Raw genomic sequence first — 72,089 nt, forward strand, 5'->3', positions numbered from 1 at the left:
TGAAAAACCAGCTGATCATCTTACATATTTTTCCCTTATAGATAACTTTTTGTTTCTTGCTGCTTTTAGGAGTCTCTCTTTATCTTTAATCTTTGACATTTTAATTATTACATGTTGTGGTATGGAGCTCCTTGGTTTCATTTTGTTTGGAACTTTGTGCTTCTTGGACATGGCTGTCTATTTCCTTAGGTTAGGGAAGTTTTCAGTTATTATTTTTTCAAATTAGTTTTCTACAGTTTTTTCTTTCTCTTCTTTTGGGATCCCCTTTAATGTGTCTTTGTTTGTTTGATGTTGTCCAAGAGATCTTTTAATTTGCCCTAATTTTTAAAAATTCTTTCTCTTTTTGGTGTTCAGCTGTTTCCTTTCCATTACCCTGTCTTCCAGATCACTGATATGTTCTTCTGCATCCTCTAACCTACTGTTGATTTCCTCTAGTGGGTTTTTTATTTCAGTTGTTGTAGTCTTCAGCTCTGATTGGTTCTTTTTAATATTTTCTATCTTGTTATTGAGGGTATCACTGAGTTCTTCCATTCTTTTCTCCAGCCCAGATTATCTTTACGATCATTACTTTAAATTCTTTGTCAGGCACATTGCTTATCTCTGTTTCATTTACTTCTTTTATTGAGGTCTTGTCTTGTTCTCCTTTTGGAACATATTCCTCTATCTTCATATTTTGCTTGACTTTCTGTGTTTGTTTCTATGGATCAGGAGAAACTAGTACTTCTAAAGTTGAAGGAGTGGACTTGCATATAGTGGCCTCTATGTAGACTGTATGGTTGGTGACTTTTGCTGTTGGCTGGCTGGAAAGTGACAGTGTATGCTAGTTACTCTTTTGAACTGTGGCTTTTTACAGAGAGAATAAAGAAAAAATGATAGTAAAATAAAAAAGAAAAACAATATAAAAGAAGAAAAGAGGGAAGAGAAAAAATAATTTAAAAAAAGAAGGAAAGAACAGAACAAAAAATTTAAAAAAAACGAGGCAAATTCTAAAAAGTTTTTTAAAAAGTAAAATAGAACAGTACCAATTAAAGAATATAAAAGGGGAAAAAAAACCTCACAGTTGTTTTCTGTTCCTCAGCACCACGGGGTGGCTGGTGTGGGCTTGTGGACTTTGCACTTGCTGAGGTCCCAAGGCTCACCATGAACCCTGTCCTGCTCTGCACCCTTGAAGTGGAGGGAGAGAGAGCATTCCCACAGTTTCTCAGCCCCTCTAAACCACAGCTTTTCTCTGTGTCCCACTGTATCTAGGGCTGGTGTGGACCTGTGGACCCTGGGCTTGCTAAAGTCACAAGCCCACCCAGAAAACGGGACTGGCCTGCACTCTTGTCCAGGCTTCCAAGGGTGGGTGGGAATATTAACCTTGTTGTTCTCCAGTCCCTCTGACCTGGAGAACTTTCCCACAGCTCCTCTGCTACTTAGCAGTGTTTTAGTGTTGTCTCTTTTATATGCTAGTTGCTCTTTTAAATTATAAGGTTTTTTGTTTGTTTGTTTTTGTTTTTCTGTGCCGAAGGACAGAGGGATCTGTTCCTGGCCCCTCAGTACTATCCCTCCTTACTTCTCTTTCCAGTGTGTGTGTGTGTGGGGGGGGGGGGCTTTCTTTGTTACTATGTCTCCATCTCTCTTACTGTTCTCTTGCCATTCTCTCTGTCTTTGGTTGTTCAGTAGTTTTTGAATCAGCCCTCAATTATTCTTCAGGAGAAATTATTCTATTAATAGGTATAATTTGGTGTCGTTCATGGAGGTGAGCTGAGAGTCTTTCTACAAAACCATCTTGAACTGGTCTTTATAACTTAACCATAGAAGTGATATCTACTCTTCTTTTATGTTAGGAGGAGAAGATTGGGTTGCATAAGTTTGAAGGAAAAGAACAATAAAATGGATTGTGTTTCAAGTTATTCATTTTCGCTGAAATACCTTTCCTTCTCCTATCCATCCAGCCATGTTATCCTCTCAAATTTGCCCCAAACCTCAAGTTTCCTTGGAAAAGTTATCCCTGACCTACCTTAGTTGTTCTTATTGATTTCCACTTGCCTTCAGGGACTTTGTCTCTCTGTTGTGTGTTTTCATTCGGAATGGTCATCTCTGAGAGCTTGTGTGTTCTTAGATCTGTGTGAGCTATTTCTCTCCACTAGATTATGAGGCCCTGTGACAGAATAAGAAGTCAAGTTTTTTGTTTCTTTGTCTTTAATACCTAGTATTCTAAACACAGGTATCATTTCATCAAACGGTATCTAGTAACTATAAGTTATCTCAAATAAGAGTTAATGATACATGGTGAGATATTAGTTTAACAAGGAGAGAAATTTCCTTATCTGTTAGGTACCAATTATTATGATATGAAGATCCCACTTTTTGTGTAGTTTTGAGTAAGATGTTTTTCCTCTGCAGTCATTAAATCTTAGCTGTTCTCAGACTCTCAAGCTCTCCCATCACCCATTTTATTCCTACTACAAATGAGAGCTGGAGGAGCACATAAATTAATAGATTGGAGATATTCCAACATTATTTCAACCCTTGTTTTTAGAAATAACATAGTTGTCATATTTCATTGAACAAGTGATGGTATTAGAATCCCCAAAGATCTCTTTTATAACTAAGTCTATCTTTGGAATTTGGAGTTTTCTAGCTCCTGCTGAAACTGAATGAATTTGGTGGCATTTCACCACTTTAGGAGTTTTGGGTTCCAGAGTTCATTATTCCTTCTCTGTCACTTGTATGTCCTCAACGTGGGATACAGAGTGTATATATTAGCAGGTGTCAGCAAATCCAACACATGCAGTTTCTTCCCTCTACCCTTAACCCAGACAAAAAGTATTTCCATTCATTTTAATTTAGCCTTAAACTTATTTTAGAAGCAACTGGAAAAAGCCTCATTTATCTTTGTCATTGTGCAACTGGCTAAGAATTAAGGAAATCATGTGGTTAGATAATTGCTGAAAAGACCCAGCTTGTTAAAGATGGGCAAACCTTGGAAGGGTTGTCTAAGTTCTGAGAGGACCCCTGAAGTGTGGCTACTTTTCTAAAAAGCAATCAAATTAATAAGCTGGGCATAGTAATACTAAGGAGTTCTCAGAAAGTTACTGCCTCATGAGGTTATCATCCTTTGGCATGTAATTGTCTTTCCCAGTGAGGGCTCCGTCATGGGAGAACTCAGGCTAATAGCATTATGCTGTGACTTCAGGCGGTCTCCTTCCCCACACCCATCCCACCTTTCCTTTCTCAGAAACGGTGGACCCTTTGTCTGAACGATAGCAGAAAATTCAGAATAAGAAAAATCCCACAGGACCATATTTTTACTGCTATATTATAGGGATGGTCCTATGCTGGGCTGGTATCAATAAAATATGCTGCTGCTCTTGAGAATATCTCTGAAGAAAACCATCCGGGTGCCTTTTAGAACAAAGAATTAGACATGGTCTCCAGTGAGTGGATTTTCTAGGCCTATGGCTATAGTAACTTCAAAGCGAGGTCTGTGCACAGAGGGAGGCACTGAGAATATTGGAGACCAAAGTGTTATATGACCTCAGATGTTTTGCTTGCTTGCTTTCTCTTTTGAGTCTAACGAATAGTCTCTGGAGGGCCAGTTCTGTTAAGGAAGTTCAAGAACCAGTGAGCTTTCCTTTTACTAAAACACTATCTTTCAATGTTATTTACAGCCTTTTGTTTCACTACAGTAAAAGGAGTCCAGGGTGGGAAGAGGACAGAATGGGAGATAGGACACCAAATAAACCTTCTGGGTTTGTCCGTCCTTGTCCAGATCTCACTGTGCTATCATCATGTAGAACTAGAGATATTTCCATACTCTCATAAATGTCAGTGCTAGAAATCAAGGGACTTTCTTTTAGATGTAATTGTCTTCTAGTTTCCTGGTAAGCTTTATTTAAAATTTATTTGTTTGGGTCTTCAAATGTGTCACCATTTGGGGCTATGAAATTTCATATCTAATTATTTTGAAATTTCGTACCCTTTATACAAAAGAAATTAAAACAAAAACAATGAAAACATTGTCCAATTCTATGCACAATAAAAATATCCTTCAGTAATTTGATTTGCAGGAAATGAAAAGTATTATCAACAGAATATGCTTTTCAAAAATTTATAATCCTTTAAACGGGCAAATCCTTTCTCCGGGATTAGTAGCATGGTTTGTGTCCTAGGAGCCAAATCCTATTCTCTGATTCAATCCTCAAATCCTTTCTAACAGTGCCTATATTGATTTCAGACCCAGTTTTGCTTAAGAATCTGAGGACAGAATTTGGTGCTCTGTTTAGAGGTCCTTAAATAAGGATTTTTTTTTATTTTTTTAAAAAAATTTTATTTTATTTTATTTATTTCTTTTCAGTGTTCCAGAATTCATTGTTTATGCACCACACCCAGTGCTCCATGCAATATGTGCCCTCCTTAATACCCACCACCAGGCTCTCCCAACCTCCCACACCCCCTCTAAAATCCTCAGTTTGTTTCTCAGAGTCCACAGTCTCTCATGGTTTGTTTCCCCCTCCAATTTCCCCCAACTCACTTCTCCTCTCCATCTCCCAATGTCCTCCATGTTACTCCTTATGCTCCACAAGTAAGTGAAACCATATGATAATTGACTCTCTCTGCTTGACTTATTTTACTCAGCATAATCTCCTCCAGTACCATCCACGTTGATACAAAAGTTGGGTATTCATTCTTTCTGATGGAGGCATAATACTCCATAGTGTATATGGACCACATCTTTATCCATTTGTCCTTTGAAGGGCATCTCAGCTCTTTCCACAGATTGGCGACTGTGGCCATTGCTGCTATGAACATTGGGGTACAGATGGCCCTTCTTTTCACTACATCTGTATCTTTGGAGTAAATACCCAATAGCGCAATTGCAGGGTCATAGAGAAGCTCTATTTTTAATTTCTTAAGGAATCTCCACACTGTTTTCCAATGGAGTTTATCTAAAACAGCCTCTAGTTCTCAAAGTGAAATTCTGATATATCAATGAGCATAACAGATGTGCTTAATTTTTAGGCTGTCCTTTGTTTTCACCATGCCTAGCTGAATTCATATTTCTCTGATCTGGAGGAACAACCTAGAAGGTTGCTGCTGAACTCCAAAAGTTTTTGGTGACTCTGGGTGTTTCCTTAATCCCAAATATTGATCCTGAATGTGCATTGGTTGATCTCCCTGTCATAATTTTAGTGTTCTTGGAACTTGGTCTTTTTAAATACAATGTACATGTAAGTGTTGATTATACATATTTATATTCACAGAGGTCGGATGCTCTGTTACAAGGAGGGTAACTGGTATTCTGCTTATCTATACGAAGATGAAAATAAATGCTGATAATGATGATGTGTAGATAATGAAGACCATAAAAATCCTAAGTTGACTTTTTAAATCACTAAATAGTGTTTACAATATGAGGAGGGCAGTTTTAGGTAATGTGTTATATTATTTTATATTATTATGTGCTAATTATACAAATGATTATCCACATATGGTACATATAATAGCACACTGTAAAGCCAACTATTTGTCTTATCAGGACACATTATTCCCTACCTAGAGTGGATAACAGATTTTGTTGTACAGTCTCACAAATTCTTGTCTGAGAAAAAGAACTGGAATATACAAATGTGCTCTGAAATAGACGACATTAATTCAAGAAACCAGAGAGCAGAGCGGTAGTAAGAGGATCCCCAAAACACGGCTGCATCATGAATGCCTACGTAGAAGACAAGTTTACAAAGAAACTTGGCAGATTACAGTACAATCAACCATGCAATCTGAGCAATAAAAACATTTTTGAATGAGCACTATGAGCCAGGTCCTGAACAAAACTCTTTATAGGGATTGTGTTTGATTCTCAGAACAACCCTGTAAGATAGGTACTATTATCCTTTTCCATTTAAGGAAAATAAAGCTTAGTTAATATGGAATAACTTGTCCAAGATCACACAATGAAGTGACTCAGCCTGGATTTGAACCAATTTGTGCCAAACTCCAATCCCCAAGACCTGGATCCCACCTTTTGTGTTTCCTTTTTTTCTTCCCAGTCCTTTCTCCCAGCAATGTGCTCTGCACATCGCACCTATCTGTTCTGCCATCTCTTAATGCACAAATCTGATGATAACTTCTTGGTCTCAGTCCTTGAATTCTATGTTAATTGCCCTGAAATGTACTAGAGATCAACCATGTGCATGATAGTATATTTGCAAAGTGATTACAATAATATAGAAACTGCTTCTGACATAATGTTTAGTTATTAAAGTAGAAAGCTGGTCAGAGTCAGGGTTAGGAGCTCATGTAGTATGACCTTGGATAAGTGGTTTTGCACAGCTATGTCTCATTTTCCTCAGCTGTAAAGTGTCCATGATAATAATACTTGCCTCTGTAGGTTGCTGAGAAAATTTAGTAGGACAATGCCTATAAAACTGTTAGCACTGTGCTTATTAGCTGGCATTACATATTCATTAGAGTTATTATGTATAAGTATATGGTATAAATCTTCTTTCTACTTGAAATTTTCTTCCTTTTTGATTTCCATAACATGGTCATGTTCTGTTTTTCTGTCTCTCTCTGGCTATTCTCTCTTCTTTACTAGCTTCCCTTCTTCCTGTCCCTTTGCACATTTTTCAAGGCTTGATTCTTGGCCCTCTTCTCTCTGCCACCTCCAGGATCTTATGTTCCTTGAATGCCTTTCTGATAATCTACCTCTTGCGCATGAAGCCACTCCTTGTCCTCAGTAGACCCTCCAGTTCCAAAACCTGTACTTCTTACCCATTTCTCTCTTCACTTCATTGTTTCTAGCCAGGGGCAACCAGGCAAGATACTTCCATGAGAAAATCTGCCCCCTATGGACTTGGTTCTTCCAAGTCTATGATCTCCACATGCCCTTTCACCATTCTGGAAAATGGGTTATTATTGGAGGGGGTGCTTGGCTTCCCCACAGATCCCTACTATGGCATCTCAGTTGGGTGTTCAGGGTTAACTGGATAACATTGTATTCATGTCCAGTTAATGGCATATTATATTCCTCATAGTAGCTGTTCTAAACTTTTCAATTTTCCTTAAGTCCCCCGAGAGACTGCTATACTCTCACTATTTCTTTACCAGGAAAATCAAGGACATCTGACTTGAGCTTCCTCACATTCACTTTCCACCTAACAATTGTCTGTCAGTGTTCTTAGCCTCATCCCCTTTCAGTGTCCTCTGGAATCTTCTTCATAGGTTATACTTTACTTTCTATACATTTTCAAGACTCCTCTGGTAACTTTTTTCTAATCATGTGGGTTTCCCATATATTAAGGATTTTTTTTTTTAAACCCTGCTAGTATCTCCAGGTGCCATACTCCATATTTTCTTACTTTTGCCTTTAGTGTTCCCCAGAGAACACTCTCCTTAACTTCTGGTAATCTGGATTCCCCAAAACTTCTGCTGAAACTGAAGGACACCTGGGTCTCCCAGTCCATTGAATTATCGTCCGTTTCTTAGCTTGTATCCTTAACTTTGCTGAAATGCATGATATAATCATGTGCTTTTCTTCTAGACTTTTTCTTCCACTAGCCTCCATGGTACCACATGGTTCCATCTTCCACACTGGTTCCTCTTCTGTTCAATCTAATTTAATTCAATCTGCATGTATTCATCTTTCACTTATTTCAGCTGAGGTTGATGAAGAAGCAAGATACTTTTGGATAATCTGGCTCATAGCAGTGTTACTGCCAAATAATTAAGCTTTTCCTTTCTCTAAAACTAATTAACAGGTATAACAAATTATGTCTTCTTCAACTCCTTGACATGAAAGTTTGGTTGATGGTAATCATGTAATTTATTTGAGATAATCTTGAAAAGGGTGTCTTATTTACTAGCCATGGTTATGCCTGGTACATCTCATTTTAACTCAACAAGTACTACATCATGTTTGTTATCTGTCAGGTACTATTCCCAGTGCTTTATAAATATTAACTCACTGAATATTCAAGTCAAGTGGGTTATACTGTCCTACAGACAATGTGTGGAGTGTGCCCTTTGAATTAAATCCCAAATTGTTCATTGATTTCCTGATCGAATCTATTTTTAGTTGGATAGTCTTTACTACATTGTATTTGATTTCTCTTCTACTTAATGGTGGATATTCTTTCTTTCTCTCTGTTTTTTTTTAATGTTCTTTAAATAAAATTCAAAAAGCCAAAAAAAAGAGTGGGTATTATGATTAATCCCATTAGATAGTTGAGGAAACTGAGAGACATTTAAATAACTAACTCAAGGTCATACAGCCAACAAGTGAGCCAGCTGGGATTTGAACCCATGTAGTATGGTTCCAGATTTGGTGCTGTAGAGGTACTCAATAAATAATTATTGAATGAAAAAAAATACTTGAAGAGCTAAATTTCTGACCATTTTGAAAGCGAATTTAAGATTTTTCACTTACATTTAAATAGTTTATTTCTAGAATTTTGCATGTTCTTGCTGCTTTCTCTCATCATTTGAGAAAAAAAAAGTCTTTAAAATTTGGATATAGAAATGTGTCAGTGGGACAAGGTAATTTGATCTCCAGATAACAAGACCTTTTCAGAATCTCCTTCTGGATTTCTGTTCTCACTTTCAGTACACCCTGGTGTGAAATGATGGGGAATTTTTGAAAAATGCACTGAAGAGTTATTGCCTTCTCCAGGTTCCTTCATATCTGCTACCTCTTCAGCAGGCTTCCTCACACAAACTCCTTTCCTGCAGTTGACCCCGGTGGCCGTAAGTCCTGCTGTGTTGGCACTGCTATCTGTAAAGGGTTAAGACTTTTTCAAAAGGTTTTTTAAAAAAAATCCATTAGCTGCTGTTCCATCTTGTTTGTATACCTTGCATAAGTATCATGTTGTTCTCAAATCTCTTTTGAGTCAAAGGGTTTGTCTGTGGCTACAGAGGATTGATCACCGTGGCTCACCATCTTTCTGCTGGTCCCTGGTTATTCTGTTCTATTATTCTGAGCTAGAATTACTTTCTGAGTGTGCATATGAATAGTGTAAATCATCCATGGCCTCTTTCTATATTTTTCCTTGAAAATGATCATTACATGATAACTTTCTGTCCTGATTTTCCCCTTCTATAAATATTTTTTCAGTTAAGTTCATTTGATCACTGTTTAAGATTCAGAGATCCTTCAGGAAACTGGTAAAGCAGAAACCTAGTTGAATTTATCATTCATCCTAAATGCTGTCAAATTAAAAAATAAGATTTCTGTTAGTTTCTGCTCATCTAAATATCTGCTGTATGAGATACAAATTCAGCATATTTAATAGCATTACTAACTTTTTGTGAAGAGAATATAATTTAAGAAAAAAAATTTCAGTAGGACTGTAAACAACTACATAAAGAATAGGATTATAATAAACCTAATCACCATTATTTTGTCTTGTATTATCATTTAAATTTTTATAAATGTGTGCATTTGAAAAAGATAACATTCTTCCTAGTTTATCTAGCAAATGTATTTTCTCTTAACATTTGTGTTAGCTGTGAAACTGTTATTTTATAGGCACCTATTAGAAAGTTATTAATTTTTAAAATAAATTAGTAGCTGTTATAATCATGATTATTCAGTAAAGCATTTTACTTTTACAATAACACATATATTTTTGTATCTCAGCTGACTGGTACTATATTAGCACATAAAACAAATAAGGTAATTTGTTTGTTACTTTAATAATAATTTAGAATATAGACCCATAATTGAAAGTTATTATTGAGATATTAAGATTGTCTGATTGTATCTTATTTACTTTTTTGGTGTTACAATATCCTTTTATGAAATGATAGTGTTGTTCTTCCTAACGTACTTAGCAAAATAAGAAGTTGGCAACTCGATCAAAAAAATTAAACCAAAATGTCATTTTTCAGTTATTCCTAGTGTTGCTATGCTCATGAGATATAATTGTAATCACAGGATCGCTGATCATTTACAAGTTCTGGAATATTAAAAAATGATATTGAAGTAGACATTCAGCTAGTTGGCCTTCTAGAAGTCAAGGCTGAAACTGATGCCAAATATTAATCTGATTCTGAAATTCAGTATATATCTAACATTTCTATTTTTCTTCCCAATCCATTACTTCTGTCTTATTCTAGGCTTAATTCTCTTGGTGTCTTCATTTCTAGATGATCTATGTCTTTTCGGAACTCTTAGATCTTATGAGGTCCTCCTCATTTGACATTTAATCATTATATTTCTTCGTAGCCTGTCTGGGTCCAGGGTTTGCATGGCCATTTAGTTTTTGTGTGCATCCTTCTATTATCCCCAGCTCAATAAAAAACTACTTAAAGTTAGGCATAGACATTATTTTCTTTAGATCCCCTACAGCTCTTAGCTCTGTGTGCCTGAGAGTTCGAACATGAGAACATGAGCTTTGTGAATGAATAAATGACATAATTCAACCTTTATTGGGCATTTAGACAAGAAGGGTTGGTGGGTTTATCTTGTAGAGGGGAAGTTCTAGTGCTAGAGAGATTTGGCCAAGCTTACTGTCCCATGAACTAGAGTCATATGAACAGGCTGGCCTAGAGCTGAGTCACCCGTGACTTATCCATGTTTTTAGATTCTGTGACACAGGAAGTCAACAAACACTGGATCACAAATACAACTTAGTGAGTGCTGGGTCTACGCATGTGTCAATACTCTGTTTCAGAACTCTCTTGATAAAGAAACTCTTTATGGGTTTATATGCCTCAATTAAGTAGAATAAAGAAAAGTGAAGGAGCCAGGACTTGAATTTAAGCAGTTCAGCTCCAAAGCTCCAGTTTTTAATTGCTCCACTACACTGTGGCTTCATGACACAATGCTACATAGAATTAGAGTGATGAACATCTAGCCCTCACGGACCCTCATGGTAGAAAGATCAGCCGAAAGTCCCAGGTAGTGCTACAACCCCCGTGCGAGGAGCCAGATGCTAGACCACGAAAACAGAGGGAGGACAATGTGTAGCAAGTTAAGGTGTCCTCAGGGAGTTCAGAGTCAGTCTGAAAGGATAGTAGGAAGTCAGCCTGCCCTATCAGTAGGGCGATCATATAATTTACTATCCAAACCAAAATACTTTTGAGAGCAAAAGGAAACACTGTAATAATTATGTGGAAACTACAAATGTAAACTGACTATGTCACGCCATCTTCCCTGGCTGAGTCTGTCAAAACTTCCCAGGAAAGGGAGAGAAAAATGTAAGTAAACTTGGTAAATGTGGGAAGCCAATTATCTGAAAGAGGATAAAGTTGGGATGAGGGCCCTAAACCTAGGGACAGAAGTCAGGTGCAGTTAAGGATGTTTAAAAAAGAACTGGGTGGGGTGCCTGGGTGGCTCAGTTGTTTAAGTGTCTGCCTTCAGCTCAGGTCATGATCCCAGGGTCCTGGGATTGAGCTCCATGTTGGGCTCCCTGCTCAGTGGCGAGTCTGCTTCTCCCTCTGCTCCTATCCTCACTTGTGCTTTCTCTCTCACTTGCTCAAACAATTAAATAAATCTTAAAAAAAAAAAATTGGGTACATACTTATAACAAAAAGAGGCAAAAAAATATATCTAGACACGCAGAACAATATGGTGGTTTGTGTATGTGTGAAAATAAGTCAGAGGAATAAGAGAAGCTGAGAATGGATTCCAACAACTTATTGGGAATTGAAGACCAGACTGATACTAATATGGGGTGAGTACATCATGGCAGGGACAGTGAAACAAATCCTGGTCATCAAAGGCTCACTGTGAACTTAAGAGGGAGTCCTTGTCACATCAGTATCTTCTTGGAACCAGGATATTTTTGTCAGGTGTTGTGTAGCCCTCTCTTCTCAGCTAGATGATTTTTCTGAGAATTCCAGTGACAGAATTATAAATGTAAATAAACTTAGGAAATTTGGGAGGCCAACAGAAAGAGGATAATGTTGGGACCTCAGTCATGCACCTGGGAACAACAACAACAAAAAAACACAGGCAATGGTGTTAAGGAAAGGACTGGGTGAGTATAGGTGACAAGAAGAAACCTGAGCTCCAGATGCAAGCTGAATATGATTCAGCAGTATATTTCCAGATCAAAATGACAGAAATTCGACATCACAAGTTGGAAAGAAATCTTTCCTTGCTCCAAGATTTGCCAAGGACCTCATGAGATCAATATGTGCAATTCTGACTTCTGCATTTTCAAAAATGATGCAAAGAATTAAGTCTAGAAAAGAATTACCAGACATATTATTGTGGTAGGAACATGGCCTTTCATGAAATTTAGTAGAAAGAGAGAAAGCTAAGGGTTGATTTCACTGTTTTCAAAAATCATGAGGAATATGGATACTCATTATTTTGTTTCTCCACAGTAGGTTTGAAACAAAGAAATGAGCTGACACTGCAGCAAGAGATATGTTAGTAATTCTAAGGAAGAACTTCTTGACGAAATGCTGGGGCAAGGAAGAGCTGAGATGTCTGACCCTGTAATCTTTTTATGATAGGATAGAAAATCACTAGCCCTGAGTTGTCATTACGCATGGTATTTGAGGTAGGAGGTCCCAAGGAGTGAGTGGAGGAAGCTAAGTGCAAGGCTGTCTCCTGACAGACCCGGAAGTTCTGAATCTTGTCGGTGAGAAGAAGGAGACGTCAAAGGCAATCAACCATAAAAACGATCGTGTGGACTCTATCCCTGGGTCATGGGTGTGTTGAGATGATTCTTCACACACAGGGCCCAGCCCCTACTTCTGAAATCCAGGTAGCGACACTGCCATTGCCCTGTGACTTCACTGGTGTTAGTCCTCTTCATTCTACTTTAGCCCAGGTGATTCACCTGGGTGGGGACCCTGCCTCCAGCTGTGAGTTGAGCATCACTTCTCCCTTTTGAGTGGGAAGGAGCAGCTTCTCCAGCTGTCCCTCCCAGAAACTCCATGGCTTCCTTAAACCTCAGAGGATTTTCTCTGTCTGGTCAGAGATCCAAGATAGATTACTCACTATGTCTGGCTTGGTACCTGGTTCTTCTATTAGGAGAGAAGGCATACCCTTGCATAGGGCAGCAGCTAGCATCGAATTGGCTTCAGTTGAGACCTTTCTTGCCACTGCAGAGTGGCACTTAGGGCTCAGCATCCAGGTTGTCTGAGTCTCACTGGCCACTGGTCTTGGCCTCTCTCCCTCAGATCCCAAAGCCCCCCATCTGCAGAACCAGAGCTGCTCAGATGTCCTCAGGTGGATATGCTATTTACTGCTTGTGAGGCAGGTAATATAACTGCACCGGATGTCCTTGAATCATGCTTGTCTCTGAGAGGTAGAAGGCTGGTAGGAGAAAAAGGATGTGGATCTGTGCATGGTCACCCAGACCTTTGCTCTGAAATCACTGAACTGGGTAAGAAAGGGGAAGTAGTATAGCATTAAAGGATCCATCTGCTCCTGGATGTGAACTCTCAGGAATCCTATGGCTCTAGGTCTTAGGCTCCGTTTTTGCCTCTATTGCAAACCCTAGACTTGCTGGGTATGTGGCTACTGTGCTCTCATGCAGGCAATGGAGATACAATGACAAGTAAGACAGATAATGTCTCACTCTCACCAGGGTTTATTCCTAGTGAGAGGAGAAAGACTATAAACAAAGAAGCAAATAAATAAACAAGAAAATATCAGATGGTGACAGGTGATAGTAAATCAGAGTGATTGATGGGAAGTTAGTGTTGGGTTTGGGAACATTTAGGCTGAAATGTTGGGGACAGGTTCGCTGAAGAGTATAATCAGTAACTTGCATGACAAAAAATAGTCAAACAGACAATGCAGGGAAAGAGCTTCCAGGAACAGGAACTACTCGTGGAAAGGCTCTAAGCTGGGAAGGAGCTCAGTGTTTTGGGAACAAAAAAGGGAGGCCCATGGACCTGAAGCTGAATAAGGCTAGGATATGAGATGGAAAAGTTTGGAAAGTTTGTCAGACATCAGATCATGAGGAGCCATGGAGGTCAGGAGGGGGCCAGGAGGAGAGTGTATTAAAAATGGTCCTAGAATTGTATTAGACACAGGTCATCTCGCTTGCGCTTCTTACTTCAAAACGAGGAAGCAGAGCCTAGGGAGGTGTGATTTTATCACTGCATCTCTTCCAGCCAAACTTGGTCATGCTATGATGTGGAAGCAAGATCTTCTGTCCCACGATCCTTGCCACTTTATACCAATTTCTTCCTGAATTCTCAAGTGGGATTCCTGAATGTCTCCCTTTATTTTTTTAATTTTTATTTATTTATTTATTCATTTGAGAAAGAGAAAGAGGAGGAGGAGAGAGAGAAAGAGCCTGAGCAGAGGGGAAGGTATAGGGAGAGAAAAAAGCAGACTCCCTGCCGAGCAGGCAGACCAACACTGGGCTCTGTCCCAGGACCCCAGGATCATGACCTGAGCCAAAGGCAGACGCTTGAGTCACCCAGGTGCTCTCTGAATGTCCCACTTTAATAGGGAATTAAGTAAACTAGTATCTGTAAAAACATTTAGAGTAATATTCATTACTTTTTGCTTGTTACATAATAAACACTATATAAATGTTTCAAAGATTAAAAAAGTCATAAAAATGTGGAATTATTCTTCATTCACCTTGTAAAAAAAATGGGGCTTATAAACATCTGTGTAACCTAGTTATGCATTTTCTCAATAGCAAGTACTTAGTTTGACTATTTAATGCCATAAACCAAATGCAACCCATTTATTCTAAGATTGGGACACATTCCCACTATAGGGACATATGGTACAGTGTCTATATCCAGGAAGAGTTAGCATTCCACTGTACACACAAACATTCAGAATCAGAAAATTGTACTGTAAGTTATGTGCACACAGGACACATGTGTGTATATACATCTTGGTTTTTCAAATAGCAATGACATTGCCTAAGGGAGCAATAGCTTTCACATCCTCCTCTGTGTTGAAAAGAAGGCTTTACTGAAGAGGACATATGGATGGGAATTCATTTTGGAATAGTCAAGATCTTAAATTCTAAAAGGATTTGAGGCTGGCTTGATTAAGCACAAACCCACAGCGAGAGATGTGGTGGTAGAATAGAAGTTTGTTGTCACTACTCTGGCCCTCATTCAGGATTTATAGCCCAAAGATCCGCCACCAGCTAGCTGTAATGGCAAATTACACTCTCATTCTCTGGCTTGAGTCTCCATCATCCTACTGCCTTCTAGACTTCCTCCTGAATCTCTCCCTCTAACTAACTGGTAGACTCTGACAGACTTCCTATTTTCTCTCTCTTTATTCCTACTTTATCTCTATACTTGATGAAGAATATAACAGAGAGAAGTCTCACTCTTTCCTCCAGATCTTGAAGAGACAGGAATGTTCTCCCTGACTTTGTCTAGGGTAGATGAAAGTATACATGAGATGATGGCTTTGAATCAAAGATGGTAGGGCAGGAAGAAACTTCAGAGTCCATGGGAATCTCTTTACTGTTCAGTTTTATGGCACATGTAGAAGCAGGTAATGTTTGTATTGGGCACTAAGGTAAATGGAGGAGCTTACTTAAGAGCTGAGGTGTCCAGCCTGGACACTCCAGATACTCTAGACTCTCCAGATACCCTGAGGGTGGAAGGGAGTCCAAGCTTGACAGAGGCTCTGTAAACTTCCAGGTCAACCCTAGGTATCAGTATCCAGCTGAAGACAAGGGAAAAGAAAGCATGGAGGATCATCTACAAGGATTATGATCCAGGTCTAATTGCACACCTTGGTGGACATACCATTGGCTGGAGCCTGTCATGGGGGGCACATCTAGCTATGAGGAAGGCTAGAACCTGGGTTTAGCTGTGTGTCCAAAAGGAAAAGGACCAGGTTTGGTGACTAGGTAGTGAGTCTCTGCCATAGGAAGGATATGACCAGTGGTATTCCAGAGACAGTGACAGAGTTGAAACTAAGACACACATTAACTTAACCCATAGCACAGGTCTCTCCTCACCAAACCACACTCTGACATATTTTTCATATATCTCCTATCTTAAAAAAAGAAAAAAAAAAAGCTTCCCATAAAAGGTAGCAAAAGGAAACCAAGAAGAAAGTGGTTGGTCCCTTCCCTGAGGAAGATTGGTAGGATGGAAAAGCACCAGTTGTGTTTGATATAGCAGACTCGGAAAAATGCTAGTCTCAAGGCCTCAAGAAACCAAAATTTCATCTGACTGCCTCAAGGTTCAAAAAGTGAGGCCTGTTGCTCTGCAGAATAATGAAACTGCATTAGAAAATCCAAACTAACCACAGAGGGTATTCAAGTGAAAACTGCCTGCCCAACTTTTATGACGTGGATCTTACCCATGAAAAATGTGCTCCGTGGTAAAAAAAAAAAAAAAAAAAAAAAAAAAAGGCAGATCATGACTGAAGCTCATGTTGATATCAAGACTACTGGAAGTTATATGCTTCGTTCTGTGTTGGTTTTACTGGGAAAAAAAAAAAAAAACAAAAACCGCTCAGATTTGGAAGGCCTCTCACACCTGGTATCTACAGGTCCACCAAATCCAGAAGATGATGGAAATCATTACCCAAGACATACAGACAAATGACTTTAAAGATGTTGTCCATAAACTGATTCCAGTCAGCACTGGGAAAGACATAAAAAAGACTGGGTTCATGATGGGTTCATTAGAAAAGTGAAAAATGCTGAAGAAGCCCAAATTTGAAATGGGAAAACTCATGTTGCTTCATGGTGAAGGCAATAGGTCTGGGAAAACTTCTGGGATGAGACAGGGGTACAGTTAAAAGAGCTGATGGATATGAGCCACTAGTCCAAGAATCCGCTTTTCAGACTTTTAATGGTGACAAATATAAAGTCTTATTTGTGGAGGAAAAAAAAAAAGACACATATAGCCTGGTAAATGCAATTCTGGCATACTTTCAGTCAAAATCTACTCACAGGAAAGGCCGTGGTGAAACCTGTGGGAATCTCACAAAGAAGGGTCACATTTGCCTCCTTAGAAGAGAGAGAATTCCCACCGCTACCATGAACTCTGTAAGGAAACCAGCCTCCGAATCCTAAGCCTTGCTTCTTCTTACTTCTTTCGGTTCTTCCCCACTTGGTTGCTTCCTGAGGACCTGGGGAGGGAGGCAAGATGAGGGTTATTGCGCGGTTCACTGCAAACACCTGTCTCTTGGTTTTTACCTCAACCTTTGATTCAGATGTTTTCACTTCCTCCCCTTTTTACACTTGGCCCTTTGGTCTCTGTCCCCTGAGCTGACTTTCATCATCCAATTAGAAATAACACCCTCTCCTCGCTACCAGCTTTTCTGGGAACCGTAGGGAGTAAACCCCAAGCCTCCCTCACAGCCCGTGGGGCCAGCCGTGCTTCAAAGGAGCGTGGTGGCGACACCAGCTCACGGCTGGGCTTCTTTTCTGTTTGAACAGCTTCTATTGCTCACTGCTGATCAGTAACTCAATGATTCATTAAACACACAAACAATGAGTGAATCTGTTCCATTAGCAAGGCCACCTGTTGATCTCAGACATCCTCAGCTGAACTCTGCAAACGTGAACAACAGAATGCCCGCATCAGTGGAGGGCCCCATCCGCATTTGATGGCATGTTACAGCAGGAAAAGCAGAGTTCCAGCCTTGCTGGTGCTTTTATGCTTTTCCTTTCATCTGGTAGCAGGGCTGCAAGAATATACCAGGGAGTACAATGCCCTTCTCCATAATCAACTGGAAAACTCCAAGAGCTTGGTCATTATTGCTTCCTTAGGCTGATGGAATTAGACAAAAGGGGAGAATGGGAATATCCTGTGCCCTTTTGCCTGCAGGTGCCACGGCAAAAGAATTAGCAGAGTGCTAAATAAAAACAAAGAAGAAAATGAAAAAAAAAAAAAGCAAACGCCATGTAAAAGCCATCTTATTTATCATGAAGATCCCTTCTCTCCACTGGAAATAATATGGTCTCTTTGCTACTTAGCCCCTAATTCCCAGAGCTCCTCCAGGCTTTTGGATACTGGTCTGCTAGTGTTCATCCGTTTATTATAAATCAAGACTACCAAAAATCCTATAAAGCTGACTGTGTGAAGCTTTTGATGCAGGTATCACAGCAAAGTTGATATTTTGTTATTTAAAAAAGTAGTACTCTCTCTTCCCTTCCGTTTAACCCCTCTAAGCGTTGTAATAAAGAGAAGAGCTTTCGTAAGGTCAGCAGTGTTTGTTTACAGCCTGGAAACTGTATCATCTCAAGAATGAATTGCCTCTTGGGGGGAACTGAATATGAAATTTTTCAGGTGGATATGAAATTGCCTCTTTAGGGAGAATTTCACTTTTGAGGGCCACACTCATTAGGATTTGTACTTCACGCTTCCGAATGGTTAGGCTTTAATTTCTTTTTTGTGACATTTTGATTGAAGTCTTTGATTACATAGTCCAGTTTTTATGTTTTTGATTAATGTATTTTAGACTATCATGAAACACTTTGTTGTTTGTTGGTTCTTGTAAGAACACAGACGAAGTAGAGGGAAACAACTCTTCAGCGAAAATTCCAGTTTTTATTAGTTTATCGGGTAAAATTAAGAAAAAAAATAATCCGTTTAAAATCCCATGACAGATTTCAGGGATTACCAGGGCTAGTGGCTGTTTTACTTTCATTTCTGTGGCCCTGGAAATGGTAGAATGCCAGGTGAGGAATTCAGGTTAAACTTCTTTCCTGAATATTGTTTTGCCTTTTAGACGACGGGCTTTTAGCTACGGGCATTCAGAATGAACACGGGGAACAGCTGGAGGCCGGCAGACTCCACGGCTTGGGTTCTTCAGGCAGGTGTGAGCATATCTCCCTCATCCAGCACATAAAAGGACCACGTGCATTTTCAAAGGGATTTCTGCAATTCTGGTCTTTTGACAACCACGACTATGATTTGATTGCCAAATGCAGGTGGTTGTGCAGAGGTCCGGTTGTGCAATCAAAAGAATCCTCAGTGTTCTGTATAAAATGCAAAAGCACAAGGATAGGCTTAAAAAAAAAAAAGACTTAATAGGAGATAGCCACATACGAATTAAAAATTAGGCCGAAGACTCATAGCTATTCTCTCATGTGGTTAGACTAGCACTGTCCAATAGAACTTTCTGCAGTGGTCCAATAGAACCTTCTGCAATGTTCTGCACCTGAGCCATCTAATAGGCTAGCTACATGCGGCTACTGAGCTCTTGAAATGTGGCTAATGTGACTGGGAAGCTAAATTTCAATTCACTGAAATTTAAATAGGCACATGTATTTAGCGGTTGCTGCGTTGGACAGAAAAGGATTATTCTATAACTCCATGAGGACACGGATGTAGTTGGTCTTCATTGGGCTATTCCCAGTAACAAGGTGGGTTTTCTACGTTCATTCTGAGTCCTCAGTAAGTATTCATGGTGTGAAAATATAAATCTGATCACGGTCCATCCTTTCTTAGCAGTCTTAAGTGCTTCTCCTGGTCTGAGAGTTCCAACTCCTGGCAGGCCCACCCTCTGCTTTTGTGTGTGCAGTATTCTCTGCCTGGAATTCTCTTCTTCCCACTTGCCACCTTGGCAGGCCTCTGCTTATCTGTCATAACCGGAAAGTCTTACCAACTGGCCCAAACCGAATTCATCGCCCCCTTCCCTTGGTTCCCATGGTGGTGTGGGGGAAATGTCAGAGCATGGATGTCTCAGGGCAGACTCTCAGATCTGTGTGTCAATGTTTGTAAGGAAATTCCCAAGGGAAACCAGGCAAGGCATGGGTGGGGAGAAGAGGGCAGGGAGCCAGGAAGTGTGCCGTCACGAAGTCCCACCAAGGGTCGAATTTGCTCAGGAACTCTATAAATCAAGCCTCAGAGTTTTCCTGACCAAGGCCAAGGAACTAGTGTTTTCACGCTCTCACTTCCATCCTTTGCTGGTCAAGGACCACCCATGGAATGTGCGATCCCAGGTGCTCCACCCATCTGGGTGGGCACAGGAGACTCCAAAGATAGTTCCCCAAGAAAGAAGGCAGGCTCTGACTGTGGGAAGCAAAGCCCATGAGAGTGACGGGCAATTGGGGCAAGCAGCACAAAAGTGATGGAAAGGGATCCTGAGGGATCTGGGCAGAACACAAACATTAGACCTTCAACATTATCCTCTCAGAGAGGTATTAGAAAAGTGTCCATGTGGGTTGCAAACCCAGATCCATCTTATTCTAGAAAAATAACTTGTTTTTAGTCTCCTCTGTAAAATTCAGGTGCACTTCCCATACTTCCTCCCCTCCCTGCCCTCTGCCTCCCAACCCATACCTTGCCTCGTTTCAGTAGGGGTTAGTGACGACTAAGAATTCAAAAATTGCAGCTATTATTAAAACACAGCAGTTTATTGTGATCTCTGACAATAAATGTGCTGTCTGGCAATAATACTGCATATCCGACTCTTCCACTTTGAGATTGTCTAGGGCAGTAATATGCCTCATTGGCCTTTAAGTCACTGGCACTTAGGCCAATGCCTGACCCCGAGTAGATGTCAGATCAATATTTCTTTAGTAAATGAGTGATACTCAACTTTGAACCTAATCTCTCTTATCATCTCTGATGACATGTTACATTGAAAGTCTCTATTCATGTGTCTATTTTGCCCAATAGACCATAAGGGTAAGGTTTCTTACTCTATTTTTATTCCCTCAAATGTAGCACGCCCCAGAAAATGGAAGATGTTAGATACTTGTTTGTTGAACTGATATTTGTTGGGCAAGAGTCCTGAAGGTTCCATGGGTCAGAGTATTATAATCTGAAGTGTTGTTTTCTTCATTTCTGAATTCGTTTACAGACTGTGATCTCAGATCCCTCACAGTTCAGCACAGTAAAACAAAAACTCCTCTAGGTTTTTCAGGAAGAATGTGATTTAATAGAGGGAATTGGGTGCTAGAGTAGGCAGAATTTCTAAAATGCTCTCCCCAATGATGTTCCACCCTAATCCTGGGAGCTATGAATATGCTGATGATCCCTCCTGTGATTTTGTTATGTTATATGGCAATATTCCCAGTACCAAGGTAGATTTTTCTACCTTGTAGAAAAGTTTTAAGTTCTCAATAAATATTGGTTGTGTGAAATGTAAATCTGACTGTGTTCCATCCTTCCTCAATAAATATTGGTTGTGTGAAAATATAAATCTGACCGTGTTCCATCCTTCCTTAGCACTCTTTGGGTGCTTCTTCTGGCCCACAAAGAGGGATTACTGGGGCTGGCCTGATCTAATCACTCAAGCCCTCAAAATCAGGGAGCTTTCTCTGGCCGGGAAGAGAAAAGAGAGTCAGAGTCCAAGTGTGAGGGGATTGGGTGTGATGGGTCCTGCTCTGGTTGCCATGATGAGAGAAGGACTCACGTCATCATTGCTGGTATGAAGATGGAGGAGGCTACATGCGGAGAGAGGCAGGTGGCTTTAAGCAGCTCAGAGACGCTTCTGACAGCCAAAAAGGAATTGGGGACCTAAGTCCTAAAACTACAAGAAGATGAATTCTGCCACATCTTGAATGAGCCTACAAGTATATTCTTCCCAGAGCTTCCAGATAAGATCCCTGTCAGCAGCTGACACCTTGTTTTTAGACCCAAGGTTTCAAGCATGAGAGCAATGTGGACGTCTCTCCTCTCTTGCTAACAGTTTTAAAACTGTTTTCTTTAAAAACCCAACTCTGGGAAGAAATTTCAGCATCCAAGTTCAAGAGAGGTGGGATGAAATTCTTTGTCCACAAAGTGGTGAGACTCTGACCTAGAACCCTGTTTAGCCCACCTGACCTCTGACCTATGGAGTTGTGAAGTAATAAATAGGTGTTATTTCAAGCTGCTAAGTTTGTAGTAATTTGTCACAAAGCAGTAGAAAACCAATACAAGTTCTTATTAGATTGTGGAAAAGCCTGGAGTCAAGAAAGTAAGGTGATCTACTCCTAAATTTTAGCTTGTGCTACCATAGGCTACCAGGGAGCTGTGGGAAATTACAACTGGCCCATAACCCTGAAACTGGGGCCTAGCAGTGAGAGAGACCAGCCAGCTGCTGCACTGGTCACAACTGCTGAAGCTCACTCTCACCCCACCAGAGCTGAGGCAAGGAGGGGGCCTCTTGCTCTCTTCTGCCTTACAGGTACCCCAAGAATGAATTTTAGTATTAAACATGTCATATCCAGAATACTGGTAGAGAAGAAGTTCTGGGACATGTGGCTCCCAGCATCTAGCACCTGAGAGAAAGGGGAACCTATAAAAGGGGTGAGGAGAATGTCGATCAACAATGAATAGTATCCAATATGGCTCTTCAAATGTTCAAGATCCCTTTTTTAAAGAAGATTTTATTTATTTATTTATTTATAGAAATCACGAGCAGGGGGTAAGGGTAGAGGGAGAAGTAGACTCCGCACTGAGCAGGGAGCCCTGTCCTGGACTCAGTTCCAGGACCCTGGGATCATGACCTGAGCTGAAGGCAGACGCTTAACAGACTGAGCCACCCAGGCGCCCCTGTTTAAGCTCCCTTTAAGTCAGCCTTCTGGTAGGAGTTATTTTCATTTTACAGGTCAGAAAACTGAGGTTCCACTGTGTTAAATATCTTGCCTAAAATCCCATAAATAGGAAGTAGCAAAATCAAGTTTGGAACCCAGATCTATTTCTCCCCAAGTCCACCTTTTTCTGTCTCGGTCATTCATGCGGGGCGTGAGGTAGAACTTCTAGGACTGGCTGACAGTTGGACTGTGGAGGCTCAGCTAAGGAAGCAATGGAAGTGGTAGCAACTTCATTTTATTTAGGGAAAAAAAAAGTTTTCCTTAGGTTTCTGGCAAGGGCTGCTGTTAGTCTCTGGTTGGAGCCCTCTCTAGCTCTGTCTCCTCCTCCCCTTGTCTCATCCAAGCTTCCTCCTTGGCCCACAGTCCCTGACTTTGGACACAGACCCTGCAATGTGTGCTCTACTTTCTGCGTTTATTTTGGTGAAGGGTCCAGCCTCCTTCCATGAGGCAGTCTCCTTTCTGTGGGTGTACACAATCGGCCCTTCTCTTCTGTGGTCAGGGTCTCTCTGCCTCTCCCCAACTGGGGGCTGGCACCGGACTGAGGAGCAGCATCAGGAGAAATATCCCCTCCAAAGGGGAGGAGGTGGTGTGGAGCATTTCCCCCAGACAGCTCTATCTTTGCTACATACCAATCCAATTACAAACAAATTGGCCCAGGGGTTCAAGCATGAGAGCGATTTGGCCTTCTCTCCTCTCTTACTGACAGTTTTAAACCTGTTTTCTTTAAAAACTCAACTCTGGGAAGAATTTAGCACCCAAGCCCGAGAGAGGTGGTATGCAATGATCCCAGATATCAGGGTGTAATGAGGCTCCGAGAAGGAACTCTGAATTCTATTTTTTGGGGAAAAAATGTAAGAAAAAGAGACAGGTTCTCTGGGATTTCCCAGTGACTGTAGGTTGGGGGCTGGGAGGCTGGTCTTTTCTAGGTCTGACTTGACCAGCTCTCTGGTTCCTTTCTCTTCCCTGGGGGGCTCTCTTTTCTGGACTTTTCCTCAATGGTGAGGAATTCATTCCTAGGTTTCTGGAGGGAGGGAATGAATGTTTCAACTGTCTTTACTATGCCTTAAAAGACATGATTTTTTTTTTTTTTGAAACATGCTCATACTTTGATATAGCTGAATGCAAATAAAAGCAGGGCATCTGTGTCAAAGAGAAGTGGACAGTCCACCTATTTAGAAAGTCAGGCTTTTTTTACTCAAGATTCCCATGGGAACACTGTCAGGAGGGAGACATGTGAAAAAATGTTCTCCTTCTGTCTTTTTAAAAGTCTGTTTAAGCACACCTTGCACTGAAAACCTAACTTAACTAGAAAGAAAAGCAGATATAAAGTGAGTTTGTAAATGGTGTTGGGTTTTGTTTTGTTTTGTTTTTTGACCCCAAATTCCTCAGTCCAGGTTTTCCTGAAGTGCAAAATTGTCCCGGGCTGCATATTGACATCAGTCAAATAAAGGATGATCCTTCTTTCTGTTCCCTTGTCTTTTTGAGAAAGATCACCTGTCATTTCCTATCAGCACACCAGGGACACTTCTCCTGTGAGGATCTGTGTGGAGTTTCTGGGGGAAATCGAGTTCACTTGCTCTGACCCTCTCAGCTGGTAGGGAAGCAGATGCCATTAAAAAGCCTCTTCAGCCACCACTCTTCTTTTCAGAAAGATGTCTCAGAGGATTTCCAAGGTGATTCAGAACATCCTACTGAGGTGTTTAGAGACCCGAGTCAGAGGATGTTATTTAGATATGGACATGTACTCCGCCGGGCAGGGGGGCATACACCAGAGACTTGGGTAGCCACATGCTCTGTTCCCATGGTATCTAGAGACCGGTGGGGGGAACCAGCAAGTACAGCATGATTAGAAGTGAGAGAAGTGCTGTGATGGTGAGAAGGAGGTCACAAGGGCACAAAGAAGGGGTATGTAACCTGGACCTGGCAGGAAGAACTTCCAGAAGGAATGGCAATGGTGTGTAAGACTGTTAATGACATTGCCACAGTCTCTGTGATGAGATCTCAGCAACTGACCTGAACAGAGAATGGAGGTGTATGTCCCTGAGGGGAAACATGTTGGGGGAATACTTCCAGTGGATCCACTTGGATGGGCTGTAGCAGGACTGTGGCCATGCCAATAGATTCTGCAGCTGCACTTTGATGGCCTTCGACTTTCCATCCCTAAGTCAGTCGAGGAGCCAGAGCTCCTCCTCCTCCTTTATTTCCTGCCTTTCTTAAACAACAGCTGTGTAGGGGCGCCTGAGTGGCTCAGTGGGTTAAGCCGCTGCCTTCGGCTCAGGTCATGATCCCAGGTCCTGGGTTCGAGCCCCACATCGGGCTTTCTGCTCAGCGGGGAGCCTGCTTCCTCCTCTCTCTCTGCCTGCCTCTCTGCTTACTTGTGATTTCTCTCTGTCAAATAAATAAATAAAATCTTTAAAAAAAACAAAACAAAACAAAAAAAAACAACAGCTGTGTAATTCAGTGCCTCTTAAAGGGGAAATGCTGAAGACTAGATAGGAATTCCAGGAGGGATGTGTGGTGAGGAGATGGGAGGCCGAGTGGACTCTTCCCTCAGCTTCGTTATGGCACCTGCCTCGCTTCATCTGCGCGTCCAGCCCTCGGGTCACAATGAAAAAGAAGATGCAGGGATCATCCTGTCAAACTGTCAAATTTGAGGGTGAATGAAATATCCACAAGGGATCTCCGAGAAGCCAGAAAACTCATACTTTCTTTCTACCAGGGAGAATTTGAACCTATGTCTCCAGATTTAAAAGTCTAGGATATTAATTCATTGTGACATCTGGTCCTTCCCTTTGATATTTTAAAAATAGGCTAGAACCAGAATTGTGAATCCATGCTCCAAAGTGCTACTCTCAGATTCTGGGAAAGAATGCAACTCTGAGTTTATCTTGTTTATTCAACTAGTCTCTGGTCATTTGTGTAACACGATATTTCTTCCATTGGATGCTGTAAGCCAATTTCTAGCACAAGGTTTCCATTTTGTTTTAATTATCCATGAAAGAAAAGAATGTGGGAATGTCTGTTTTCCCATTTTCAAGGACTGTGGTGGCACCAGTAGCTGGCTGCTGACTTCTAGTCTCTGCTGCAGCCACTTGAGGATGTGAGATTCTCTATGAATCCTAGAATTTTGAAACTAGAAAGAAAATTTAGCAATATGTAACAAGAACCATAAAGATGCTCCTACCCTTTCTTCTAGGCAATCCACTCTAATGAATTTCAAGGAAATGTTACTGACCAGACTACCAATATACATTCTCAAATATGTCATTCTATTTTTTTTTTAAGTAAGAAAAAAAAGTGAGATACCACAAAGATATTCAACATTATGGATCTTGCTTTGAAAGTTGGGATACATTAACCTGAAGTAATATTAATGCAGTTCTAAAATAATTATTAAAGCTGCATACATTCAAAAATTTCTAATGAAAGCCTACCATGTACCAGTGCTCTGATATAATAAGGAAATAAGCAGATTTCCAATTTATGTTCCCTAGGACCTTGGCTACTTGAAAGACACATACCTACCATAACTACAGAAGAAAATTTGCAGAAAGGTTATTAGTTGGCAAGGTAATAGATACTTTTTAAGTACTTTTATAGAAAGAAAATTTGTTACATTGGAGAAAAACTTGTTACATTGTCTTATGTCAATTAATATACATAAAATTTTAATAGGAATACATAAGGTGCTGCTAGCTTTGGAGAAAATTTCCGAGAGTGTAAGAGTGAACATTTATTCATTCTTGGTTCATTTATTTATTGAGCAACTAATATATGCTAAAAATACAGCAGTAGTTAAGAAAGAGACATAATCCTCACAATTGGTAACCAGGTCTGTGTTTTACTTTAATATATATTTAATGAATATTTGAATCCAAAAATTATCTTAGAATAACATATGCTAATTTCCATCTTTCCCATCTCCTTTCTCCAAAAACACTTGTTGCAGAGGGAAAATTTAAGTTTCAGAGACAGTCATTTGCCTGAAGTCTCATAGCTTATTTGTAACAGGCCTGATACTAGAATCTGATTCTTGGTTTACCTGCCACCTCATCCCCACATTTCTCTTATAATTCTCACATCTCTCTTAAAAATGAGTTGTTGGAACAACAACGGAAAATCAGCACAAGTCTTTAGAACATGATTAACGATATTGGGCAGAAAGTGAGAATGATCAAGATCTGTGTTTCTCAAGCTTCCATGTATAAAAGAATTATCGAGAGTCTTGTCCAAATGCAGATTTTGATTCTGTAGTCTGGGGTGGGACTTGAGATTCTGCATTTATCATAAGCTTCCTGGTGATGGTAATAGTGCCTGTTCTTGAGTAGCAAGAACCTGAGGGAAGTATGGGAGAAATTCAGGTTTAATCCACTGCCAGTGTTCTTTCTAGTTTCATCACCAGGGAAGTATAGATATCAACTTTTTGCAGTCTAAGTTTTCTGCCACTAACTGCTGACAAGGTTTCCCTTTCCCTCTCAGCACTTGCTCTACATGTCAATCTCTTTCATACAATATGCCTGTGAAAGGCAGGAAGAATATTCTAGAACCACACCACTATGAGATAATGGAATAGAAATTTGCACCTAGGTCATTTGACTCCCAAGCCCTTTCTCTTAACTGCTGTAATGTGTAGCCACTACACTGTGTCCCCCTCACCAAGTGGTCATGGCCCAGGTCTCCAGAGTCAAGAGCAAACCTGGGTCTAAAGCCTAAGTAAGCACTTAGTCCTAAGATCCAGTTATCTTGTGTTGGTGTTTATATTTCTTTGTGTATAAATATAGATAATAATAGCACCAATCTCACTAGATGCTTGGATAGATTAAATGTGATAATGTACACAAATCACTGACCTCAGTGTCTGGCATGGAGTGAGTGCTCTATAAAAGTAGTTGTTATTATGGCTAGCTGAGTCTGAATCTCATTCTGAATTCTTGGAGGAGCTTATGCGAACCTAGTGCTTGAGGCAGACAGGATATCTAAGAATTATATTTATTTAAAGTTTAATATTTTAATTAAGTATACTCTAAATATAAATAATATATGAATAAAATGCTAAGTAAATAGTGAAAAATAGAAGTACAGCATGAATAAATACTTATGCAAATATACAGATACAGTTAAATAACATCTAATGTTTTTAATTATTTACACAAAACAATATAAATATGTGGACAAGATATAAATTACAAAAATAATATATAATTATAAAAAGTTTAAACAAAATGAAGATATAATAAAACCGTAATTTAAATAATTTAAATTTAAGTAATAGAGTAAAATAATTTAAGTATATCATATATTATTTAATATATTCACATATATATGAATGCAACAGCTGCACAAATGCACATGAATACTATGAGAACACGGAAGATGGTCACTAGCTTTCTACGATGAAAAGAGAGATAACTTCTGAGTTCAATTCAGAAGAAATAGTTTGAGGTTGGGAAAAAGCACATTGGGCTGAGGGTTTGGAGTAAAGAGGGCAGTAAGCAATAAGGCTGTAATAAAGATTGGTGATAGTTTGTAAAGAGCCCCTAAATCACAGCCTTTATCTGTGGACTGTGGGGGGCCATGGGAAGGTGGTTTTGAGCAGACCAGGCATGTGATTAGACATGTCTTTAAGTCTGTGGGGTAGACAACTTGGTTAGAAATCCTTTGGCCTGCTCTCTGCTTTCTTCAGGAGTCTAGACTGCTTCCCAAGTTTCATCACATAGTGCAATAGTCTTTTGAAATTGTCCTAGCCATTGAAAAGGTAAGGGGGAAGCAGTCACTGTGCAACAGGGTGTTTCCTCATCCCTGTGCCTGTGGATACTAGAATTTCACATTGAATGGTTAGATTTGAGGCATTTTTTTTTTATGAAGGGAAAGAATTACTGATGCAAAAGATTTTACTAAAGGGAAGGAAATTAGATGAAAAAAAAAAAAAGAAGAAGAGGTGAATACAAACCAATGCCTTAACTCCTGTTCGTATTGTTAACTTCTAATTTCTTATCCTCAGAGATACTTCTCCTTAACTTGGACCTTAAAAAGAATGAACTCTGAATGTCATAGGAGCCCTTGTGATTGAGTGCCCAGTAAAGACCACGTGTAGAATGCTGTGATGGGGGAGGGATATTTTAAGTCTCTTCATTACTAGCTAACTTATGTGGTTGGAGAAGGAAAGGAAACGTTTCCTTAGAAAGGAAACATGCTAAAATTAGAATCTGATCCAACCTTTCATATCATTCCCAAAGAGAATCACCTTCTAGACTATTTGTTGGCAATCAGATGCATAGATCTGCATATCTTTATTGGCCTTTGCCACAGGAATAGCATCTCAAAGTCTTGTCCCATAACACATCATGTGAAAATAAATGATAATTCTATTTGACATTTCCTTTCATCTCAGGATCTTAATCTCCTGAACATTCTTTAATAAAGACCCACAATACCCTGTGAGGTAGGTAAATGTTAGTGTGCTATTTTATGAGTGTGGAAGATGATTGATAAGGAGATTAAGCAATTTGCCTGTAACAAAGTAAGTTTGTAGATATGGGAGTCAAATTTCCACCCTCTGAGAGGAACACAATAATTGCTAAACCAAGATAAAAGCCTTTACTCATCCTTTTTAAATGATTGAACAAAATGGAATCATGGCTTTTTCATTCCCAAGTTATTAGAGGTCATTCAAAATTTAAAAAAAAATACATTTTTCAAAGAGAGGCTCATATTTACATGTACAAATTCATTTCTTCATTGGCTTACAGAACCTCATGACTATAGTGTTCTGTTCCTTAAATAATTGTAACTAAATCCCAGTCTTTTCAAAGAAGGTATGGAGTTTGTTATTATGTAGAATAATCTTCATCTTCCAAATATATCCTGCATTTAGATCTAGGTCTTCTTGTAGGATGTTCCTAATTAGTACTTTGCTGCCTTACATGAGATAATTTCATACCATTTAATTAGGATATAGAGTTGTAGTGTATTTTCTCTACTGATACCAGATGCACTTTATTGAGCACTTATTATGTGACATACTCTTTGCTAAAGCTCAACATACTTCACATTTACTCCTTAAACAATGTGAAGGAGGTACCATCTCATTTGACATATGGGAAATCTCAAGCATCAGGGAAACTTGCTCAGTCAGGATAACACAGCCAGGAAGTGGTAAAGTGTGGAATCTCCCAAGATTGACCCTGGTCCCAACTTTTCTGAATATTGGATCATAAACAATACCACCAGCTCACTAGAATTCTTTTGTAAGGAAAAATAGAAGTTTAAGGTATGTCTTTTTTTATGTATTAGCTTCCACTAAAATGAGTTTAAACACTTGACATACTTTGTACCCACAGTAGAAATTATTAAAATGGTTCTTGCTATAAGCCCAGATACAGAATTTGTAGGAGAGCTGAAAATGAATACAGCAAAACATTAATCTTTAGGTTGTTTCCCTGATCCCCGGAGTTCTTTTTTTTTTTTTTTTTTTTTTCACAGAATGGGTTAAGTATTCTACTGTTTATGAGTACCTTCCGTCTTCTCAACCACACCCAGCATCTCCTCCAGGATGTATACTTGGGGGTGGTTGTCAAAATTCATTTTGTTGTTTCAAAGCTTTTTTCCATCTGATAGTCAATTTTAGTTCCCTTTCCTCTTTTGTCTTCTCTACGAAAAGTTGGTGATATCTGAAGCTCTGTTCTCTCCTGACCATAATGACATCCAAATCTATTACTCTATACCTCTTTGGTTCTGTGAGGGACTTTTCTAAATGTTGTTTGTTTTGCTGAAGGATTGGTAAATAATGTGTTTCAGAAGTGACATTTTGATTTGCAGGGGCCAGACAATCTGAACATGGACAGACTTCCTATAAATCCCACATGTTTTTCTGTATTTCAATGCTGTCTTCTTAAATGCAGCATCTGTAGCATAAAACTGCCAAAGAGGGGGGTCATATTTTTGTTTTTTACCAATAATTCTAGGTGACCTGCTTTTACCCAGATCCAACAACTTGGATTATTTACTCACTCTTCTATTAAATCGAGCCATTTTTTCTAAACACTAAAGATTTGACATAGTATAAAATATCTCTTTGGCACTGCCTCTTAAAAATGTATACACATGTTACTTCCAAAAAATGGTCTTCTTGAAGAACAAGATGAAAATTTAATGGCAGCTTTAATTTTAACTTAAGACACTTAGAATATTACACTAGCAAAGAAGAATTCACCAACAGCTGCATGTCTGAGAGACCAAGGGACTGATTAAATCCGTCACATGGACAACATCTAACTCTGAGTGGTAGGTGTGCTCTACAACTTGCAGTAAGTCTGTTACCAGATGAGCCAACTTCAAAGATAGTGGTGGGCTGTGCAGAGGATAGTAGGAGGTGGGGAAGTGCCAAAGCTTCAAAGAAAGTTGAGGGTGTTTTATGTTTTTTTTTTTTAATCATTTAAATTCATTGACTACAAAAATATTCTGAGGTATGTTGATAATGAGCTAACATTTATTTTCAGTTTGAGGACATTAGTATACAAAGACAGATTAAATAAATAATGCAAATTAATTGCATTTATATTTTAAACAGAAGAGTACTTCAAATGCAAATAGGAGACATCCTGTCTACAAGGATATTTAGCCAATTGCTTGATGCATGTGGTTACAAAGAAGATTGAGTATTGTCCAAGAGGCACAGATGGGATGATTTAGGCACAAACAACTTTTATTTTGTGACTTCTGTGCAAACTCTTGGACATACCTGCCTTTATAAAAATTATATTCTTTGTGTACATATGAAAAGCCTTAAATGTATATCAAGAAATTATATAGCAAGCAGTTTCTTGGCTAATAACTGGGGTTATTAAACTTTAATATATTACAGATCCATATTCTTTATAGATTTGTTATAATTTAGGAGTTAAATGTTGACAGTTCCTAGTTACAGAACTTTTATTTAAGATTTTGATTAGAATAACATTTCCCACCTGATTTGAAGCAGCAATTTCTAGGATTGTTTCTCTTTTTTTATGCATATGTATGGTAAATTCACTAGAGGATATAGTCAGCTAAAAGTATTTTTGATACTAGAAGATCTTACACTTGGGATGTTTTTAAAACGTTTTCCCGAGCTCAACAAGTGCCCTATTGAAGTATTTGTTTCCCTCTTCTGGTTGGATACTAGGAAGACCATAGCCATGTTTGTCCAGTTCTAGTAATGGATACAATTTCAGGACATGTAAATATGTATACTAGTCTCTGGCTGGTTTGAATTTATTTTCCTACTCCTGTTTTCTTTTTAAGTGTTTTTTTTTAATTATTAATATTAAAATTTTAAAATTTTAATCATATTATTTTAAATCTTACATAATCTTATCAAAAATGTAAGCACAATTCTCAAACTGTAACAACAGATGAAACAAAGATACTGATGTTTCAACACCCATAGCTCACTCATGATAAAATGCTGAGGAAACTTCAACTCTGCCTTTTTGCATGGATGACACAGGGCTGCCTAGATTTCCAAGGGTAAAGTGGAATGAGAAATAATATTACTATTAATGATTAACTCATCTAGGTCATAATGAGGATAATTATTTTTGTGTATCTTTATCCCTCTGGGATATGAAATAATTGTTTCAGTGCTCTGCCAAGTACATTTAAATATTGTTATTGGTTGAAACAAAATGCAAATCTTGTGGGCCTCATCCAGTGTGTCCAAATGCAAAGAAAGATACAGAGAAGGTAACACCCAGATTCACATTTACTAAGGGATTCCAAATAATGCCCTAAATGACTATTTTGGAGCTCAGTTACATGCAGGTGCTAGGAGGATTTATGCTGTGAATGCCTGAAATACTTTCTCCACGGAGGGGAGATTATTAAGTACTAGTGAGCCTGAGTGTTTGGTGCCAATACTAACCATTAACTTTTGGCTCTAAGCCATGACTGTCTACTCGGCGGTGGATTCTGCCACCAAGGGGAAGGTCATTAAAGGCTGTTCTTTATTCTCGTTAGTATGTTCCAACATAATTAACAGAAGTTGTTCACCAGATGGTTTCCTTCCTGTCAGCAAGTACCTCCAACTTAATGGGCTATGCAGGATTCTTTACTTTAAGTGGGTGAGGCGGGAAGCAAATTTAAAATATATCATCTTTGATCCTCCCACTTCTAATTAGTTCTAAAGGTTTTAGATAATAATGTAAAGGGGGCAGGGAAATGAAATCATTCTAAAAATCAAAGAATCACAGATGGCCAATGAGAGTTTTAGACATACCATGGGCTGTTTCTTCCTCCACTCCAGGTCTCTGCCCAGCACCAGAAAAAGCACAGAAACTGTTTCAGCCTACCTTTGAAATATGTTCACAGAGCCTTAGAGCTGAAATGGATTGAAAATCTGATAATAAAATTCAATAAATGTTTATTTAGTTCCTATTGGGTCTCAGAAATGGTAAGGGATAGTGGGGATGGACAGCAAGACTTTGCCCCTCTTGACCCAGAGGTTAGAGAGTCATGGGTTCGGACCTGTAAACCAGCGATTTACAATGGAGTTTGGTAAGGACTATAGCAAATGCTGTTGGATTCCAACCTCAGTGCCACAGTCCCCTCTTGTAAAATAAACATCTTGATCTTGTTTATGTATGCCCTCTCTTGCCCAAGGTACTGAATGCAAAGTGGGTCTGCTCTAAACCAATCTTAGTTGTTCTATTCCCCTTGCCAGTGTTTGGTTTATAAATTTGTAGACATATGAGCCACCTCTGGCCAATACATCACAAAGGGAGGCTTGATTGGGAGCTTCTGGGAAAGGCTTTCTTGCTTCTAAGAATGCACTAGAAAATCTGGCCCCCTTCACTTCCATTGTTGATATTGTCATAGGAATCGTCTAGCTACAAGGCATAAGGCATCATGAACTACCTTCCAGTAGCTCAAACTAAGTGGTTTCTCTCTACACTAGTTACATTTAGGAACTGATTTTATTATAAGGAGTATAATAAAAATACACCATTCTTACTCATTATCTCAAATGATTATTATAACAATCTTGTAAATCACATGAGACAGAAACTGTTCCTTTTATAACAGATGGAGAAACTGAATCTCAGAGAGACTGTTGTGATGAGCCTGGACAAAGCTGTTGGCTTCGAAAACTGAGGATCCTTCCTACCACACTATGTTGTTTCTACCTTAAATAGAGTAAAATACTCAGTTGCACTGGCCAGGGATACTATATAATTATAAAACATTTCTCTCTCTTTTTATTTTTTGTCTGAAAAATACTAACTCTGTCTTCTTTTGAGTTTTTATCCTAGCATTTAAAATTCAGTTTAAATCCATATTTTTACATGAAGAATTTTTTTGTTTTTGAGAGAAAGAGAGAGAGAGGTGGGGGGAGGGGCAGAGAGAATCTTTAGCAGGCCCCACACCCCAAAAGGAGCCCAAGTGGGGCTTGATCCCACCACCCTGAGTTCATGACCTGAGCTGAAATCAAGAGTCAGTTGCTTAACTGAGCCACCAAGGTGCCCTCCACGAAGAAATACTTGTTTTTTTATTGTTGGGGGTTTTTTTTTTTAGACTTATTTAATATTTTACAGAGAGAGTGTATGTGTGTGTGTGGAGGAACAGAGGGAAAGAGAGAGAATCCTAAGCAGACTCCCAGCTCAGCACAGAGCCCAACACAGGGCTTGATTCCACAACCCTAAGATCATGACCTGAGCCAAAATCAAGAGTTGAGTGCGCAAACGACTGAGCCACACAGGTGCCCTCACATGATGAACTATTTTAAGTGAAGTGAGGTAAGAAGGGATATCTAATAGGGTAAAATATCATTCTAATAGGGTAAAAAATCAGTTTAATGTACTCAGGACCAGAAAGGTTTCAAAAGACTCTGAAGGGAGCAAGAAGAAATGGCCTCCAGTTTCATGCATCGCATACCATCACTCCACCTAGGCAGTGTTGCAGCAGTGATGAATGCACTGGAAGGCTGAGCCATAAAAATCCGGGCTAGCTTAGTAGTTACAGGCTTAATAATCATGTGCTAGAACACACTTGTGAGGACAATTTTACTCATTCACTTTAGTTGTTAGGCCTCTTTTATTTGTGAGTGACAGAAAGCCCAACTCAACTGGTTGAAACAAAACAAGTAATATATTGGCTCACGTAACTAAAGAATGTTCAACAGGTGTCTCTGACTTCAGGTGCAGCGTGATCGAGGGCTCAACTCCTGTCAAGAGGCTCCACCTATGGGCTCTCCTTTCTCTAGGTGGCTCAATTCTGGCTCTGAGCCGTGGTCCCAGACTTAAGGCTCATTTCATCGTAGCACCCAGTTCATTGGAAATATGGTTTGCCTCTGGAAGCACTCAAATGGAAGTCCAGGAATTGAGGTTCACAGGCCTTGACTGTATTGTTGCAGTCCATTGAGCCATTTCTTGGTCACAAATCTTCACTGTCTCGTTACTATATTATACCTGCACCTTTTTTTTTTTTAAAGATTTTATTTATTTATTTGACAGAGAGAGATCACAAGTAGGCAGAGAGGCAGACAGAGAGAGGGGGAAGCAGGCTCCCTGCTGAGCAGAGAGCCTGATGTGGGGCTCGATCCCAGGTCCCTGGGATCATGACCCTAGTGAAGGCAGAGGCCTTAACCCACTGAGCCACCCAGGTGCCCCATACCTGCACCTTTTTGCCAAGACCTCAAAATAGGCAAAGTATACTCCTCCATTTCCCTTGGCCATGGCCTTGGCATGATTTATTTGGTGAATATGACACTAACAAATAGGTAGAAGAGGCTTGGGTGTCCTCACACAGCTGGGCTTGCCTTCTGGCTGCAGTTCTGTCTTTTGCCATGAGAAGAACATGCCTTTTATGTAAAATTTGTGCAAGGAAGATAAAAAATACATGGAGAAACCTGGACTAGAGGACTATACCTGTTAGCTATTGCTCTAATAAAACCATGTAACAAATTATTCAAAAACTCAGCAGTTTATACATTTGTTTCTTGTTTACATTTCTGCAGGTGGCTGAGATTTGGCTGATAACGACTAGGCTTGGATGATGTTGTCTCCAAGTGAGTGATTCTGTCCAGGGTTTCTCCATATGACTTCTACCTTCTTTGCACGAACAAACCTTACATTCAAGGCATGGCAGAAGGGAGATGTGCAGCAAAGGAGCAAGGCCAACTGTGTAAGTATGCCCAAGCTTCTTTTCGTATCATAGGACCATCCATTTGGAGCCAACACCATCCAAGCCTAGCCTTCATTAGCCAAATCTCAGCCACCTGCAGAAATATGAGCAAGAAACACAAATGCCTGTGTTTATAAGCTATCAAGTCTTGGCATAATTTGTTACATGACATTACCAGAGCAGTAGCTAACTGATAAAGCTTACCATGCCCATCACTATGCCATTCACTAAGGCGGGGGGTTGGAAAGTGATTAGAAAAGTCTAGACTGTGAGTTCACTGCTAAAACCAGTGATAGAGTCTGACTCACCTTTAGCATAAAGGCTGAATGGGCAAAGAAATCTGGACATTGTTAGTAGCAAGAACAAGACTACTGCCCCCACCATCAGCAAAACTGGCATTTAGATTTAGCAATGGGTTATATCAAGCTGCCACATTCTGCGTGCAGAACCATTGTAAATACCTGACAACCTGGGGCGCCTGGGGGGCTCAGTCGGTTGGGTGGCTGATTTCAGCTCAAGTCATAATCCCAGGACTGTGGGATCGAGCTCCACATCATGCTCCCTGCTCAGTGGGGAGCCTACTTTTCCCTCTCACCACCCCCCTCATGCTCTAAGTAAAAAAATAAAATCTTTAAAAAAAATAAACACCTGACAACTTAACAAGCATATGATGCACTACCTGTCACTGAAGGGCAGATGGTGATGGACAGAAAGAATGACCTTCAGAAGCTGCACCTTGTACTGAAGCCTTGTGCCCAGAACAAAACAAGTAAGAGGCTTGGCATTGTCTGTGCTAGTTGGGACACACCTAAAATGTTGGGTTTGATCCTGACCATCACATTTTTAGAGGCACATTACTAAATTGAAACTTGCTGGAAGTGAGGGATCCAGAAATTTTTAAATGAAAAAAACTGGACTCTATTGGCATAGCAGATGGGAGGAGGATGGAATATGAATCAAGGTCACCAGGAGAAGAAACCATTATTTTCAAATATCACAAGAGATGATGTATGGAAGAGAGATAGTACTTAGTCTACAGTGTGCAGATATGTGTAATTGTGGAAAGAATATGGGCTTTGGGGTCAGGGAGATGGAACTCTACCACTTACTAGCCGTGTGTCTTTGACAGGTAACATTCTCAGTGTCTCTTGTCTCATCAGTGAAATGAGGATGTTTCCTTGCACCTAGAAATTTTGGAGAGCTTGGAAAGTAATACATGTGAGGCTGGCCCTTGTAGGTGCTTAGTAAATGCTAACTATTGTAATATTGGTGATGTCATTATTAGAACTGTATTAGAACCAACATACAGAATTTATAGGAAAGCACCTTTCAGCTAAGGATAATAAAGAAGAACACTTAGCACTGTCCAAAACCAGAGTGGGCTTCTGAATGTCATAGTGTATCCTTAGTGTCTGGGAACTGTTTCCACAGAGGCTGGACTTGAGGAATGAAGTGTAGAGGACTTGCTGGGAGTGCTGGCAGGCCACATTATATGGATTTCTAGGTTATCCCCTAATTCCTAGGTCCTAAGTTCAATGAACTGTGAGCCAGCTTCATTAACACTCGTCCCCAACTGGGCGAGCATTGAAAGGTATTATAAATAGGGAGTCCAAACATCTGGATGTACTTGGAACAATCTTGGTTTAGACCTGTTGTCCTGGTGCAATTATGAAAGAATCCCCTTTCTCTCTCAACAGTGTCCCAGTTTAGATGGTAAAATTATATAGTCGCCCTAATTATAACTATTCAGTGAATAGAAGCCAAGCATGTTCTTGTTATTTTCAAAATAAGTTACCCCCCTTAGCGCCTGAATTACCACCCTTCCTGGGTTTCCCTTCCTGGTGTAATGGTATTATCATCCTCCTATTAACTTAGCCTCACACCTTTGGAAGCCGCTTCAGCATTTCTGCCTCCCTCTCCCTGCACCTTCAATCAGTTGCCAAACCCTTTTGATCCTATCTCCAAAACACCACCAGTATCTGCTCCTCCTTTTAAGTCTCAGTGCTTTAATTCAGGTCTTGTTACCTCTTGCCTGGAGCATTGTAAAATCCTCCTAACAGCCCTGACCCATTCTATCATCCATAAACCTCACTGCCACTGGAGTGTGCCTTTTAGAGCATGCCACCAATCTCGCTGGTGCTTCTGATTCCCCTAAATAGATAAAATTAACTTTCTCTTGTATGGGTCTTATTGCATCACGTAAAAACAGAAAGGTTTTCATCAGGTGTGGAAGACACATTGGGGATGGCATGATTTAAGATGTAGAGGTATGTGGCCAGCACAGAATTCCCCTGGAGGCACTCAGGAGGGCATCTCAATGATACAGGTCGTTAACCTTCAGAGCAACTGAAATCTGCTGCTGGAACCAGCCCGAGCAACTCCTGCTTGGAAGAGACAAGGCTAACATAATCAGTCAGGGACAAAGAAAACAAACAAACAAAATGGCTCCCAATCTGAGCCTAAATGGAATGTCTTAAGAGCAGGTTCTCTGAATTGCAGATGCTGGTATGCAGTAGATACTGATTTTCCAGGGAGTTGCTTCTCTCATGGGCAATTTGATAAATAACCTTCTGAGGTTATTTACCCAATGTTGACGAGTGATTCCTTTGAGCAATCCCAGAGCACCCAGCTAAAATGGAAACCATTGCCAGCCTCTCAGATAGGCATTCACATTCAGCGGGCCTGTTTCCACTGAAGCTGTGTCCCATGGAGCCTGTGCAGACCATGTTCTGTCTCTCACCTGTGTCTACTATGTTCCTCTTCTTCCTGAACCAGGGCTCAGGTGTTCTCTTCAGGCAAAACACTCTCCCATCACCTCTAATTGTGGCAATGCTTCCCATCTGTCAGGGTTCAGCTCCAACACCACTTCTTCCATAAGATTTGCTAAGATTCTCCTGGGGTCTTTAATGTCCTCCTTGACTACTTTTCCCTGCACATTATCTATCTATCTATATATCTATATCTTTATCTATCTATATCTTTTTGCCTATAAATGTGTCTTTAAGCTGTAAGCCCCAGAGAAGATACATAATGTCTATTCATCTTAGTGTCATCTTTAGTGCCTTACATATACAGATTTTGAAGAAGTGTTTATTGAACTAAAAGATATTTTAAAAAGAGTATCTAAATTGGATTACACAACCATGTGAAATTGAAGTATCTCCTAGAAAGGGGACCATAAAGGCAACATTACACCTTTATTTGACCAGGACAGGAGAACACCCCTCCTAGTGGAGAAATCTCTTTGCTTTGCAGTTAACAAAATGATAAAAAAGACTACAACCAACTTTTAAAAATGATGATTCAGAAATTTTTGAAAAGCTGTGGAATGCCAGAAAACACTGAGTATAAAACTAATCCAAATACTTTATTCTTGGTTATCCTAATACTTAAATTCCTTAGTTATCTTAATACTTAAATTCTTAAATTTGGCCTATAATGTGTGGAACTGGTGGAGCAACTTGTTAGTCTACTCACCTATTTTGGGCAATAATCCCTAGAGAGTATCAAATCTTCAGCAAATTGTTGGCCTCCATCTAAGCAATTTTGGATTACCTTACAGGTTCCAGTCAGTGGGATATCAGATTGCTTCCTGTGTAGTATGCAGGTTTAAACCAACAACCACAAAGGCCTATCTTTGAAGCATAAAACACTTGGACATTAAAACTTCTTTCAGGCACCGTGCCTGAGGTCAGAAATCTGCATTTTCAGCACACATCACCTGGGATTTCTCAGCACGCATGGCCTGAGTTCCACATTCTCACTCAACTTCCAAGCATGCAGTTCTCTTGGAAAGAGAGAGCCCGGTTTTGGAGTCTGTTACAAAAGCAAAACATGGGACTCAAACAGACAACCAGTGAGAAAGATACCCTCTTGAAAAGAGAGATTATGGAGACCATGACAAGGTTATCAAGAAACCATTTGAACTGCTTAAGGTGAAGCTGAGAAAGACATCTGCATTTGGTGAGCCCAAACAGAAAAGCAGTTTCCATGAAGACAGGGAAGATCAGACTTTGGGAGAATGTCACCAGGAGTGAGTTGAAAGGGCTGTCACTAGAATGTTTGAATTCTGGCATAGAATCCTACAGCAAAAAATCCTAAAGCAATATGTGATTCCTAACTTGGAACCGACAGACTGAAAAAGAAGGTATCATTAAGAAATGCCCCTGAAAGAATTGTATAAACATGTGATCAAACATGATGCTTGGTTAATTTAAAAGGGGTAGTCAAGGCACTACCATTTGTCTCCTGGAAGGAGTGTGGGATAGAAGGGTAGGAGATGGTGCGCAGTACTCTGTGGCTGGAGGCAGAGGGCTGAGAATCTGCAAGGAGTAGGCACAGGGACCAGCAGAGGAACTGTGGGAGGATAGATGCATATCCTCTTACGGGCCTTGCCTGCCATGCCCATAGTGGCCAATTCCTCCTCCCCAAACCCTGAGACCCAGAAGGGACCTCAGAGCTTACTTAGTCCAACACTGTTGTGTAGCAAGAAGGAGGGTAATCATAGAAATGATGAATGGGGTACTCACTCACCCAGTGATAGAGTTGGCTCTTGAACTGAATTGTTAGATTCCTCACCTACGCTTTTTGCCCTGGGGCAAGTGCTTCCAAATCAGATAGCATCCTGGCGCCAAGCCCCAACTTCCTCCCCTGTGCAGAGCACTCTCCTGCTTTCAGATTTCACACAAAGGAAAAAGAGTGTTAACAATCCTGAAAGATGCCATGAAAGAAGGTGTGCACTAGGTACTTTGTCTCTGTTATCTTCAAAACAGCCCCAAGTGGCAGCAATCATTGGCCCCATCCTACAGGAAGCTCAGAGAAGTTAAGGATCTTGTCAAAGGCCACAAAGCTAGTAAAGTTGGGAGACAAGTGAATTCAGTCATTATGACTCCATATCAATGCTCCTCCACCCCCATGGTGAAGCTATCAGGGATTCTACCCCGTAGCTAGTCCCTGAATGGGTTTCTTGAAATTACCAAGAGTCTGCTCTTCCCTGGCCTTCTGCTCTGACGCCCACCTTCCCAGTTCTCAGACCCTGACCTGTGGGGCTCAGTATAGCACAAACAACCCCTGCTCAGCAAGCAGTTTCAGTTACACTGGATCCTTTTTTGTAGGGTAAGAAGTCTTCCTTTAGGAGCTCAGCTCTTTTAGCTTGGCCCTGAAGACCATCAAGTGAGAGACACCTGTACACAGGGGAGCTTAGGGAGTAGTTCTGTGCACACTGAAGACTGGGAAGATCAAGGGGAGTGAGAATCACTATGTGGGGCAGGAAAGTGATGACAGAGAACACAATGCCTTCTTCCTCTTTTCCCTTAAGGACAAAATACCAGGAAGACGTCTGGAAATGCAATAAGAGATATATAGCTGGGGCTAAACCATCCCAACCCATGACCCTGACCCTGGACATGCCCAGGTCAACTTAATAGAGGAGTTTATAAATAAAGATGGAACCCTTCATAAACCTGAATATTTAGTGGCTTACACCACAACTATTGAAATTTGCGAGGAGAAGGTGGCTGAGGAGAATGTGGGCTTAGAAATGAAGTTGTGTCCTGGGTTGTTGGGCCTATGAACACCAGGTTCTGGATGGGTAGAATGAACACTGGAAAGGAGGCTCTGGAACTGAAGAAGGTTCTTTTTGCATGTGAGCATAGGTCTTTCTGAGTCCTTTTGTATTAGAATGCAAAGGCTATAGGCAATAGGCAGTGCAAAGTCTATAGGCAATTAGAAGGCTATAGGCAATAGGAAAGCCAACTCAAACTAGCTTATACAATAAGGGTATTCTTCAGCTTATATATGTGAGGAAAATCAGAAGTAGGGGTGGGCTTCAGCTTTAGTAGATCCAGAAGTTCAATGATATCATCAAGGACTTAGTGTCTTTTCATCTTCCACATTGCTGTCTACAGTGTCAGTTTAATCCTAAAGCAGTTTCTCTTGGGGCTGTGGGATGGCTGCCAGTAGCAATCAGCAGGGGAGTGTCTGCTTTCCTGTTGCTCTTTCTTAAGAGTGAGAAAGCACTTACTCACTCAGAAGCCTCCAGAAAATCTCTCTGGTCACATGTTTACTTCTAAACCAGTCACTGTCATGAGGGATAGGATATCCCTTCAGACCTAGCTGATCTACCCTTTAAGCTAAACTACCAGCAATTCCACAAACTGCTTTGATACCATTCATCAGGGAAGGATGGAATGGATGTTGCCTATCAAGACAACATCTACCATACCCTCCTGACACTTAGATGCATAGCAAATGTCAACAATTTTTGTTGACCGAAGGGAAGTATAGGTTCTAAGGGGAACTTCTTATAGGTAGAACTGGGTACAGAAAGTCACAAAAGAAAGGCTAAGTCTAAGACAAGCCATTGGGTTGAAAGCTAGAGGCACTGCATCCTATTTTTGACCATTTTCGACATTCAATTTTTGTGCAAGTTTTGGGTATTCCATAGGCAAAATATATTTAACCCCCTCCTTCCCATAAATCCAAGGAGCTGTTTAAGATTAAATAAGATATATGTCAAAGTCCTTTAGCTTCTTAGGAAGAAAAAAAATGTGCTATCTATTGTTATTTCATAATGTTTTGTAACAAGATGGGGATCTTCCAAGTACATGAAAATCATCTCGTGTTAAGATAAGAATCTCCTGCTTATGACAGGTGACCAGAAGTATTGTGGTTTGTTTTTTTTTTTTTTTTTTTTTTTTTTGTACTGAGCCAAAAAAATAATGGAACTCTCAGCAGCATGAGGAGAACCGCCCACATCTCTTGAGTCGATAACTGGCCCATCTTTCTTGGGCTTGGACTTCCCTCTTGATTTAGTGAGGGCTCGATTAGAACCTCATTCTTTAGCTCCTCTGTTTGCTCTTGGGGGATTTGAGCTTCTTGGAGCAGCAGTATCAGAAAAGACAACCTTTTATTAAGTTCATCGAATGGCTGACTCTCTGTCCTGGGGGCCAGAATGTGCTGGTCTGTTATCATGACTCTGTTCCAATACTTCTCATAGCAGCTGTTTTCAAACACATTCTTGGGCTCATACTTAATGTATGATGTTTATCCATTTGTTCATTCAACTATCTGTTGATGTGTAATCTTGATCACTATCAAACCCCAACGTATTTAGTAGGCCTAGATCCAGGAATAGCACTGAGCTATGCTTTGTTCAGAAGGAATTACTCAGACGCATTGCCTCTGGGTGTGATCCCCAGTGACCCAAGAGAGCTCACTCTGTGCTTCATCCTTTTGTTACTGCATATACCACCTGCAACTCTTTTTTTTCAAATGTCCTTCATTATACTGATGATAATCATGTTAGCACAAATCATCACACTGGACTTCTTCCATCTCCCAGGGCTTCATGACCTTTGGGAGAGGGCAATTCATAAGCATGGTGGGTATTTCACAGGATTGGGAAACAGTAAGAAAGCCAGTGTTTGGGCCACTGTCTGCTTTCTATCCACCTATCCTTCACCATGGTTCTTTAGCTACTGTGTTCAGCAACCAGTCTAACATTTCTGGACCATGTCCTTGCTCCTGCTTTATTATGATCCTGGATATATATCCCATAACCTATAAATGACCAGGTAAACTACCATCTTATATTCTGTATAAACTAACTGGGGGATAAGAGAAGAGAAAAATTATTTTTAAAAATATGAATATGAATATAAATAGAACAAGGAAAAATATGAGTAGGTGTTAAAATCCACATGTCCGCAGCTGGTTAAAGAGCTACAGATCGTGTTTATAATTTCCTTATTCTATTACTCATTCCGTGTTCTCTTCGCTTTCAGGCACTCTTTTAGGTTAAATTATACCTTCATACCTGAAAGTTCAGAGGCTGGGATGGCTTGCTTATCTTGAATTGTAATTCTCCATTAAGTTTTCTAATCTTTGGGGACTGATGCTATTTCTTCCCTAAATGTTAGAAGAATTCACTAAGGATGACATCTGGACCTGGAGTTTTCCTTCTGAAAAGTTTTAAATTACAGATTCAATTTCTTGGATACATGTGGAACTATTCGGATTTTTTAACTCTTCTTGAGTTTATTTTAGTAACTTTTTCTCCCTAGCAAATTGTGCGTTTATTCAGAATTTTATAATTGACTACCATGCAGTTGTTTATAATAACATCTTTTTAATGTTTATAGGATCTATGAGATGAGCCCATGCAAAGATCACAAGGATCACATTTCGTTGTTCTGATACCACAAGTTTTGGTGTGCAGTACTTCCGTAACCATTTATCTCACAATTATTTTCTAATTTCCACGAAGAATTCTTTCATTCACAGATTATTTGTAAGTGTATTGCTTAATTTCCAAATGTTTGGGTATTTCTAATTCTCCTGTTATTACTGATTTCTAACTTAATTCTAGGATAGAGAATATATTCCATTGATTTCAATTTTAAAATAGGTGAAGACTTGTTTTATGGTCCAGAATGGCCACCATAGGTAAATAGCCCATGTGTGCTTGAAAAGAATGTGTATCCCGCATCTGTTGAGTATAGTGTCCTCTATGTGTCAGGTCAAACTTGTTCAGATTTTCATATCTTCGCTAATTTTGATTCTCAATTCTCTTGGTTACTAGGAGAGATACACTGAAGTAGCCCAATCTGATTGTGGATGTGTCTACTTCTCCATTTAATCTTAGGAAGATTGGCTTTATGTAGTTTGAAGCTATGATTTTAGGTACAAATTTAGAATTGTTATATCTTCCTTGTAGACTGATACTTTTCTCTAAATGAGTCATGCTTCTTGGTCAAGTCGACTTTGTATTGCTATAGCAGCTTTCTTTTGGTTAATATTCATATTGTATCTGTATTTTCCTCATTCCTTTCCTTCCAATTTTTGTCTCTCCTTATACTTAAGGTATGTCTTTAAGTAGCCTGTTCTGGGGTTCTATTTTTTCCTTCAGTCTTAAAATCTTTATGTTTTACTTGGATTATTGAGTTATTTACATTTAATTACTCATATATTTGACTTTAGAGCTACCATATTACTATTTATTTTCTATTTGTCTTATTTAGTCTATAATCTTTTTTCCTTGCAGTTTAGGGTTAAAGAAGCAGTTTTAAGTTATTTTATTTTCTCTCTGGTAGCTGGTCATGGTTTGCAAGAGTAAATATTCAATTAGATCTACCAACATAATTACTCTGTTCCTTGATCTTTATTTTTTCCTACATTCCATGCTTTTTTCCTGATATTAAGTTTTTTTGCTCAAAAAAATCATTTAATTATTTCTTAGAGTTCAAGTTGGCTGGTGATGAATTCTCATAGGTTTTGTTTCTGAAACTACCTTTATTTCACCTTTAATTTTTTAAATTTAAATTTCACTTAATTAATTTTATTTTTTTAGATATTATATTTTTAGGGTAGCTTTAGATGGAAAGGTTCAGAGATTTCCCATATACTCCCTGCCCTTACACATAGATAGTTTCCCTCATTATCAATGGACGACCAGAGCAGTACATTTGTTATAATTGATGAACCTACACTGGTACATTATAATCATCCAAAATCCATAGTTTACAATGTGGTTCCCCCTTGGTATACATTCTATGGGTTTGGACAAATGTATAATGACATGTATCCATCATTATGCTCTCATACAGACTATTTACTACCCTAAAAATATTACATTCTCCATTTATTCATTCCTTCCCCTCCCCCTAATCCCCTAGCAACCACTAGGTCTTTTTAGGGTCTTCATAGTTTTGCTTTTCCCAGAATGTTCTATAGTTGGAAATATAATGTTAATATAGACTTTTCAGATTGGCTTCTTTCCATTAGTAATATGAATTTAAGGTTCTTCCTTACAGCTTCATGACGTGTAGCTCATTTCTTTTTTTGTGTTGTATTATCCATTATCTGGATGTACCACAAATAATCTGTCCATTCACCTACTAAAGGACATCTTGGTTGCTTTCTGTTTTTGGCAATTACAAATGAAGTTTCTATAAACATCAGTGTGCAGGTTTTGTGTGAACATATGTTTTCTGCTTCTTTGGGTAAATATAAGGAGTGTGATTGCTGAATTGTATGCTAAGGGTATGTTTGGTACTGTAAGAAGCAGCCAAATTCTCCTTAAGTGTCTGTACCATTTTACATTCCTACCAGCCATGAACGAGAGTCTCTGTTGTTCCACATCTTCACCAGCATTTGGTGTTGTCAATGTTCTGAATTTGTCAGTCTAATAGGTGTGTGGTAGTATCTCGTTGTTTTAATTTGCCTTTCCCTGATAACATATGATGCAGAGCATATTTTCATATGCTTATTTGCCATATATACATCTGCGTTAGTGAAGTGTCTGTTAAAGTCTTTGCCCATTCACCTTCAATTTTGAAGGAGATTTTCATTATATTTAGAGTTCTAGGATGGCGGCTATTACTTCAACTTTTTAAAAGATGTCATCTCTTTGTCTTCTAGTCTCTAACCTTTCTATTATTTTTGGTCTACAATACCCCCTCCCCCTTTGTCTGCTTTGAAGATTTTCTTGTCTTCAAACAAGACATTCTTTGTTATGGTTTTTAGCAGTTTTACTCTAATTTACCTAGGTGTGATTTCCTTTGTGTTTGTCATACTTGTGTCCTTAAGCATTCTTGAATCTCTGGCTCATGTCCATTTTGGAAAATTCTCTACCCCTGTTTAATTCAATATTTCTTCTGCCATACTTTCTCTTTCTTTTTCCATGACTCCAGTTTCACAAAGTTAGGTCTTTTTGCCATGTCCCATATTTTCCATTCTTTTTTCTACCCTAACTGAATAATTTTTAATAATCTAGTCAAAGATCAGTACTTCTCTTTTTTTCTGTATTTAACATGCTTTTGTACCCATCTATTATATTTTTAATTTCACTTGTATTTTATTTGATTTTTCTTTAGATACAATTCGCTGGCCAGAGTTTGTATTTTGCCTTTTATCTTCTAGTATATATTAATTGCAGTTCCTTTAACATCTATATCTCATCACTTTACTATCTAGATCCCCTATGGATTGATTTCTCATTTTTTCCTGCTTGATTCTGCTTTTTGATAATTTTTTATTGAATGTTGGATATTGTATAGAATATGCTACATAAGATCTATGTGATTTTATTTTTCTCCAAAGGTTTTCTTGAGCTTTCTGCAAGTAGCTACAATAGAAGTAAATCACTTAATCCAATCAAGAATTGATCTGATTTAAGGCTAAATTTCAGTTATTATAAGGTTTGATGTATTCTAGTGTAGCTTTATCATTAAGGTGCAGTTTTTGGGGGACAGCCCAAAGCTTTTGATGTTTATAAGAGAGCTCTACCTCAGTGGGCCCTGACCTCCAATTTCAATCTACTCAGAATTATGAAACTACTGAGAGTTCTGCTTAATGTCTGGGACTCTTAGCTTCTACTTCCTGCTCATAATCCCCACCTCTAGGTGTGTGCAACTTATAATTCAGTAGAAGGCCTGACTCATTTTAATGTGTTTTCCTTCCCTCTAGGATTTCCAGCCTCACAATCTGGTTGCCATAGTAATCTTGATCTCCAATATTTGACTCTCCATCGCTATGAAACAGCTAAAGATATACTCAGCTTCCATGACTCTTGATAGCTACTTTTTACCCAGTTTCTCAACTTTTCTAGTTCATTGCTTAGACTTTAGCAAATGCATTGGAAAAGATGGCACAAAATTTCTTGGCTCACTTCAATGGGTTTTCTTCTTCTCAAATCCTGGATGACTTAGTAGCTCTCTGATACCTTAAAACCACTTTTAAAGTATTTGAGATTTTTTAATTGCCCAACAGTGGGGGAAGGATGATTAATTTTGTACAAGATAGACTTCATAACCAGATATGGAATTCTCCCATTAACTTTCCTGGGCATGGCAATGTTAAAAGATAACCCAGACGATTTTGTTCTACACCCCCTTGCCACTGTTTTATGGCAAAAATCCTCCATGAGCAGGTTCAGTTTGAATCAGATAAGATTCAGAACTCCACCTTTTCAGAATGTTTTCCCCCTTAGCAAAAGAGCATGGTATGATGATCTCAGTTTTCAATCCTTTGAGATGATTATTGTGTATCCTTGTGGAATAATTCCTTTGGTACCAAGTTCTCTAACATAAAAGAGTCACTGTTGTGGGGATGGTAGAGCAAAAAATTTTTAAGTGAATCATCCAATATAATAATGAGAGATGAGAGCCATCTTTCATACTTTGGTTCCCAGACCAATGTATTCTGGCTGTGGGAGAATCACCGTTTTTATAGGGTACTGATTCAGAGAATAAACCACATCTTAAAAAATACCATTCCAGCCTACCAAGGTTGTATTATTGTCTCCAAGATGATGCTGTAACTGACTCTAAAATAGGCCACCGAACTGTTCTATAAAGCCAGCTCTTCTTTGTCTGAGGTTTACAATACACTGCCATAAATCATTGGTTCTCAAGCGGGGGTGGTTTAGCAATGTCTGGAGACATTTTAGATGGTCATGACTTGTGTGGGGGCAGTACTAGTGGTATCTAGTGGGTGAGGGGCAAGGATGATGCTAAACATCTTGCAGTGCCAAGGACAACCTTCTGAAACAAAGAATTATCTTGTCTAAAATGTCAATAATGCTGCTATTAAGATATTCTGCCTTAAAATTTTCACTGTAAAATGAGTTCCTTAGTCAGAAGCAGTGTTATGTAGGTTAAAGTCACTGAGAATAGAGCATTCAGTGAATCTTGGAATAGTGGTCCTTTAAGACAGTGACCAGAGAAAGCAAATAAAAACTCAGTGTATTCAAGTGAGGGCAAATTGTTATCTCTCCCAAAAGGAAAAATCAGATGTAATTAACTTGCCCCAGTGGAACAACCAAATGTAGCTAATGCTACATCTATTGGGTCCTAGATCTAGCAAGTTATCCCTAAATACCTCGGCCTAATTCACTGATCATTTGGCTAAATTGAAACTTGATTGTGTTCACTGGATTGCAGTAGCTATTCCAACTCTGTTCCAACTTTATAGAACTAAAAATAGATGTGGTCACTTTGCTCAATGGGGAAATCTCAAAGGCCATTTTCATAACTATGCCCAATATTCTCTTTGATGAAACTTGTTATATTTTTACTGACTCTTGAATTGCTGCCAGTGACCTAGCTATTTGGTCTGCTGTTTGGAAAACAACATACTGGCATATCAGAGACTCCTTTCTTTGGGATTACAGATGGTGGGGGGGGGATCACAACTGCTCATCAAACCATCTGTGTCACTTATATAGATGCCCATTATTGGGGCCTGTTCTCTGAAGAGATTGCTGATGGAAACGGTACTGTCCATAGTGCGGCCATTGGCAATCCATCATTATACTGATATAACAACTCATCTATCATTCTAGACAGGGAAAAACTAAGGGACTCTAGATTGCTGGAATTATGTCCCTTGCCACAGGTTTATGCATTTGTCCCCTGCCTATTCTTGGGAGACTGACCACACTGGACTTTTGACCAACTCTTGGAACTACTGGTGGTGCCTTATCCCTATTGAAAAGTTTTCAGGGTACAGTATTGCTGTCCAGCTGATTAGCCAATTTCCAGCACACCATTGTGACTCTCAAAACTAATGAGTGTCACATTTTCAGATTTCCAGACTGTTTGCATCCTGACAACAACAGCATACTTTTTATAAAAGAAACCACTCATCAATGGGCTTGTGGTCAAGGTATATGATGGGTCTTCCCATGCTTTCTACTATCTACATGCATCTAGTATTGACAAAGTTAAAACAGCCTCTTTAAAAACTCTACTTAAAAAACATTTCTTTTTCTGTCTTCCTCACTTTTTCCCTGGATACATCCCTTAGTAAGACAATTTCAGCACCGAATGCCACCTTCCCCAGAAAGGGATCATCTTCTCTCAGCCTCTTTCTAGGTAATGACTGGGACAAAGGGAGTGGTAGGTTATATCAACCTCTTAGGAAAATTGGGTATTTTGCACTAACCTTTGCTGGGTCATGATGACTCAGTGATGACTCCAAACCAAGCTAGCTGGTATACCCTGTAGGTGGCAGCCCAGTTAAAAGATGGCCTGGTGGGTTTAAGTTTCAATTTTTCTTTTTTAAATAAAGATTTATCTATTTATTGGGGGCAGGGGGCAGAGGGAGAAGGAGAGAGAGACTTTCAAGCAGACTCCCTGTTGAGAGCAGAGCGTGATGTGGGGCTTGATCGCAGGACCCTGACATCATGATCTGAGCTGAAATCAAGAGTTGGACACTTAACTGAGCCACCCAGATGCCCCAGATTTAAGCTTGTTTCTGAGTCAACCACCTGGGTTCCCTTATTGGACTAACTTGATCCTATTGCATGACACTTGGTTGAGTATTCTGCTTGCTGAATGCCCCTAAGTTTGTCTCTATAAGTTATCCATTTTGAATCTGAGCTTTCTAGTTAGAAAGCCTGGGTACAAGGAGGTGATGACTGGAAAAAACACTGCATTTGTGGCTACTTTTGAAAAGAGAATAACTTTGTGGCAGTAGAGGGAGAGCAATGATCCTGGCACTAGGAAAAGACACACTTTCAACCTGGTTATTTATAGGAGAGGCCTGGACGTTAATGAAGTCTGTCTTTCAGAATCACCCCAAGAGCCTTCCTCATAAAGAAGACAGCTTATATCTAAATTTGATGTAGGTCCCACTTGCAAGGGCCCCCACATCATTCAAAATACTTTCTGAGAGCAGATTATATGTCTTTGGGAATAACTTCTCGTGAAGTTAGGCATTGCTTTGCTTCTTGCTCCAAAACAAAATGACTGGTAACTTTCTTAGGGAAAGAAGATCTTAAAAGATTTTTATCTATTTTATCTATTTTAATCTAAAAAGATTTAAGGAAACACCATTGGTGGATCATATAGTCCTTAGGTAGCCATAAATATCTCCCCCCCCAATGAGGATACCCTTGGTTAATCAAGGGGAGCTTCCCAGAGGATCACCAACCCATTATTTATGTACATGTTGTGGGGGCAGGTATCTATATAACAGGAGTTACCCAATTAGAAAAGGTGATAAAAATTTGTCCTTGACTTTAGCTGAAGTGATTAATGACACTACCTTGGCTGTAGAAAATATTCTGGGAAGTTTCAACATAATGGCCTGGGCTATTGTAGATGATAGACTTGCCCTTGATTCCTATATATGGGCCAAGGCAAAGTGTGTGATTGCTGAAGATCCTGCTGTACCTGGATCAATTCTTCAAGCCTAGTGGGAAGATAAATACAGAAACTTATGGAGAAAACTGCCTGGCTCTCTAAGGCAGACTCTGATGGTTGACGGGATTCATTCAGCTAGTAGATCCAGAATTCTTGATGTCAATATTGTGTGTTGGCCCTTTCCTACTGCTTTGGAGTCCTACTGATAGCATCAATGAAATACTGTATGGGAGAAACTGAACAGATTTGATCCCAGCATCTGTCATTCAGATTAATCAGAGGGGCCAATAGAGTGACATATTAATGGGAAATTTTACCAGAAGCTAAGACATGGTAAAAAATACAGATAGATATTAAGTGATAATTCTCCATGCCTCTCTTGCATTTCTGCATGAACTTAGAAGACGGAAATAGTGTCTCTGTTGGAACAAAGGACATATTTGTTTATATCTTTGGAAGATAGAAGTAGCATCTCCATTCCATCAAAGGGCAGGCAGGTTTACTGCCCATTATTTAATTCAGGTTCCTTCATCCCAGCATTCCTCTCTTGTAATACAAGCCATTTCATGTTCACGTATCCATTTGGGCCCATCTGAAACACCCCTGAGGAACTTGGGGGCAGGGAGAACTGCTGCACATATGCTCATGCTGCCTGTTATGCCATCAATTAAAGTCTTGTCTTTAATTCAGGAGTCTCGTGTCTTCTACCATCATCTATGAAACTAGAAAGCTAATTGGTGAGCAGGGTAAAATTCCAGGCCACCTATGGAAGTCAAGAACCCATTTTTACTGCAGTATCTCCCACCAGCCTTTCAGCCTGTAGAGAATAGCTACACTGACACTTTTCAAAGAGGCTGGCACTTCCTTCACCTATGTATTTCTCAATGTCTTGGTGAAAGAATAATCTCCTATGCCTTCTGGGAGGATGTATTAAAGGGAGGGTAAGTAAGCAGTCCACAGCAAGTACCCTCCCTGCATCTTCGGTTTCCATTTTCTGCATTATTCTGAGGAACCTATGGTATTCTAGCCTCTTAAGTTAAGGGCCATAGCTGCATCTGGGTTTCAGTTCTGTAACCATGCAAACAATTACACCAAACCAAGTTGCTCTAACTAGCATATTGCTTCTCTGACCAGAATTTTCACATCTATAAATTTGGCCTATTTGAAAACTGTATTCTATTCAACTTGTTCCAACACCTCAAAAGCCATTCCCTCACACATTTCTACATTTTCCCTCATGCCCATTAACAGCGTCTTTCAAGTCTCTGTGGATTTGAGTTGTAATTGACCTTCTGACTCCAGACTCAGAACTTTCCAGGTCTCATAGGAACAGCAGCTTCTTTGGGTTTTCTGTGCATGTTCTGGTTTTTAGCTTACTAGGTTCTGCTTAGTCACAAAGTAAAAAGTCTGTTTACTTTTTGCTTTCCAGAGATTTGTCAAAATTTTTGGTACACCGATGACCCCTTTTTTTACTCTGTACTGTTATTGGGGTTAGACTTCTTTGTAATTCTTCCAGTCCTCTCAGTTGAGTGGCAAGGGAGATAGATGTGTGTGCTCAGTCTGCCATTTTGAGTTGGAAGTCCCTGATTCAGTTTCCAACCCAATACTCCACTAAAACGATTTTAGTGAATGTCACCTATGATCCACGGATTGCCAAATCTAACAGACCCATTCTTGGCTTATTTTACTTGATCTTTCTGGAATTTGACACTGTTGATTAGTTCCTTCTTTAAAAGTTCTCAACCTTTCCCTTTGAATTCTTGACACTTTCCTGGTTCTTCAAGTTCTTTTCCTAGATTGTTTTATCAGATTATGTATCTTCTTCTTTTTTTTTTTTTTTTTAAGATTTTATTTATTTGACAGAGAGAAATCACAAGTAAGCAGAGAGGCAGGCAGAGAGAGAGGAGGAAGCAGGCTCCCCGCTGAGCAGAAAGCCCGATGCGGGGCTCGAACCCAGGACCTGGGATCATGACCTGAGCCGAAGGCAGCGGCTTAACCCAATGAGCCACCCAGGTGCCCCTGTATCTTCTTCTTAACTCCTAAAATGCTGATATTACTAAGTTTTAATCCTTGTTCTTTCTTTTCCACTGCTAGTGCTCTCCCAGAGATGAGAGAGAAATAAAAGGAAATAAGATTAAAATAGAAATCAGACACTTCATCGAAACCCTATATACTAGAACATCAATCAATACTTCAAACCCATAAAAGAAAATAATTTCCATTTAGAATTCTATGTCCAATAAAATTATTAGTGTAAAATAAATGCATACTTTCAAGTATGCAAAGTCTGACACTGTCATTATGCAATCTGTATGCTTATAACTTCCAGATCTATACAATTAGCACAGACCTTGACACTTAGTTCCTGACTTTTTTTTTAAATTACCAATTAAATATCTCCATCTGGATATCTCAAAAGCTCCCGAAACTGGGGCATCTGGATGGCTGCATTTGGCTCAGTTCATGATCCCAGAGTCCTGGGATCAAGACCCATATCAGGCTCCCAGCTCTGAAGGGGGCCTGTTTTTCCCTCTCCTTCTGCTGTTCCCTCTGCTTGTGCTCTCTCTCTCTCTCTCTCTCTCTCTCAGTCAAATAAATAGATAAAAAAATCTTTAAAAAAATAAAAAACTCCCTAAATTTAGTATGCTCAAAACTGAATTAAACAACTTGCTTGATAAAGTCTATTATATTATATTATATATTATATATTATATATTATATTATAATATATTATATTATATCTATTATATTCTTTATCTTCTCAAATTCTACCATTATCCCCCCAGCAAACTTCCAATCATTGCCAAATTCTTTCTCTCCTGTCAGTAAGTAATCAAGTCTTCTCAGTTCTAACTACTAAATATTTCTCATTGCCATTCTCTACTTTTTTTCCTCACTATTGCTCCCTTAATTCATATCCTCATCATGTCCTGTCTGGCCTCCCTAACTTCTATCTTGACATACTCAAGTCCACCTTCTACACTATGGCAAGAATAATATTTACAAGGTAAGAATTCATATCTCTCCTTTTATTCAAAGACTCAATGGTTTTTCCGGTTCTTGCGATAAAACCCCAAAACTCCTTAATTTCCTGATCTCTTTTCTGACTTTTCCCCCACTTTGCCATCTTTGCTCCAGCTATAACAAATTATACCATATTATAATTTAATTATAAATAAATTATATATATTATATATATAATGTATTATATATATATTATATATAATTATAATCCCTAATGCTGTTTCATGCCCCATATTTTTATTCCTATTGTTCCCACTGCCAAAAATCTCCATCCCCCTGTTGATGATAGCCTAATCATCCTTCAAGACTTAAGGGAAGCAACAGTTTTTCTAAGAAAACTTTTCTGAATTCCTATACAACCCTGCCATTCTGTACAGATAGATGTTTACATTTGTAAGTCTCCAGTATGCCCTGAAAATACCTGCTAACATGCCTGCTCCCAGCTAGACTAGGAATTCCTTAAAAGCATGGACCATGTCTTGGTTACACTTACGTAATCTGCGCAGTGTTTAGCGCAGTCAAAATTTATACATGAACAGATAAATAAGTGAATGAATAAAACCTTCGTTATCCTTTGTTCTGGATAATCCTCCTCCAAACTATTATCCTTTATTTAAAGTATTGCTAATTCTCTCCTTCCTTTTATAAATTGACAACCTGCGATAGTAGCAGGAAGATAATTCCCAGATAGGTTTGGAAGGAATCTGAAAGTAAGTATTGGGAAATATGCTCTATTTTCTTTGTAAGCCTAGAAGTCATTCAGAGATCCAGCTCATGGGATTAAAGCAATAAAATGGTAAGTTCTCAGGGAGGTGCTATGGAAGTAGGTCTGGGTAGTCTCCAGAACCCCATCCATACACTATATAGCAGTACAGAGAAAGTAACTGAGAATTCTCAGGAGAAAGGCAGGATACAGAAGGACAAGCAAATACTGAATCAGAGAGGGCTTGATTCAGGATAGGAGGCAAGAGCTCTACAACAAAGCAGAAGGAATGGAGAAGTCTGTGGATTCCAGCTGACACTCTCAGGTAAAAGTCACACCACAGCAGGCATGGCAAGGAGAGAGTTGATACTCAAAGACCAAGTGAGATGAGAAACCCAAACCAGGGACCCCTCAGGACTAGAGGCTCCCTCTCAATGCCAGGACAATGTAAAACTCAGCCGGAATCTTAGATTAACTCCAAGGAGAAAGACAGGAGAAAGGGAAGTGGGTATAGAAGCCCTGGATGGCTGATATATAAACCAGATGGGACAAGTCAATAGTAGCTGAGATAGTAATGCTCAGGTCTGGCTGCAGAGCATTAGATCAGACTGTATAAACTTGAAAGGAATAGGGTAAGTTGTCTGTCCTAGGAAGATAGAGGAGATCAAGAGAAGAGTTGTCAGAGAAAATTTAAAAAGTTCTCTTTCTCCACATGGGAGTCCTAGTGTGTATATTTGGATCTCCCTGCTTCGACCCTCAGTTATCCATGGAAACCACATATCCCAAAAACTCCAGGAGAGTTCTAACCAAATATTCTTGTCTTTCTGATTTTTATCAACTCTTCAAAGCCCACAGGCTCCAGGCTCTGGTTTAGAAAATACTGTACAGTTACATTATTGACCTGCCCCTACCCCGATCCACACACAAGGAAAAAAAATAGATGCTAAGTTACATGTTGCTTTCCAGTCTCTTTAGTTGTGATCCTGGCATTGTCAGGAATGTTGTATGGCACATACTGAACAGATTTACACGCACGATGTTGGAGAACTGAGACATAGTTAAATTTGCACATTGGCCCTTTGGGAGTGACAGTCTGCACTGTTTCTCCATTTGTTTCATCATTTCATTAGTAATTATGCATAACAAATGTGACCCTCCAGTGAGAAATAATGATAGCGATAGACAAACATTATTAACCCTTGAAGGAAAGCTTTTAGGAAAGTCAAGATTAGTTAAGGTATTTAGTCAAATTAGCCTCAGGAAGTTTAGTGTAAATAAAAACAATCAGAAGCTCAAGGACCTCTTGGGTGGTTGGAAGTAGGAGGAGAAGAAAGTTGTAATTAAGTTTCCTTTGTCATCAACCACTTCTCAGATAAATGATCTTAAATTACTGGAATGTGTCTTAACTCTTGGCTCTGGAAAGCCATTAAAAAGTTCAATCTTCTGACTTGCTTTAGAAATTTGGTGTAAGTAATTGGAAAAGTAGGAAATTCTTAGGTTCAAACCTCTGGCTCTTTTTAACTTCTTAATAAAGCTTCTAAATAAACTACAATGAAGACGCTTAAACTAAACCACATTCTGGCCTGTATACTGGGTCGTTTTTGCTGGAAGGAGCAGATAGATTTTCCATCATATTCAATTTCATTAGCTACCGTTGCTTTTTGGGAACCAACTTATAACACATGCTGATAAACATTCCCTTGTGATAAGGCTGTGTTTATAAACTGGGTTTAGGATGAAAGAAAACCCTAAACTGATGTGTTTTCACTGTGGGGTTAATGGTGCTTTACTAATCCCCTTTCTGTGGGCCAGCAAGGCATAGGCATTTGAGCATTTTGGGTTACTCTCACATATTTGCCCTCTTAAGCATTGTAATGGGAGGAAACCCCTTCCCCTGCTTAGGGATGCAAAGAAATGATGCCCCTCCTCCTGGAATGGAACTCCTGTCCAGTAAAAATAAAAATGTATGGACTTTTAAAAGTTTACTAGTAAGGGTTGAATGAAAGGTATTTGTCCTTTTAATAACTCAAGGCTTCATGCCAGCATCTCCTCTCTCTGTTTTTGTCTCCTTGCCGTGGAAGTGGGTCTCTCCTGCACTAAGGAGGGAAAACAATGAGAGGCGGCTTCTAGGTGGTGGAAACCTGTTGCAGCTTTAGCCTTCTTTCCTTCTTCCCAGGAAAGAGCTGAAGGCTTAAAGAAAATACATTGTTAAATATTTCAAAGTACAGAAAGGCAAAAGGAATGATGTAATGAATACCCATGTACCCAACCCAGCTCAAGAAATGAATCATTCTAGTATAGCTGAAGCCCCTGTGTACACCCCATTCTGTTTTCCCATACCCCATCTTTCTCCCCCGCTTCCAGATATAAGCTAAAAAAAGAAGAAGAAGAAGAAGAAGTGTTCCAAGATTTTTTTGACTATGTAATAGAATTTTGACATATATATCCTTTTGTAACCTGTCTGCCTTGTTTTTAAGCTTTGTCCACATGGATCAAGGGTTTTTTTTTTTAATTTATTTTTACTTAGATATAATTTGCGTATAACATTATGTAAGTTTAAGGTGTATAATGTGTTGGTTGTTTTGATATATTTATATACTGCAATATATAATTGCCACCATAACAAAACTTAACAGCTTTGTCATGTTATGCAATTACCATTTATTTTTTGAAGCAGATGACATTTTATCATGAGTTTTATCATGCACATCGTTCCATGGCATCATTTCCGCTGAATGCTGCATGGCTATACCACTATCTTTTCACGGAAGTCATTCTTTCCTCTTGAACAGATAAAGGCATGCTGGGAGCATTAATGAGACCCTCAGATGGCAGAATCTACAGCAAATGCAATATCTCCACCTAACAGAGATTCTCACAAATAGAAAATGTCAAAGAAAATGCATAATGGATGAGGCTTTTGTAGTTCACTTTCTGCTTTAATTTAATTCTACCGTGCTTTCGTTTGTAGGTATGCTGAAGTGGATTTCTACAACTCAGTGAGTTCATGCTTTCTACACTTCATATTGAGTGTGTGCTGAAATAAGAACTGAGAGCTGTTGTCACCTGCTCCTGTTGTTCTGGGACCCAAATATTCCAGCAGGTAAAGGCATTCTTGGGTGCTTGTCTCAGGGTGTTCTTGGCTTCAGAGGAAAGATGAAAAGGTGAGGAGAGTTTGGCAAGTTCAAGAGAATTCTGCCTTGAGAGATTGGCAGCTTCCAGAAAGTTTCCAAAAGGTTGCTACTGAAAAAGACTAGGGTTTCTTTTCTCTTTGCATCTTAGACCTTATACAACAGCAGAAGGCAAGAGGCTAGCAAGTTGGAATGGTTAGGCTACCTTCTGATTTTAAGGAATGAATTAACAAGTGCACTGGGCAAGGTCATGGGTTGCTGACCCCCAGGCCTGGCTTCCATTCCCTAAGCCTTCTATCTTTTGCTTCTTCTACAAGTGTTAGTCATTTTCTTATCTCTTCTGTTGCAGACGTGGTAAGCCCAGAGATTCTGATCTATTGAAAAGTGTTTATTAAATCCTGCTGAGTCTTCCTCTGAAATGCCTCTTATCCACACCCCTTCCTTTCCAACACCTCCCCCCAACCCCTGCCCGTCCCAGCCATCACTTCACACCTGGATGGCTCTCATGGGTTCACAGCTAGACTCAGCGAGGCCCCCTCTTCTTCACTAACTTGTCCTCTGGCCACGGCTGTTCATCTTCCTCAGACACTTTTGTTCCACAGTTCAGTGGTCCCCAAACCTTCAAAGACTCCCTGTTTTCTAGGACATCAAACCCAAGCTTCTCTCCTGAGTTTCCCAGACCCATAATTTGTCCATCCTAGTGAACCTTACTTCCTGTTGTTTCATGTGATCCAACTTTAGCTCTAGTTTGGCTAATCTCTCTCAGATTCATCAATGCCATTCTCATGCCTCTCTGCTGATGTTATTTTCTCCCTGGGAATATTTTATCTCTTCAATCCTTTCATTCAGCCACAGCATACATATTGCAAGCCTCCTGTGTGCCAAATCCTAGTTTCAAGATTAAGATTTTAAAATTGAATTTTGTGACTACTTCATCTCTATTAATCTCTTTTTCTTACTACACTTAACCACTTAAAATATATAATAATAAGTAGAATATTATATATATCAGGCTCAGGGAATAATGCTAAAGGCAACTGAGAGACATGGACCCCTGTCCTCAAGTAGCCTTCACATAAGCAGTAAGAGGAATGAAGAGAATTTCTGTCTCTAGAGAAGTATTTATGTGAGGCAAGGTGTGCAAATTAAATGAAATGGAATGTGATTAATGGAGTGATGATTTAGCACTAAATTATGTATAACCTTATTTTTTTCACTCTTGTTTCAAATGGGTTTTCCTTATCTTCTTGTCGGAAGATAAGGTATTTGAGCACAGAAGCTAAGCCTTCTTTGAATTGTCCCAGTTCTTAAACAGGGCTCAACGCACACTTGAGCCTTTGCCAACTTTGTATTGCTTCTGACTTCCACAAAATGAAGTGCTTCTTTGCCTGTATTCCCAGGAACACTACTGATGGAAGGAGGTCCAGGGTGTAGCCACATTCCCAGCTATATTCTCAATTTATTTCCTAGAGCAATAGAAGCCCTTGGATTAGAGCAAGGCAGCAATGCGGTGAAAGCGGGTGAAGTCTGGGCACCCACCTGCCTTCCCAGTGGTTCCACTCTTCTGGATCTGTGAAAGGTATTATTGTATTTCCCCCAGAAATGTCTGTCCATATGTTCACATCTTTGGATCCACTCCTTTCCAAGATGTGCTTCCTTTGTTGGAGTCCTTGCTCCTGACATAGTGTGACATTTTTACCATTCTCTTAAGTCACAGATCCTAGCAAGACTGTATGATTTTAAGTCAGGGAATGGAGGATGCCTTCCTCCACCCACTGTAGAGGAATCTATAGTGGTTTTGATCGGGTTTTAGATTGTTTGGAGCTGAATTTTAGTCCAAATCACCCTGCTACCAGTTCAAAGCATTGCAGATGGCCGTGGCATGTAGCCTGTATTTCTGCCTGCTCAGCAACTTCATTCTCTGTGGTAGAGGTTCATTTTGAACAAGATCATAATTTGGACCAGTTTTAGGACTTAATCAGAGTGGTGCTCTATGATGAGTCAGCACTTTAGTGTACCCTGTCTCCCTCCTACAGAACTGTATGCTACGGCTTTTAAATTTAGAATACTGGGTCTAAACAATGAATCATGACTTTTCAGAAAAGATGGTGAAATTATTTTTTACTTGGAGGAAAGCAAGCTGTCAATGCTTAAGAAGCTGGTGATCTATGATACAATTTTTAAATTGAGAACCAATAATAAATAAGGCATCCAGGGATGTGGCAAGAGCATGGCCACAAGCAACCCAAGTCATTCTATTACAATGTAATGTACCAGTTAACTTAATGATACTAACAAATTACTTGGAGTGTGGGGAGAAAAGGAAAAGACTCCTCATGGATGTTTCTAATAACACAGAGAGGTAGCTCTAGACTTTTTGAATTTTGGAAAAAAATTGAGATCTCAATATCTGTTCAAAAATTGGAATGTGGTAGGGAAGGGGAGGCCACACTAAATGACGAGCACATACAGATTTTCTATAAAATATCTCGACTCAAAAAAAAAGATGAAGATTATATCTTTCTTTTCCCTCCACATACCCACCCCCTGCCCCCAGTATGTTATTTCAATTTATAGTTGGCCTAGGAGGCCATATTATTTTAATTTCCATTTTATGAGTAAGGAAATTGGGACATAGTGGTACAAGAAGTATTCAAATTCAGAACATCAACTCAGAAACCAGAAGCTGCAATTGTTCTAGTACCAGACCTGTGTTCACTTTAGAAGACTAGGATATTTTTGAGAAATGGGAAGATGACATCATTAGGAAGTTGCTATGGTCTGAGTGTTGTGTCCCTTCTAAAATTCATATGTGAAATCTACCCCAAATGTGGTGGTATTAGGGGATGGGGAGTTTGGGAGGTCATAAGGACATGAAGTAGAGCTCTCATGAACAGGATTAGTGCTCTTAGAAGAGAAACTCCATGGAACCCCCTAGTCTCTTTTTGCATGTGGGAACACCATAAGAAGTCTGCAGTCGAAAAGAGGGTCTTCATTCAACCATGCTGGCACCCTGATCTTTCCAGCTTCTAGAACTACAAGCAATAAGTTCCTGCTATTTACAAACCACCCAGTCTGTGATATTTTGTTATAACAGCCCAAACAGACTAAGACACATGCATTTCTATGATGATTTATACAATAGTCTTCCCAACAACAGCATCATATATAATTTTATCAAGTGTATGTGGGACAGTAACAAAAACAGACAGTATTCTGTGTCATAAAAATATTTCAAAAATTTTAATAGGTTTTAAGTATCTGAAGTATTTCAGAATACTTTTTCCTGATAACAATGATATTAAACTAGAAATCAACTATGGAAAATATTTCTGGAAAATCAATAAATAGTTAGAAATTAAATAGCACTTATCTAAACTAAAAATTCGTGGCTCAAGGAATACATCACAAGAAAAATTGTAAAAATGTAGAAGAGTTTTATATAAATGAAAAAGAAAACACAACTTATGCATTATGTATTAAATTATGAGATTGATTTAAAACAGTACACTTAAAAGAAAAATGTATAGCACTTAAAAACTATATTATTACAGAGAAAAAGTTGTAAAGTCAATGATCAAATCTTCCATCTGGAGAAACTAGAAACAGGAAAACATCAGTAATTAAGTGGAAAGAAGTAAAAATTAAGTACAGAAACTAATAACGTTTAAGAAAAATGAAACTACCCAAGCAATAGAGAAAATCAATATATCTAAAAGCTTATTTGAGAAGATCCATATATTGGTTAAAAACCAGAAAGATTTATTGGGGGAAAAAAGAAAACACAAATTATCACTATCTTTGACTGACTTACTTCACTAAACATAATATATTCTACCTCTGTCCATGTTGTTGCAAAAGGCAAGATATCATTCTTGTTGATTACTGAGTAATATTCCATTGTGTATATATGCCAGACCTATCTATTCATCATTCAATGGACACTTGGACTCTTTCTATAATTTGGCTTTTGTAGATAATGCTGCTATAAACATTTGGGGTACATGAATCCCTTTGAGTATTTTTTTATTCTTTGGATAAATACCTAGTTGTGCAGTTGCTGGATCATAGGGTTCTACTTTCAATTTTTTGAGGAAACTTCATACTGTTTTCCAGAATGGCTGCAACAGTTTGCATTCCCACCAACAGTGCAAGAGGGTTCCCCTTTCTCCACATCCTTGCCAACACCTATTGTTTCTTATGTTGATGATTTTTGCTATTCTGACAGTTGTGAGGTAATATCTTGTTGTAGTTTTGATTTGTATTTCCCTAATGATCAGTGATGTTGAGCATCTTTTCATGCGTCTGTTGCCTACCTGTATGGCTTCTTTGGAAAAATGTCTATTCATGCCTTCTGACCGTTTTTTAATTGGATTATTCATTTTTTGGGTGTTGAGTTTTTTAAGTTACTTGTAGATTTTAGATACTAACCTTTTATGAGATATGTAATTTGCATATATCTTCTCCATTCCATAGGTTGCCTCTCAGTTTTGTTAATTGTTTTCTTCACTGTGCAGAAGATTTTTATTTTGATGAAGGCCCCATAGTTCATTTTTGCCTTTGTTTCCATTGCCTCTGCAGACATATCTAGAAAAATGTTGTGATGGCTGATGTAAAAGAAATTATTTCAGATCACATATTTAGGTCTTAACCCATTTTGAATTTATTTTTGTGTGTGGTATAGGAGAATGGTCCAGTTTCATTCTTTTGCATGTTACTGTCCAGCTTTTCCAACACCATTTGTTGAACAGAATGTCTTTTTCCCATTGGATATTGTTCTCTGCTTTGTTGAAGATTAATTGACCATATTATTGTGGGTTCATTACTGGGTTTTCTGTTCTGTTGCATTGATCTAAATGGCTATTTTTGCAACAGTACCATAATGTTTTGATCATTACAGCTTTGTAATACATCTTCAAGTCTGGAACTCTGATGCCTCCAGTTTTGTTTTTCTTTTTTCAAGTTTACTTTGGCTATTTGGGGTCTTCTGTGTTTCCATACAAATTTCAGGATTGTTTGTTCTAGCTCTCTGAAAAATGCTGTTGGTATTTGGTGGGGATTGAATTAAATGTGTAGACTGCTTTGAGTAGGACAGACATTTTAACAATATTCATTCTTCCAGTCTATGAGCATGGAATATTTTTCCATTTCTTTGTGTCATCTTCAATTTCTTTCATTATTGTTTTATAGTTTTCAGAAGGTGGGTCTCTCACCTCTTTGGTTAGGTTTATTCCTAGGTATCTTATTCTGGTGCTATTGTAAATGGGATTGACTCCTTAATTTCTCTTTCTGCTGCTTCATTATTGGTGTATAGAAATTCAATAGATTTCTGTATGTTGATTTTGTATACTGAAACTTTACTGAATACATTTATCAGTTCTAGCAGTTTTAAGGTGGAGTATTTTGCTTTTTCTATATAGAGTACAATGTCATCTTCAGATAATGGAAGTTTTACTTCTTCCTTGATGATTTGGATGGCTTTTATTTCTTTTTGTTGTCTGATTGCTGTGGCTAGGGCTTCCAATATTATGTTAAATAACAGTGGTGAGACTGGACAACCCTGTCTTGTTCTTGACAGGAGAAGCTGATTCTAAAATTTGTATGAAAATTCAAAGGACATAAAGCAATCTAAACACTCTTGAAAGGATAGGAAAAAAGTTGAAGTATTTATACTGTCTGATTTCAAGTCTTACTGTGATGCTACAGAGATTAAGACAGTGTGATATAGACATGTAGATCAATGTAACAGAATAGGGAGCTCAGAAGTAGACCGACACATGTATGGTCAATTGACGTTCAATAAAAGTGCTAAGATAATTCAATGGAGATAGTCTTTTCAACAAATGGTGCTGAAACAACCAGATATCTATATGGAAAATATCAACTTAGGAACTTTACCTCACACTATATGTATATCACAGACCTAAACCTAAGTGCTGAAACCATAAAACTTCCAGGAGATGACATAGGAGGAAATCTTTGTAACATTGAGTTCGTCAAAGACCATATATATAGGACACAAAAAGCATGAACCATGACAAAAAACTTCATAAGCTGGACACTCACTAGAATGAATCATTTTGCTCTTCAAAGGACACTGTTAAGGAAATAAAAAGAGGAGCCACACAGTGGAAAACGATATTTGCAGAATATATACCTGATAAAGGATTTGTACTCAAAATATATAATATTTATATATATATATCAAAATATATATATATTATATATATATACACAAATATACATATATATATATCAAAATATATACACTTAAACTCAATAGGCAAAAACATAAACAACCCAATGAAAAACTGAGCAAAAGATTTTAAGGCACTTCACAATGACAACATATGAATGTAAATAAGTACATATTCAAAATGAGTAGTAATCAAGAGATTCTACTACATACCCAACTGAATGGCTAGAATTAAAAGACTGATAATACCAAGGGCTGACAAGTATGCTGAGCAACTGGAACTTTCATACATTGTAGTGAGAATGCAAAATGTTGCAACCACTATGTAAAACAGTTAATTTTATAAAGTTAAAGCTAAATATAGACTAACCATATGGCTCAGGAATTATAAGCATTTACCCAAGAAAATGAAATATAGGTTCCCTACAAAGGCTTATATGTAAATGTTCATAGCAGCATTTTTCATTAAAGCCCCAAACAGAACACTACTCAATATCTACTAATAGGTGAATAAATACACTGTGGTATGCCCACGCAATACAACAACACCATTTCACAGCAAAAAGGAATGAACTACTGATATATCCACAGCATTGGATGTATGAATTTCAAAAGTATGAATTTCAAAAGCGTTACTCTCTATGAAAGAAGCCTTACACAAAATAGCATATACTATATGAATTCACTCATATGAAATTATACGAAGGAAAAACTATAGTGCATTAAAAGCTCAGTGGTTGCCTGGGGCCAAAGGTAGAGAGGCCTAATGCGCAGATGCAGAAATAGAGGGGACTTTTGGCCTGATGGAAATATTCTTTATCTTGAGTGCAGTAGTGGATACATGACTGATTACATTCAGCAAAATTCTGAACTGTTAAGTTAAATCAGTGAATTTATTGAAATTAAACCTTGAAAAGCTGATTTTTCAAAGAGCCATTATTTAAAATTCAAATTCTGAAAATTGCAATGTAAGATTTTTTAAAGATTTTACCAATTGATTGATTGATTGCATTGGGGTGGGGGAGAAGTGGGCGGCAGAATAGAGGAGGAGAAAATCTCAAGCAGACTCCCAGCCAAGCACAGAGCCTGATGCGGGGTTCGATCTCACATAGATCATAACCTGAACCATAACCTGAACCAAAATCAAGAGTCAGATGTTTTATTAACTGAGCCACCCGGGCACCCCTAAAATTGTGTTTTATGTTAAATTTGTGTGACATTGTTTTGTGGGCTCTGTTGGTTAGTATACCTTGTGGTAGAACTTGATGTTCATCTTAGTGCAGTACTTTGTTTTTTATCGCAATCTTGTCTTAGCTTTTTTTTTTTTTTTCAATTAAAAATCTTTACCAAAAGTCAGATTTCCATAAAAATTGGAAGCCAACTTACTGCCATTTTGCTCAATTTAGAATAACCAGTTTTGCTCTAAGAAATAGAACTGTGAAGCCCACAAACTTCCTCCACTTTTTCCCTTGAGGGTTCGAAAACCCTGTGGCAGAGGATAGGTCAGGAATGTAGCAGTGATCACTTCAGGAACAGGGCAGAAGCTGGCCCCTCGCTTGGTTGACTCCCACACCTGGGATAGTGGAATGTGATTGCCCAACAAGAAATAGTCAGGATGGTGCATACTAGTGAAAACTCCACCATTTTTTTTTTTATTAACATATAATGTATTATTTGTTTTAGGGGTACAGGTCTGTGAAATCATCAGGCTTACACATTTCACAGCACTCACCATAGCACATACCCTCCCCAATGTCCATAATCCGGCCACCCTATCCCTCCCCCACCCACCCCCAGCAACCCTCATTTTGTTTCCTGAGATTAAGAGTCTCTTAATGTTTGTCTCCCTCCTGATCCCATCTAGTTTCATTTTGAAAACTCCATCATTAAAGGCAGGATTAACACTGGGGAATCACTGATCTGTGGCACTTAGGTTACCATTCACAGAATAAAGCAGTGATTTGTAATTGAGTTTGAAAGAGGCCATCATGGACTTGAATCTTGGTTCTGAGAGTTCTTACCTGTGCACTGTTAGGTTCAATTTGCACATCTCCAAAATGCAGAGATATACACCTATCTTGTGGCATTGATATGAAGATTAAATGAAATAATATATGTAGAATGCTTAGTATGGTGCTGGACACATAGTAAGTACTAAATAAACAGGAGCTATTTCTTGGCTTTTCTCACTAGGATTGTTCTGTCCTAGGACCACAGGGAACCCTGAAAAAAAAGTGTTTGAGCTCTCAGAAGAATAAGGCAGAAGCCCAGGGAGAGAAGCCAGGTAGAAAACTACAGAGTATGATGACTTGAAATTGTCTGCCAGGAGATGGGACTCAGCAATATGGGAAAATATGAAATAGGTATGGCTGGGTTACTCTAGCAGGGTCCCTAACTCCTAATATCCATTTTTAAGTTTTTCTTTGGCTCATTTCTTCTATTTGCTTGTCCATTTTCAACTATTTTCTTACATTTAAAAGATATTATTCTAGTAAAAGATATATTCTAGTAAGACTGTTTTTAAAAAGGTACAGGAGAACCTTAAAGGCAGATGTGTCTAAGTCCCTAATTGGTTGACTTTATGTTAATCAAAAGGGAGACCATCTTGGGTGGGTGTGACTTAATCAGTTGGAAGGCCCTCAAAAGAGGGTTCAGGATATCACTAAGTGAAGGAAGCCAATTTGAAAAAGTTACCTACTACATTATGTAGAAAGACCAGTGGTTTCCAGGGGCTTGGGAGAAAGGAAGAATGAATAGTTAGAGCCCAGGGAATTTTTAAGGCAGTGAAACTACTTTGTAGGATACTGTAAGGGTGAATATATGTCATTATACATTTGTCAAAACCTACAGAATGTACGACACCACCGGTGAACCCTAATGTAAAGTAGGGACTTTGATTGATAATGATCTGTCATTGTTGGTTCATTGATTGTAACAAATGTACCATCCTGGTGTAGAATGTTAATAGCAAGAGAGGCTGTATGTGTGTGGGGAAAGAGGTGAGTGGGAACTCTATACTCTTTGCTTAGTTTTTCTGTGAACCTAAAACTGCTCTGAAAAATAAAGCCCATGAAGTTTTAAAAAAATGAACCAAACCACCCATGATGTCACCACTTTTAGGAATATTCTTACTTTTGGGGCACCCACTTGCTCAGTGGGTTAAAGCCTCTGCCTTCAGTTCAGGTCATAATCCCAGGGTCCTGAGATCAAGCCCCACATCGGGCTTTCTGCTCAGCAGGGAGCCTGCTTCCCCCTCTCTCTCTGTCTGCTTCTCTGCCTACTTGTGATCTCTGTCTGTCAAGTAAATAAATAAAATCTTAAAAAAAAAGAAAAAGAAATATTCTTATTTTTGCAGAGTGACCCTTGTGCACATAATACCTATCTCCATATAGTTGTGAGTATTGAGAAATAATCACTTGACCTTCTGCACCTGAACTATTTAATTCACTTGTAAGATATACTAGACACCAGAACTTAGTTGATAAGCAGAAGGTAGGAAGCTAACATTTATGGAGTATTTACCGGGTTCCAGGCCTTGTGCCAGGTGCTTTACACATTTCATTTTATTTAATCCTCTTAACAACCTTATGAGATAACTGTTATTATCCCCACTTTATAGGGAAGCCAACTATAATTTTAAGGTAACTCAATTGCCAGATTAACCAAAGATCATCCTTGGATAAGTTTAAATGTTACTGGTCATATACCCAGCCCAGATATTCTTATGATAGGAAGAATAGGTCAGAATAATATTTAGCAAAATGGGTTTTATTAAACCCCAATTTCAAATGAAGTTAAAAACTAGATAAATGATAGATAGATATTGATAGCCATATAGAGATATAGATATATACCTCTCTCTTTTTTCTTCTTCTAAAAGTTTGAAGTCACTCTAGGTGAAAATCAGAAAAGCTTCTTTCCTATATAGAACATCTCAGGGCTTTGATAGGCTAATATATACTGTGAATTTCCATCGTTTCCCATTTTTGAAGCAGAAGTATTGCAACACTAGTTCCATCAAACACACACTGGGAAATCCCAACCTATAACATTATTCATAATTTATTTAGTGAACTCACTAGTTAATATTAAGAATTTCCAGAATATATTCTATGACAGTGTCCACAAAAAAATTCCAAGTTTTATCTTATTATTTATTTTATCAAATGAATAATATACTTTGGGGTAAAGCCAATAAAATGATGTAGAAGCATAGAATTGTAGGCCTGGAAGAGATCACAAGAACTCAATAGGTCACCTCCCAGGCTTCAGAGAGGACCACACCTAAGCCATCATGGACAGATGGGTATCTAGTTTGTTGTAAAAGACCTCCAGGGAAGAAAATTCCATAACCTCCCTGTAACTTATTCCAGATGCCCAAGCTCTTCTGAGAAAATGATGAGCTCCTTGAAGCTCTTCTAGTGTATTGTGTGAGTACTGTGTGCTTTGTCATCATGATAGCGTATTATATGCAGGTGTTCAGATTTTTAGAAAGGGTGCTGGTGAAAGTAAGCTGAAGATCTCTGTATCTATATAGATATAGATATATAAATATATAAGATATACATAGATGCATTCCTCTACCTGTCTACTTCTACCTATCTACTTTTATCTATCATCTATCTATCCATCATCTATCAAGAGAGAGCACAGGAATTAAAAACGTCATCTCAGAATTATCTTTGGCTTCTATATATTTTCAATTTCAATTCGTCTTCTCATCCTCTTTCTCCTTTGAAGTATCTCTTGATTCAGCTGCCTCCTCTTTTTCCCTTGCACCCATAGTTCAAGCTCTTTCTTACTAACTTGCAATTTTCACATAACTCTTGACAGTGCTAAAACATTCATCTTTAAAGTGCAGGTCTATAATGTCACTGCCATGTCTAACATTTCTGGTGACTTCCTATTGTCAACAGCGTGAGTATGAGCTGCATAGGCTGGCCTATGTGGTTTGGCCCCAACTTCCCTTTCCCGTCCCATCTCTGGTTACACTCCACCACAGTTCTACACGTTGCTCACAGTGAACATGCTTCCCTAACCTTATGGATTTTCATGCTTTTGTGCCTTTGATTTTTTTGATTCCTTCTGCCTGAAATTACATTCCTTCTCCTCTTTGTGGCATTCTTATTCACCTGTCAAATCTTAGCTCCTTTGTGAAAGCTGCTTCATTCTCTCTAGGCCAAATTCATTATTTTCTCACATGTTGGCTTTTTAAAACTTTTGCACATATCCACTCACATCCTTTAGAAAACTGTCATAAATGTGCAGCTAATAACCAATGGGAACACGATGATGTGTGCTAGAGTGAGGGGCCATGGGTGACTTCTAAAGGAGTGAGCACAAAGGAAACCAGGTCTGACTGTCTGACCAGCAAAGGAAAATGGTGATTGTGCTATAATGGTGAACACGAGGGAGAAAACCACATAAGACCCTGCCCTGGGGAATGAGAGGGCTGTGTGTCACCCAGGAAAGAGAGGCAGGCACAGGGTGAGGATGGGCAGCAGCTGCCCAGCTTCCCCTGGAACCAGGAGGCAGACACTGGGCAGCCAGCAGCCACAGAAACAAGAAGCCTCTGGGAGAAGAACTTCCAACTTTGCTACCATCCTCAGGATCAGAGATGAGTGTGCCAAGGCCAGGAACTTCGGAGGAAGGGAAAGGGCCATGGTCAACATCACATCACAAGGCAGATCGAATGTTGTTTTACGCTACAGTGATTTGTATCTTTCTATGGTCAGAGCACCTGACCAGCATTTCAGCTGTTCTCAGGAGTTCTGGCTGGGTGAAGAGGGAGTATGCCAACTTGGCAACACTGAGTGAGGCTCATTACCTGAGCACAATCCAAATAAATTTCAGTGATGAGTATATTTAATAGTGCTGTTGGATCATTGAATGAATGCATGAACCAGAAATGGAAGGCTCTCTTAGGAAATAACCATCTAACAAAGTCTCAATGGTTCATAGTTGATTTTTCTGTACGGAAATAAAACAGATGTCCTAAAACACGTACGGTAACATACACATCTAAATAATTTTTTTTTTCTGCAAAGTGGTTACGTTAAGTGACTGCACTCCTACAATAATCATGTTGCCATTTCTGTTTTGTTATAATTTTTTGAATGTCTACTGTGTGCTAGACTCTTCTATAAGTGCTTTATAATCTCTAATCTAACAGCTTTTGTTGGAGGTAAGCATTGTTATCTTCATTTAAAGATTAGAAACTAAATAACTTGCTCAGCAAGGGCAACAGATAGGTGAGCTGGTGGCAGAGCCAGTGGTTACTCAAACTCCAATCTGAGACCTAAGTTGATATTGTTCTTATTACACAGACTTAGAGACATATAGACATATTATACATAAACATATATACATAGACATATAGACTTAAGACATTTTGGAAGGAAATGCTTTAGAACATAAGGTGCAATCATCTAATATACTCAATACCAACAAATCTTTTTACTTCTAAGATGTTTTAAATATGTTTAAATATGTTTTAAAGACAGTCAAAAGAATTTTGGAATCCACTGTAGTGAAAATGGTGGGAAATTGGGTGTCCATTAATATAATCTGGGGCCAAAAAGGAGGTGTGACTCTGGAGAATATACGTTGAACACATTGTATAATTTTCCTAAATGAAGGAAAAGATTTAAATGTAAAATATCAGTGGCTGTAGAGTTTCTAAACCACCCCAGACCCTGAAAGACTGGGATTTGGTATAGAGAGTGTGAACATTTTAATTTTATTTCAAATCTATAACCTCTCCGTTGACAAATCTTGGGTTTAGGAGGGCTGTTCTAGGTCACTGCCTCCCCCCCCCCTCAAATTCTGTATCAGCAAGTGACAGAGCCAGTCTTTGAACCCTCGACTGTCAGGCTTCAGCTTCTATCCACTGTATGTTCTGGCCCTCGAACACATTGGGATGTGCATTTAGAGCCCAAGGCTCTGGCTAGTGAGCCTTCATCCTGTGCTTAAGATCTCCGAGAATGATGGCCAGAGACCTCATCTCTGACCCTTGAGCAGATCGTAAACATCACGACATCCTCTCTGTTATACTGAGCAGAAATTCATCTCCACGTTGTGGGTATTTCAAGATTTTGAGAAATGGCTACAATTTCATGAGCCAGAAGGAAGAAGTTAATTTAGATATATTCTAAAAAGATGTGTCTCAAACAAAATTAAAGTTCCAAAGCAGATAAACCCGATCGCCCTTTGCCAGGCTGGTGTTTTTTTGTTTTGTTTTTTTGTTTTTTTGTTTTTTTGTTTTTTTTAGCATCACCCAACCCAACTTTCAGAGTAGACTCAAAGGAAAAGCACCGAAATACTTTTCTGACTTTTCCATATTTAGCACAACACCACACAAAATTGCTAAATACCATATAACCACACTTACCATCCTGGGGCCTATAAATTCAGAATTCAGACACTTGATTACAAACCACAGACTGACTCTGTTTAAGAAATAGTATGTGGTATTGCAAGGGAACTGCCCCTATTTAGATGTTCTTCTGGTTATTAACTTAGTAACATGGGCTTTTTTCCTCTCTCTTCTTTCTCAATCCTTCTACCATGGCTGTCATCTCCAATTTCTGGTACAATCATATGTGTATTGGGGAGGGTGTATACCCGCAAAAGCCGGGGGAGCGTTTTCTGTCATAATTATAGTCCAAAAGGAAAATAAGCACATACGTTTTTGGTTTTGCAGTAAAATTCCATAGCAAACTGGGAGTCAATCACTAATTTTCAGGAGGCTAAAGGTATGATGGAAAATTCACTCTTCCCATCTCAGGGTGGCCCAGGCACCTCTCTGGTGTTATTCCCCTCCCCCCCCAATTCAACTGTGAAGAGCCCTCTCTCTCAGTATTAAAATGCTATGCTCTTCTGTTCCCTACCTTTACACCAACCTCTGATCAGACCTAATAGGCACAGTAAAGTGAAAGTGATGGGAATCACTTAGGGAATCACCTAGATTTTATATTTTTATAGAGATTGAAACTGTAAGTTAACCCAGTGGAGGGCACTCCCTACTCCCTTCATCACTCCCTCCCCCAAGAGCAATACCTCAGAAATACCTGTAAGTCACTTCCCACCAAGCAGAGCTTTCCTCCACCCTTTATCGATGCCACTATTGCTGACAAACTTATTTAAAGAGGTTAGAAAATTATAAAATTTAAAAATCCTTAAATGTTCTTTATGACAGAACTTCAGTTGTTAAATATAAATCCCTCATTTTATGTCTCTAGGAAAGTAAATATATCTTATCATTCAGAAGTCGTGCCTCTACACTACTAATATTCTTTCTGAAGTTTA

At 39.0% G+C, this 72,089-nt stretch overlaps 1 pseudogene; it reads left to right on the plus strand.

Annotated features, from left to right (window-relative positions):
• The first annotated feature begins 13,289 nt into the window (after nucleotides 1-13,289).
• LOC125104521 (40S ribosomal protein S3a-like) lies at nucleotides 13,290-50,781 on the plus strand (annotated as a pseudogene).
• Nucleotides 50,782-72,089: the final 21,308 nt, after the last annotated feature.

This window comes from Lutra lutra, chromosome 7 (genome assembly GCF_902655055.1).
Source record: "Lutra lutra chromosome 7, mLutLut1.2, whole genome shotgun sequence".
Lineage (NCBI taxonomy): Eukaryota > Metazoa > Chordata > Mammalia > Carnivora > Mustelidae > Lutra > Lutra lutra.